At 34.4% G+C, this 72089-nt stretch overlaps 4 protein-coding genes and 1 long non-coding RNA gene across 6 annotated transcripts; 2 read left to right on the top strand and 3 right to left on the bottom strand.

Moving 5' to 3' along the window:
* Positions 1–309: 309 nt before the first annotated feature.
* On the bottom strand, positions 310–2561 carry LOC109015357 (expansin-like B1). The gene is made up of 5 exons (XM_018997834.2): positions 2429–2561; positions 2227–2333; positions 1510–1691; positions 1183–1315; positions 310–755 (listed from the first exon to the last, which is right to left on the bottom strand). The coding sequence occupies exons 1-5, from the start codon at positions 2559–2561 to the stop codon at positions 549–551; spliced, it is 762 nt and encodes a 253-aa protein (XP_018853379.1). The 3' UTR covers positions 310–548.
* A 4000-nt stretch (positions 2562–6561) lies between these two features.
* On the top strand, positions 6562–11072 carry LOC109022326. The gene is made up of 3 exons (XR_004798592.1): positions 6562–8680; positions 8757–8882; positions 9007–11072. It is a non-coding gene; the product is annotated as an uncharacterized LOC109022326 (long non-coding RNA).
* A 31754-nt stretch (positions 11073–42826) lies between these two features.
* LOC109022331 (haloacid dehalogenase-like hydrolase domain-containing protein Sgpp) lies at positions 42827–45949 on the top strand. Its single transcript, XM_035687930.1, has 5 exons — positions 42827–43075; positions 44446–44560; positions 45012–45163; positions 45236–45497; positions 45593–45949. Exons 1-5 carry the CDS (start codon positions 43041–43043, stop codon positions 45758–45760), a joined length of 732 nt encoding a protein of 243 aa, XP_035543823.1. The 5' UTR covers positions 42827–43040; the 3' UTR covers positions 45761–45949.
* A 2298-nt stretch (positions 45950–48247) lies between these two features.
* LOC109022325 (putative invertase inhibitor) lies at positions 48248–49287 on the bottom strand. Its single transcript, XM_019005200.2, has one exon. It carries the CDS (start codon positions 48925–48927, stop codon positions 48337–48339), a length of 591 nt encoding a protein of 196 aa, XP_018860745.1. The 5' UTR covers positions 48928–49287; the 3' UTR covers positions 48248–48336.
* A 1345-nt stretch (positions 49288–50632) lies between these two features.
* LOC109022330 lies at positions 50633–56192 on the bottom strand. Of its 2 annotated transcripts, XM_019005205.2 has the most exons (11): positions 55897–56192; positions 55671–55802; positions 53980–54053; positions 53758–53893; positions 53531–53653; positions 52757–53169; positions 52400–52678; positions 51979–52291; positions 51769–51893; positions 51624–51674; positions 50633–50942 (listed from the first exon to the last, which is right to left on the bottom strand). In XM_019005205.2, exons 1-10 carry the CDS (start codon positions 55978–55980, stop codon positions 51662–51664), a joined length of 1692 nt encoding a protein of 563 aa, XP_018860750.2. In that variant the 5' UTR covers positions 55981–56192; the 3' UTR covers positions 50633–50942; positions 51624–51661. The 2 variants fall into 2 exon arrangements, with proteins under 2 accessions (XP_018860750.2, XP_018860752.2); XM_019005207.2 differs by lacking the exon at positions 53531–53653.
* Positions 56193–72089: the final 15897 nt, after the last annotated feature.

The raw sequence follows: 72089 nt of genomic DNA, 5'->3' as shown, positions 1-72089 counted from the left end.
TTCGGGACATTTAGCATTTCTGATTACAATATGGGAAATTCAGCATGAAGTCTGATTACCGGATAAGGTCAACGATTTCATGGGGCCCAAATATTGTGTATCTCTTTTGAACCGTAGAAAGTGTTTAGATAAAAGAAAATGAGAAATGTTTTAGATAAAAGAAAGATTATAAATTTTTTTTATAAAAGCAAATTTACAAACTGACATTGCTTGACATATTATGTTAGATTAAAAAGTTATTTTTATTGTAAAATAGATTTAGATTGGAAGTTCGGTTTTATGAAATCTTGAATTACTTGTAAAAAATAAAATATAAGAAATTTTAATCAATTGTGGTCATTCTCGTTTGTTTATAATATTCATGTCTAAAATGACGGCTTCAATCAAGAGTCGAAGTCACTTGAGAATTTCATTCTTCAACAATATAAATGATAGCATTCAAGAATTTTCCTAATTCTCTCTGAGTAAGAATAATAACGATGACAACAGGAAAGTAAGAATTTATTTGAAAGGTATAAATAGAAAAACTGAATGTTAACATGAGCCGTCTATAAATCCACTTGTACTCCCAAGTCATATGTTTCTCCAGCTTTCCAGTCTTGGGGTATGTTATTAGTGGGAATTATCCATGGCTCTTGACCTTCTTCCTCATCGCCGAGCAACATTCTCAGAGACAAAGGCCCGCTTGGAGGCGAGGTGGTCGTCCATACTGCTCCATAGCTTCGATCCAAGATCTTGCACACCAAATTCTCAGTCTACACATAATTAAAATTATGTATTTATAGGTTTAGTAACGATATATTGACAATTTTTTTTTTTTTTAAATTAAAAAAAGGATTTAGTATTTTTTATGAAGTGGTATTATTATATTGGCCGCTGGTAATTGAAAAATACAATATTGTCTATATAATTATTCTCATAGGTTTGGATCCATTAATCGTCGATGCAACTATTTGTATGTAGTAATAATCCTATAATTTTTTTTATTTTTCTTTGTTTTTAAAGGCAGGCAGATCTTGATCATCCTAACTCCATTTTCATTAAATTGATCGAGGTAACGATTATTGTAAGAAAGAAACCCATGCATGTTTGAAAAGAGCAGTAAATTAAGTTAACTGGTTTCAAAGAGAAGCAGGCCAGCAGTGATAACAAGCAGCGGCATTATATATATATACACATCACCTCACAGAGCTGCAAAGCAGTGATATCCTTCTTGCCTTGCTGATACCATATGACAAAAGCCAAATAATATGGGTAGTTGCTGTTCTCATCTATCTTTATTGTTATATTTTTGTTCGGGTAGCTGCATGAGACACTGTTTGGAGAGAGAGAGAGAGAGAGAGAGAGAGATCCCCAAATTAGAAGACAGAATTATTTGGCATGCTTTAATTTAAGACCACCATAAGTTCTCGTATGATGTTCATCAATCGTCACCATTAATTTAGTAATTAATAAATGAATTCTTGGTTTCTAACTACGATATATATATTAGATCATAATTAATCTGACCGTCTATACTCAATATCAATCACACCAAGAGCTAGCAGAGAAGCAGCCGCATCAGTAGTTAGAGCCATCCGACCGAAAGCTCGTCTGCTCAGAATGAAGTCAGTTCGATCACCTGAACCTTGGTCTGTTATAACTACCGTTACCCCTTTGTCCGAGCAGTAGGCTGTGTTGGTGCACCTCACCTAGCATGGAGTAGTGAATATTGTAGTAGTAAACTTTAGAAATAAAGCAGTGGACATGAATGTTAAGATATAAAATAATAAAATCTACCTCTTACCATTAGCTTAAACTTTTGAGACAAGTGGTGATTTCACATGGTATCAGAGCAGAGGTCCTGAGTTCGAACCCTGACTCTACACTCTATCCCATTTAATTAAATATTCCACTTGTTGGGCCTACTCATTGAGGGAAAGTCTGGCCCACAAGTGAGGGGGAGTGTTAAGATATAAAATAATAAAATCTACCTCTTACCATTAGCTTAAGCTTTTGGGACAAGTGGTGATTTCACAATGAATACTACCGAAGGCTAGCAAAAATCTGTGACAAGTTTCGTTTAAGATGATCTTTGTGCAAGTCTATGAGCAAGTCTTTTGAAAGAGAGCATGAGATCAAATAGAGAAAAAGGATTAAAAAAAAAAATATATAGAAAGTACATGGCTGTGCCAGGTTTGCACGTCCAAAACTTTGTATCTAGTATTGCAATTTGGTTAAACCTACCTGATAGCAAGCCCCACAGCCAACACCATTTCGGTAGAGGTCAGATGCAGCTGATACATCCCCATCATTAATGGTAGCTCCAAAGGAACCGAACCCACATGCGCCTTCTGCATTTCAATCAAAAGGATGAATAAGAATGCATGCATGCTTAATCAGTAAAAGTATGCATTTTCCTTTTCCTTCCAATGAAAAACTCTCTTACTATCTGTTCCTTTTTCATCAGAATTTGGATAATAAGCTGCCCGAGAATGAATGAAAGAGTCGCTACTTGTTTGAGCGTCTGCCAGACTTTGCATGAGAAGAAGAGCTGCGAAAAGCCTTAGAGAGATAGACATTGTGTGACGAAAGGAACGAAAGGAATGAAAGCAAAGAAGACAAAGGTGGTAGGTAGTACATGAAGTAAAGGAAAAGAGGTTAATGTTATTTATAATCAACCAAAACCCCCTTCTTTAATTGGCTCGTTAAACCTTACCAATTAACCTTGACAATATTCTTGTAAAAGGTAATCTGATTTAGTGGGATTCCGTTACCATTGTTTCTCAGCTACCTTATTAATTAGACTTGTTTAGGAATATATAATGCAGTAAACCTTCCCGACCTTTCGGATTTGAGTTGTACTTTTCCTTCCAATGATTATTTTAGTTTATTTTATTTTAATTTATTCAGAAAGAAAGATTACTTCTAAACTGTATTCGATTGTAAAGCATTTTACTCAACCAAATTCAAAGTTATCAACTAATAATTAATAATATTTTTCTATTGCTCCCTAACTTGAAGTGTTGATCACATTTTCTGTTATTTCAATGATAATAAGTTCTGCAGTAGCTATCGTTGTTCCAATCAAAAGCATATCGTAAATAATTAAGTTTGTCTAAGGTGGAAAAGATATATAGAAATCTATGAAAAAAACTAGCCAACGTGAAAATATTGATCACCCTGACTAACGCACCAAGAAGGTTGAAACTGGATTCGAACAGTTTTCAGTGGAAAAATATAAACAAACAGTTGTGCTTGAGAAGAAGTAGGAGGGTCATCGTCAAGATCACTAAGGCATCGTTTATTTTCACAAATTTTTTATCTCATCTCATTTAATTATTATAATTTTTTTAAATTTTTACATAAAATAAAATAAATTTTTCATCTCATCTCATCTGTAAAACCATACGAGACCTTAATATTCTCACTTGTCCTAAAGACAGACATTAGGGCCTTGATCTATGCCGCGGGTGGACTGTGCCAAGAAAACAGTACACTTTTCTTTATAATCAGTTGACCCGTAACAATTTTCCTTTTTTTCTTTTTATTATTGCTAATTAATTTTTTATTATTCCTGATCTTGGTTTCACATATTGATCATCTAGGAAGCTGGTTAGCTATCTGACTGGAAGTTTGTTGGCATGTATAATATATGCGCGCGCGCGCGCTGGGTCATGAATAACATCGAATATACAGAACGCCGACATAGACAGGCATGGAGGAAGTACATGAGCGAACCACACATGATCAGCCATGACATGGAAACCATTTTGGGATTTGGACCCACACCATCATGAGAAAATATATTTATAAAATTAATTTTTTAATAGTGGTCTTCACTATTTTTCAAAGTAATTTCATGATGTTTACACACTTCACGATTGTATGTAGAATTACTCCACTATCATATATATATATATATATATGTATGTTTATCTCCTATATACTTCACTACTAAAACTAAGGGAATAAAACCTAGTGCTTCAAGGGACTTTTGAAGTTCCTTTGGGGGACATGATTTCTACGTGTTAATTATTAGTGCTTCAAGGGACCGCCATCTATAATATTAGATCTTGCATGAAAATGTGATGCAAGCAATGTTTGAGCTTCTTAAAGTTTTCTATCTATCTTCGTTTATTAGCAAACAATAAAACTATACGTAGTACCGGGGCCGGCTCAATGGTATGGCTATTTAAGACCTCGTTTGTTTTCAGAAAATATTTAATCTAATCTCGTCTCATCTCATCTAATCATTAAAATTTTTTCAACTTTTAATACAAAATAAAATAAATAATTCAACCTTTTCAAATCTCAAAATAAAAATAATATTAAAAAATATATTTTAACAATACTTTATTTAACTTTTTAACTTTAATCTCATCTCATTTCATCTCATCTCATTTCATCTCATCTCATCTCTGAAAACAAACGAACCCTTAGGCCATTACCTAAGTCCCCATCTTATGTAAGGTCATAAAAATAAAAATGAAGTATTTTTTTTAATTTTTTTAAAAATAAAAAATAAAAAATAAAAAATCATTTCATTAAACAAAACTTTAAATAATTTTTATAGTTTTCAATGTGTTTAAGGTTCCATAATACTAAATTTAATATTTAATACAATAAATTTTTTTTATAAGTAATAAATGAGTGAATTATTTACATTTTAAATAATTTTTTAAGATCTTGTTAAATTGAAGTATAAAATTTGTATTGAGACCTCATTTTAAGTTGATGTAAATATAAATTCACAAAAATTATATTTAAAGATTTTAAAAAAAATCTCATTTGATTAAAAATTTTAAAAATATTTTATATAATAATTTATATTTTATTATATTATAATTACGAATGATTTATGGCTGGCTAGCTTGAGACTGACGTGATCCCTACGTACGTACGTGAAAAAGATAATATATTGGCTATGCTGCTAAGATATTTCCTCCGGCCATTTTTAGTAATTACAAATTCATGCAGTATTTGCCGTACACATGGCTTAGATATATATATTTTTTTCCACATGATAAATTTGGAAATAATTAGCGATATACTTATATGTTTTACTGCATTGATCAGAAAGAAAAATAATAATAATAATTAAAAGGAAGATCAAACATTTTTTTTCGTGAACATAATTTTTAATTTCCTAATTAAAAGTGAGGAATTTTAGTCAAGGGGAAGAGGGGATCACCGTTATATATGAAGGAAGTTGTTGATCAGAACTGAAACAAATTGATTATTTCTTCTCTAGGGTTTGTTTTGTAGAAGTCATTGGATAGTAATATATATGACTACTGCTACATCCATAAAAAAATTATACAAAAGTAATTCCACAAATTAATATGGTTTCATCTGATTTGTTAGATCTATTTTACAATAAAAGTAACTTTATAATCTGACAAACCATATCAAGCTACATCAGTTTGTAAGATTATTTTTGTGTAATCCTTTTGTAGTTAGAGTATTTCCCAATATATATGCTCGCAACTATATTATATTATGACCCTGTTTGGTTCTTAAACTTATCTGAGTTCTACTCAGTTCAGTCTAATTTTAAGTTAAGTCTAACATTCTAACACCTAACTCTCAAATTACTAAACTCATCTTAACTCAAAACTTCTTTATACGTGGGATTTATAATCTTTTTCAATTCAACACTTCTTTACAGATGAGACTCACAACTTTTTTCAATTTTTCATAAATACATCTAAACTCATCTTAACATCCAAACTCATCTTTTAAGTGGATTTCACAAAACTCACTCTATCATTTTAACTTACTATTATTTATAAAGAACTCAATTCAACTCAATATTCAAACGTAGTCTATGATTACGTTTACACATTGGGATGTGTCGTCATGCAAGATAAAATATAAATGGTGGATCAAGTAGTCCTGATTATAGGCATGGATATTGGTAAAGTATCAAATTAATTAAGTATAAGAAGACATTCTTAAATATTTTAGGGTTTCAAAGCTTTTCAACCTGTCGTACGACAATCTTTTGAAATAGCCGCCTCGAATATGGATATTGTCACGCGTGCAAGACAATCTTTCAACTTGCTTCTAAAATAATTGGCTTACCTCTAAAGATAACAGATCATTTGAAATAGCCGCCTCGAATAGTTCTGTCACGGGTTTTCTTCATCATTAGCACTTGAAAACTACAACTTGTAGTACGTTCATGAATCTGGCCGGATTACACAAAATGGTAAATTATATTGATGTTATGCGTTAATCAATATTGTTGAAGGGTTCCTCGAATTGGAAATCAAGCTAACTAAATGCATGGGCTATATGTATGGGAAATTATATTCCCACCGAGGAATATCACCAACAAAAGCCACGATTGTTTTTTTTTTTTTTTTTGTTTTTTTTTTACTTAATAGCCAAGAAAGTGTTTTTTAATGAATTTGTGTTTTTCCTTTTGAAAATGCTTATGGGATTTTAAAAAAATGTTCAAAAAAAAAAAAAAAATGAACTTTTGGTGGCTGCCTTCGATGGTTGTGACAGAACCCTAGCTCCTCTATATATAAGAGTAGCTCTACTCATTTGCCGGCCATTCCCCTACACCACACACCGGTGATGCGGCTTTTGTTTTTTTGTTTTTCCTCCTAAAACGCATACCCCCAAATACTCTCTCATTTCAAAAATTTCCCCTTCCCTCATGTTCTCCCCTCCGCCCACCTTTGCCCCTTCACCCACCTTCACTCGCGGCGTTCAACTCACATTTTTCCAACTTGCACCACGTTCGCCACCATCTGGGGACGTCGACGAAAACAACCGACCAAACAAATTCACACCCATGTTTGCTCTCTCTCGATGTACATGGCTAAGTTAATTTTATAGTTCTTTTGTGAATTCAATTCTTCTTCTTCTCTTCTTTCTTTTTTGGGATGTTTGAAATGAAATGCTTTCATACCGCAGTCCTGAGTTCTTATCGTGAACATGGCCAACTCGATCCTCTTTCTTTGAGTTTTCCTCAAATACAAGTAATGTATTTCTTTCGTAGTTCTATTTCAAAGGAGTGGATGTATTTTTCTTTGCAATCTGGAAGTTGGAGGTGACTTCAAGACTTGGATTAGCAACAAAGATGCTCTTAGGGTATTTTTTTTTTATTATTACTAGATTTTGTTAGTGGGTGGGGGTTGTTTTCCTTACTTTCGATCAAGCTATCAGAGGCTAGCTATTGGAGAGAATCGAAACAGTAACAAAGACGATGGGAGAAAAATCTAAGAAATGTTTGACTAGATAACTAAACTCTTAATCAATGGGAAAACAACAATAAAACCCCAATACTTATATTGTTAGTGTGTGTATATATGAGAGAATAGCACTTGTTTCTATCGTTAAGTGAAATATACTAGAGGCTCAATTGTTTGAATTGGATTGGGGCAGATTCTCTTTGATCCATCATTCTGGTATGGCTATCACCTATACTGCGATAGTTTTAGTCTTGACATGACAGGGGTTGAAGGTTATTGCTATACTGTAGTCTTATCTGGATCTTGAAGGTGACCCATTTGAATCCATTAAAGGCAATTAAACAAAGGTTGTGACAATTTAAACATGGGACCCGTATGTGAGAGAAGGTAAAACATGTGTTTAGGATTCATTGGCTAGTAATTGTGCCATATAGAGTCATCAGATGTTTTCTTCTATTTTTTACCATCTTCATTTGATTCTCCAATTGAGCTCTCACTGCATGTAAATTCTTTTTATGACAGATTTTATAGAAGTGATGAGTTAAATGTATATTGAATCATCATCCCCATATAAAAAACTTGCAACGTTTAAGTGTTAGAACACCCCTCATATGAGAGAAACCAAGGAAAATACCTGAATTAAGACATGTATATGTTCAATTTTTCTTTAACTCACTAGCCCTGGCATATGGAGCTTTCTTAACCTACAAAGACACGCAGTCAGTAATGTTGTTGTGCATCACAGCCAAAAGAGCAGAAAAAAGATTCCCTTTTTGTAAATGGTAGCTACCATTTGTTAGAAGATAGTCTAATTGCATTTGACCATACGTTCAATAAAACTTATGGGGTTGTGTCCTCTTAAAAAAAGTATTAGTATTGATTTACACGCTTCGGTGGGATTCGGTCTCTGATAAGTGGTGTCTTGCATTTCTAAAGAGTCAGTAAATAGAAGCTTGAAATTGTCTCAACCAAATCATTTTTCTGTTTTTTTAATAAATTATGGTTTTATGAGAAAAACTATGGACAACTTATCTTAGGGGCATTATTTGCCACCATATTTAATTTAATGTTTAACTGTCAACCTTTTTTAAGTGTACATATTTTAAATGTACTGGTGGTGTGATAAGCAGTTTTAATATTTCCTATTATCTGGGTTCCTAAGGAACTTGCATCAGAGATGTGATTAAAATAGGTATAACAATCCAGAAAAACCTCTCTGCGATCGAGCCTATCTGTTTCATGTTTGAAATGATTTATGCCTTTCTGTTTAGTGACTTTGTTCTCAAAACTCAGTTGAAATATCGTGATGGACAAAGAGGAAGATGAAAGACCACCTAAGCCTTCTACATCGATTTCTTTTCAGACATGAATTTAAGTCGTTCTAACACCATGCCTAATTACAACCTCCATTGATGCTACCTTTTGGACCAATGATGCTTTACCCTCCGTCGAATAATGTGGAGGAGTTGGGATGAGTTCAACATATGATCTAGGTACATTTCTTTTAAACTTTTTAGTTTTTTTTTCTTATGTGCATTTGAGTCGTTCTATCACTATGCCTAATTACAGCCTCCATCGATGCCCTACCCTCCATCGAGTATTCTGAAGGAGTTAAGAAGATCTGAAAAGACTCCCAACTAGCAAGTGAATCATAACTCATGCCATTTAGAGCCGAAAGTGAAAAGCATTTTGGAGGTATATCACACATGAGTGATTAAAGCTGTCATATGACTAACGGTATTACACTTTTAACATGATGAGTAAACACCCAGTGTATATAATATCAATGCTAATCCCAACCATACATTTTCATTTTTAGAAACTTTATCGGACGTAAATAAAGAGGCAGAGACTAAGGGGCCTAATGAAGTACCGGATGATGAAAGAGTTGAGGAGTCGAAATCTAGTATGGAGTTTGCCACTGATAAAGAGTTTCTGGCCTATTATAAGCGATATGCCAAGCAATAGAATTTTGGTGTCATCACACAAAGGACGAAGAGAGAGACAAATGAGAGTATGAAGTATTTGACAATTGGATGTGCACGTGGTAACAAGTACCATCCTAGCCACACTAATATCTCAAGGCCACGACCAACAATTAAAATGGATTGTAAGGCGAAGGTAAATGCTCACTTGGTGAAGGGTGTATGGGTTTTGACCACTATTGAGATAGCTTATAATCATAGTACTGTCAACCCACAAAAATCTAGATTTTTAGATCTCACAAGTGCTTAGATAAATACAATAAAAAAGATGCTCGATTTGAATGACAGAGTAGGTATTCAAATGAATAAGAATTTTGGCACACTTGTTGTTGATGCAGGGGGTTTCGAGAATCTTGAATTTCAAGAGAAATATTATCAAAATTTTATTGACAAAGTGAGACATTTAAGGCTTGGTAAAGGAGGTGGAGAAGAAGTACTTAGTGACTACTTTGAGAGGATGAGGAAGATGAATGATGCTTTTGTTTATGTAATAGATGTGGATGACGAGTTAAGACCCAGAAATGTGTTCTGGGCTGACGCACGAACTCGAGTGGCGTATGACTGTTTCAGAGATGTTATCACCTTCAATATGACATACCTAACAAATAGATACAATATGTCTTTTGTTCCATTTGTTAGGAGTAAACCATCATGGGCAGTACATACTGTTAGGGGCTAGCTTGATTTCAAGCGATGACACAAGTACTTTTGTGTGGTTGTTCCAAACATGGTTGCAATGCATGAATGGTCGGGCTCCAAAAGTAATCATAACAGACCAAGACCGAGCAATAAAGGGTGCTATTGCATTGGTATTCCCAGACAGTCGCCATAGATATTGTCTTTGGGTTGAAGACTTCTCTAGAAATTAGGATCTCACTCCCAATTCAATGCGGGGTGAAGACTTCCATTCAGAGTGCCCTATATGATTCACAGACTTGCACATAATTTGAGGACAAGGGGGGAAACTAATTTAGAAGTATGACCTTAGGTGATAATGCATGGCTGCAAGGGTTTTATAACGAGAGGTCGTTTTGGGTACCAGTTTACTTGAAGAGTGTATTTTGGGCTGGTATGAGCACTACGTAGCGGTTTGAAAGCATGAATGGTTTCTTCGATGACTTTGTACATTCTGGTACGACATTGAAAGAATTTATCGATTAATTTAACAATACTCTGAGGAAGAAGGTGGGGGTCGAGACGACAACTGATTTCAATTCTTGCAACTAAACCATCCTATGTGTATCCCCATTCAACATTGAAAAGCAGTTTCAAGCGTTGTATACAAATGTAAAGTTTAAAGAGGTCAAAAGAGAGGTGTGGAGGATGATTTTATGTAATTGCGTACTTATCAACAACATGATTGCATTTCCACTTTCGATGTTTGGATGAAATTTTCACTGATCATGACCATATCAAAATCGTCTAGTACTCAGTTTACTATAACGAGGAGGAATGTGAAATTAAATGGACGTGTGCATTATTTAAGATGAAGGGGATTCTCTGTAGGCATGCATTTAAAGTTTTTCAGATGAAGAACATTCATGTGTTTCCAGAGAAGTACATCTTGGATCGATGGATGAAGGACTTAAATAGGAGATACACACTCGTCAAAATTAGCTATGATAACTTGCGACACAATGCAGATGCATAGAGGTATGAGGTTGTGGTGAAAAGATATCTGAAATTAGAGACCTGTGTATCCCCAAGTGATGATGATGTCAATGCATTCCTTTGCCTTTTGGATGAGTCTGAGCATAAATTTAATGGATTAAACTTGAGTCCCATTGTTAAAGAGAACGTGGTCGTGGACAAGGATAAGAAAATATTAAGCCTTCACGTTGTCTGAGGGAAAGAAAGGCCCCCAATGAAAAGAAAGGTTCCAACTGTGAAGAGGGCTACAACCAAGAGAAAGAAGAAACATGTAGTAAATTTTTTTTCTATTAATTCTATATATATTAATGGATTATATGCATATTCCTTTTTTAATGGATGTGTATTTTTGTTTTGGAATTTAGACTTGCAAAAAATATTTGATGATGAATCACAGCATAGTGAGGTCTCGGAAACTCAACTTGGTGCTAATATTGACAATTTTATTGTTGAAACACAATGTAATATTGTCACACAACTAACATCATCAAGCAATGAGGTGGTGTGAGGCAGTGGTTGTAACTTAGTAATTTATTTTGGCTATGAGGCTTTGTGATGAAATATGTTGTGAGTGTGAGAATCTTTAATTAATGTAAAGCGTAGATTTTGTTGTAAAGAATGTAATTTGCAAGTTGTAGCTTGTTGTGATTTGTAATATGTAGTTTATAGAACTGAGAAGCTATATAGAACTCATCTTGCGAGGGGTGGTTGGAAAGACACGACGCTGTGGTTTATTATCTATTTTTTGGAAATGTTATGCAACTTGATTCTTTGTTCTCGTGCATGTGTTATTAGTTTAGTAAATTGTGTTTTGACTGCTATGGAGGGTGAATGGGTTTGTGTAATTTGGAGGATATGCGAAAAACATTGCATATGCAGTTTGCATGGAACTTAATTCAAGGAGAGTCCTTGTGGGCTAGGTTCTTTAAGGGAAAATATGTGGGCTTTTCACCTTGGTTTCTCATTGACATGAAAAATGGAACGAGGTTTTGGAAAATGATTGTTAAAAGTATTCCTAGTGTCCTTAATAATGCAAAATGGAGAGTTAGAGATGAGAACATTTTATTTTGGTATGATAAATGGAGAGATGGGGGTCCGTTAATTGATGAGTTTCAGATAGTGGGTAATCCGATGCTTAAAGTTAAAGAGTGAAAGTTGTCCAATAGTTGGGATGTAGAACTGTGTACGTTAGTGGGACAAGATAATGTAGAGGAAATTATTGAGGCTTTGGCTGGCTGTAAGGGAGGGTCTGATATGTTGATCTGGATGAAGCATGAGAGTGGGAGTTTTTCTACTAAATCCGCTTGGGATTGCATTCGAATACAAGGTTCTAGTATGGAGTGGCATCATTGGATGTGGCATAAGTTGCTCCCGCTTAAAATTTCGGTTTTGATGTGGAAAACATGGAACATGGCTTTGAGCATTGATCATCATCTTCGAAGTATTGGGATCCCGATAGTTTCTCGTTGTGATTGTTGTGACGAAGGTAAGTATGAAGACCAAAACCACGTACTTTTCGAAGGTGAGTTTGCAACGAAAATATGGAATTATTATGGAGCTACCTTTGGTCTTCCTCTTGGTCTTACTTGGAGGGAGACGGTAACAATTTGGTTTCGACGTGCAGCCTCAAACTCTCAAGTGGGGCTCATTGTGGGGCTCTTACCTTCTATTATTACTTTGTACCTTTGGCGTAGAAGATGTACTGCACGCATAGAGGGTAGTATTCAGTCTATTAGTTCGGTTTGACATTCTATTAGAAGTTGGATGGGTTTAGTAAGTCGAGATATGCAAAAGGTTAGTAAATGTTCTAGGCATGACTAACTGATTTTACAGATATTGAATATTCCAGCATTGGTTCCCGATAGGAAGTATTTAAAGCCAATTGCTTGGCAAAAGCCAGCTCAAGGGTGGTTTATGTTGAATATAGACGGTAGTAGTCTTGGTAACCCAGGTTCTTCAGGGGTGGGTGGTATTATTAGAAATGATCGAGGTCATTTGGTTCACGCCTTTAATTCTTATATTGGATTCTGTTCAAATAATAGAGCAAAATTGTTAGCTATTTTGCATGGTCTCAAAGCCTGTAAGGATCTGGGGATTAATTTTGTGGAAATTGAATTAGATTCTCAAGTGGTGATCTCGTGGTGGAATAGGCGGAGGTGTGGGGTGTGGTACTTGGAAGATTTTTGGGAAGATACTCTAACCCTTATGGATTCTATGGTGTGCATAGTTAGACATGTTTATAGGGAGGGAAATAAAGTTACTAATTGGTTGGCTCGGAGTTGTGCAAGTGGTCTTAACTCTGAATGGAGATTTCTTAGGGATGTGCTTAGGTTGCTTTGAGGATTAATCCATTTGGATATACTGGGTTTGCCATCTTTGCGTTGCTGTTAACGTCATTTTCATGTGGCGTTTTGTCCTCAGGTTGGATTGGTAAGATTTTATGATTTTATATTTTTGAGTTAACGTTGTTTGTGGTTTCTTTTACAGGAATGGTTTTCTTTGTAGTATTTTTGTACGTCCTGTCTTGATGTTTTTTTTTTTCTTTTGGTTAGAGGCTCCCAGTACTTTTGACACCTAGTTTAGGAACTTTCTTGCTTATTTTGTAACCCCAGGTGTCGGTCTATAACCAGGGTTTTCCTTCGCCATAAGTGAGGGTTTATTAATAAAATTTGGGATGGGGTCACTCATGGACATGTGAACCTTGGCTCTTCTTAAAAAAAAAAAAAAAAGCAGGGAGTATGAAATGTAAGTACCATGTGCAATGCGGATGCTACTTAAGCTAATTTTTTTTACCGATGTGCAGAAGAGGGACATAAAGTTAGAGAGTTGGCACTTGAATCACCATCTTGAAATTAGCTTTTAGTTAGCATTTGATGAGTTCTTTTGCTACCTTTTCATTTCTCCTCTTCCTTGGGTTTATTAGGAACCATGATTTTCTTGGATTTAGCTTTCCCAGCAGACTCCTTTCTTGATGATGTTTTAGAAGTTAGAACTTCGTTTTTTTGTCTCCTCAATCTTTATCTAGTCCTAGAGAAAATGTGAAAAAAATGATGTTTCTTATGTAAGGTTGCATTTTTATGTTTCTTATGTAATGAATATATACAGTTTAGTTCTTCTCATGGAGTCAGAACTCCATAAATGACCAAGCATATTTGTAATGAGCATAGTCTTCGCTTCCTCCAGTACTAATATGAGCTTCAAAAATTGTCATGATACAAGATGGAGCCATTGGCTGTGGACACCTTCTTGTCCGGCCACTAATATCCTATATATAACTATTACTAGAAAATGAAGAATATTAATGGATCACAACCACATAATGAAATTAGCAATATCCGTTAAGAACATAGTCTGAACCATCCATTTACAATTAACAGTAACACGATACATCTATAGTCCGAATCAACTAAAAACTATTACAATAGATAACACCTAGTACATACACAATAATATACGTGCACATCCAACTCTGTGGAACAACCTTGTTCAAGAAATCAATACTCTACTCAACAGTCACTCTAATTGGTCTATTCAACATAGAGGTCCTACAGCAAATGGTGTAGCTTATGCTTTGGCTAAATATGCATGGCATCTTGATGATGTATCTCTTTGGTGGAATTCAATTCCAGGTTGTATATCCCAAACTTGTAATGTTTGAATTGATGAATAAAAGTATTTTGTTCTTATATATATTAAAAATAATAATATACGTGCACATCTATTCTCTACCATCCACTTTCGAACTTCATCCTCTTGCTTGTGAAGAGCATTCTCTCTTTCTCAATTAGTTTATCTTTTCTTTTATAAATTGCATTTTCTTGTGTCAGAATTTTCTTCTCTACTAGTTGAAGTATATCTACCCATATATATGACGAATTGATATCTTGCTTCTCCCTACATACAAGTCAAGAATTTCAAACCTTAAATATGAAAAATTCAAAAGCAATACAAAAACACGACAAATTTTTTATTTTATTTTACCGTGTTATACTTCAGACAGGTATAAAATTCCATTCCAGGACTTTTGTTAGTTTGAGAAGTATTTGACGGTGCTTTCAAACCACACTAACAGGTTGGTGATGATGATTAATAATATTTATATAACTCAGTTTACACCCATGCAGCCACTGCCACAGCGCCACTTTATGTAACCTTCCTCCATTATTAAAACAATTATATCTATATTTATGTGTGTGTCATCATCTTGAAAGTTGTCTTTTCTAATAGTTTGGAAAGTATTCTATTTGAAACGCATCAACTAAATATGATGATGATTGACTCGATGTACTGTTGATCTAAATGTGAATTACAAATGACAGTGAAAATATTTAATACCAAAGTTAACAATTTTGTGATAAACAATTGTTTTGAAGCACTTTATAATCATGACAATGAACCTCGTGCGCAAGAAGAATAATTGCGTAGTTTGAGGTCTGCATCAAAGAGGTGGGTCCGTACGTATATCAATGTGTTCTTGGCATATTACATGGTTTTTAGTCACTTTCATGCGGGTACGAGGACAACAAATGTGAAGCAACATAGAAAAGACAACTTTCAAGATGATGATACACACACACATATATATAATTGTTTTAATTACATATATAAATGCCAGTGGCTGCATGGGTGTAAACTAAGTTATATAAATATTATTAATCATCTTTACAATCAGAGGTTTTATTTACAAATTTGACAAGAAATAAACTTGGACCATATTTTTAATTGTGCTCATCTATCACAATTTCATTTCTATTTTTAGCTCATTTTACACATACATTCTTAGTATATTTTTTCTTAACATGACCTCCTTTCCTTCACTGGTATCACCTTTGCTCTTCCTTGGATTTATTTCATGATCCGTATTGTCTACAAGCACTCATCACGACTCTTTTGGAAGTTCGATTTATGTCCAGGTAGCATAACCTCCAGCTATGCCTGCATTGCCCCTAAAACCCTGCAGTATAGAAGTTCTTGTTAGCCTTACTCAACTCTTTGAGCACAAAGAGTTGCTGAATGAAATCCATTCAAATGTGTTTCAAAGACAATAGGTATTGCATCATTTTTGGAAGAAATGGTGCATCTCTAGCATCAAAGCTAATCCTTGGACTCTTGAAGATTTTAATCACAAAAACCAGTTCATTTACATAACAACCAATAAAAAAAAAATGATGCCATGGAAATTTAAGTTCAGTAAATGGTCTAAGACACTAATTAGCTTTCAATGTAATCAAACTTAAAATGATTCTCCATCAAACTTAAAAAAATTTCTTTGCTTCCTCTTCTGCTCAAGTAGAGCTGATTGATTTTAGTGTTGTACTTCTTGGTTCACAACTGTGTATTGGTTTTGAATGGAAATTTTCTGGATGTAATGGTAGGAGGTTTCAAAACTAGCTAACTAAATGGAAGATCAAAACCAAGGATAGAACTAATTAAGACCTATCTGGCTTTGGCTCATCAAGTTCTACAATATCTATAATACTAGTATTCAGTAAACAAGCATGCCCAATTCAAATATGGTTTTAACATACACCCAGTCCCACCTTTTCCAATTGCTTTGTAAATATATTTAGGTATCCCTTAATCCCACCTCTTGGTGAAGGCGACTTTTGATACAAAAGTCTGATACGATGCAGTAAGAGGTTTCACGCGGTCTAAGGCAAGGGGACTCTTTGTCTCCCCTTCTGTTTGTCATTGTTATGGAGGCTCTTGGTCGGATGGTGAAGGCTACTGTTGGAGGAGGGTTTCTTTCTGATTTTTTGGTGGGTAATGGCATGAATGGCCCTATTTCACTCTCCCACCTCATATTTGCAGATGACACTCTCTTATTATGTGATGCGGATCCTGGGTAGATTCAATCTTTGCGAGCTCTTTTTGTAACACTCGGACCGAATCAAGCTCGATTTTTATATATTTTTGGGCTTATGAGTATGGAAAAATCCAATTGAGTATTCGAGTTTTTTTCGAATAGACTATGGGCTTAAAATCTTTGTTTTGGAGGTTTATGATTTTTTCTTTGGTGTTTATAATTAGGTTAAAAATATTTTTATGAGTCGAGAAAATTTTTTGGACTAGTTGAGTTATTTTTAGAAATTAAGTTGTGATCGATGACTCAAGAAAAAGACCAAGACCCAAGCCCACACCCGTGTCTTTTAAACCATTAAAACCAACTGAGTTTATGATATTTTCGCCGCCTCGCACGATTGCACTCCCATGCACGTGCACCTCTATTCTCCTCGGCTTTAGGGTTTTGTTTTTGTTTTATTTCAATCACCTATATATTCACACGTTAACTTCACATTTCACGCAAGTTTTCTTTTCCGTCTATTTTCTCCCCTAGAGTTATCTCACGTCCTTGGCATGCACGTTTCTTCATCTCGGTGTTTCCCTTAGGGTTTCCATCACATATATAAATCCACCTTATACGCTTTCATGCACTGTCGCCTAGGGTTTCATCTCTTTTTCCGTTTGCTGCACCGCACCCCCCTTTCTTTCTTGTCTCTCTTTTTCATTTTTTTTTCTTGTTTTCAGTCACATATAAATACATACATTTATCCCTGCTGCATGAAGAAACTCTCAGAATAGGGCTGCCGCATCCTGCGTTATTGCACCTCCACACCACTTTAACTCCCTCTCTCGTTCACTACCGTCAGCACATTCACATCCAACCGCCAACCTTGGGTTGCCTAGCCTTGACCACCAAGCTGCTGTTCAACTCCAGGCCGCATCCTCCCACCCTGGATGCCCTGCCACACGAAGTCTTAGCTAGCAACTCCTCCTTGCAAACAGCGCACCACCCTCTAGCCCGTCCTCACCACCACAGAAAGCCAACCATTGTCGCCCAACCGTTGAAGGAAACACACCACAAAATACTCTGTTTTTGACCCCCGAAACAGAGGAAGTAGTCTTCCCCATCGTGTGCAACCAACCTGCCATCCTACTCCGCCAACCTCCCCCATGACATCGCCACCGCACGAGAGCATCGCAGAGCGCTACACTCCATCCAAGTCCGTCGCCCTCCTCTTGGTAAGCTACCACCGAACCCACACACTCTCCTCTCCATCTCTTTCCGTCTCTCCCTCTTTTTCTACGTGAGGCTTCTCTCTCTCTCTCTCTCTCTCTCTCTCTCACCACTCTCTCTCTTCCAGTGCACCGCCGTAGTAACCACCGCTGCCCCTGCACCCAACTCCTTCGCAGCTCCACTCTTCACGGTGAACTTCCATCGCGTACGTAGCTGCTGCTTTATTCAAAGACTTTGGTTTTATGTAAGTGTAAATACATGCCTCTAAGCTATATTTTACACTAATATTATTAATTACTTTTTTCCTCTTTGAACTGCAGGTTATGCTAAGGTGTTTTAAAATTTTTATTATGTGTTAATAAACTCTTATTTAATTATGATTACAGAAAATCACTTAAGTATTTTAACATGTTATTAAATAAAGATTTATTTTAAGAGTAAACAATACTGGTGTAATGTTATTTTTACACTTTAGATATGATTTAGTCTATTAAAAAATTGTTATGGTTTATTTTAAAATATTTTGAGATAATTATATTATCTAGTATTAAACTTTATAGTTTGTTTTCAATAATAAATAGGTCAGACTTTTAAATGTTTTAGTCAAAGTTATTAAATAGCATATTTTAGAAAATGATGATTTATAATTTTAGGTTTCAAGGAATTAAATAGCTTATTTTAGAAGTTTAGGCTTAAATATCGAAATACGTGATTAATTGAAAATTTATGAGAATTACGTAATTATTGTTCGACATTTTTTAGGAAAATTTTGAAAAAGTTAAGAAGTCCAGGTAAGAGGGATTCCAATGCTAGACTTTGCATTAAAATAAAATGAACTGATGTTGATTTTTAGAAAATATGCATATTTTGTTATGAAAAGAAATTTTGAAATGACCTCAGTTATTTGTTCTGTATTACTCATGAAATTCTGTACAAGAAGAAAGTTTTTTTTATTTTTTTTATTTTTTTTATTTTTTTTTTTTATGGCATTACTAGTGTAGACATGAGCTTATTTTTGGCATTTTGTTTCTGAACTAAGAAAAATGAGCAAAATGAGCGAATATGAAAATTTGATAAATTTCGCATGTGACTTGAAGATGTTCTGAATCCGTTTGGAAAAATATGAAATTATCTGAATTTCAGTACTCTGTTTTGATATGATGTGGCCTCTAAAAAACTTTTGGCATTACATTCTGATTTTGTTCTGACTTTGATTCTGATATGGTGTCTGATTCTGTTTTGCTCTGATATGTGGCCTTGTCACGAGATATAATAGTGACCTCTAGCGCTGTCAGGTGATATAATAGTGACCTCTGACCCTGTCATGGGATATAATAGTGACCTCTGGCACTGTCACGGGATATAATACTGACCTCTGGCCCTACCACTGGATATAATAGTGGTCTCTGCTCTGAGTGCATCGCTTTGATAACATGGTGATTTATGTTCTGCTTGGCTTTCCGCATAATGCACAACCCTACCACGGGGGTAAACATGGCCTCTATTCTGATATGATACTCTAATATGATATGATAAGATGAAGATGTTCAGCCATGTTGTGCCAAATGAGTCTTTGAATATGAAAAGTTGGTTTCTGAATATGAAATGTTTGAAAAGTCACTCTAAATTTATGATAATATGTATTTTTGAAATTTGCATAATGAAATTTTTTGTTTCTCTATTCTGAACTCTATGAAAATGCTCATGTTTATATACTAGCATATGTTCTCTGCTTACTGAGTTGTTGATAATTAACCCCTTATCTCCAAACATTTTTCAGATGATTTTGAATAGTTCAACTAAGGATCATGATGGAGCATCGGTGAGATGATTATTTAAGCATAGTGGATTACTCATAGAAGACTTCTGAAAATTGACGGATTTTATTAAGAGATTTGTAGTATTCTGATGACTTTATATTTTGGAGTCTATAAATATATTGATGAATTGTGAGTTTTAAGTTACAGGGAGTAACTCTTCAATCCCTGCGGGACCAAGACGTTACACTTTTGTTATGCTTTGAAGTACTATCGGGGCTCAAGGTGAACCTTAGTAAATCTGAAATGGTTGCGGTGGGGGTGGTGCCCAATATCAACGGCTTGGCGTGGTTCTTGGATTGCAATGTGTCTTCCTTGCCTATGAAGTGTTTGGGACTCCCTTTGGGGGCGACTTTTAAGGCTCAATCTATATGGGATGGTGTGGTGGAAAAAGTAGAGATGAGGCTTGCGGGGTGGAAACATATGTATTTATTGAAAGGGGGGCATCTCACTTTAAGTAAGAGCCCTTTAACTAATCTCCCCACATATTTCCTATCCCTTTTTCCTTTGCTTGTGGGGGTGGCAACTATAATTGAGAGATTATTTCAGGCCTTTCTATGAGGGAGTGGGGGAGGAAACAAAATTCCACCTGGTTAGTTGGAACAAAGTTTGTTCTCCAATTCTGAATGATTGCTTGGGTGTATGCAATTTGAGGACTTTCAATAAAGTCTTGTTGGCAAAATGGTTATAGAGGTACCAGTTAGAGGGGGATGCGCTTTGGAGGAAGATTATTGTTTCTAGACACGGGAGTACGTGGGGAGGATGGTGTTCCAATGTAGCGAGGGGGGTATGGCGTGGGTTTATGGAAATTTATTAGGCAGGGATGACAGTGCTTCGAAAGTCATATACGGTTTGTGGTGGGAGAGGGGTCCAGAATCAGGTTTTGCTATGATGTGTGGTGTGGAGAGTACGCTTTGTACAGGACTTTTCCAGCACTCTATCGTATTGCAGCTAATAGTGAGGCTTCCATGGAAGATATGTAGGTATTCTCTCATGGTTTTTATTAGTGGAATGTCCTTTTCAATAGAGATATTCATGATTGGGAAATGCACACTGTGTCTGATTTTTTCAGGTTGCTATATTCATGGGAAATACCACGACACAGGAGGATAAGGTGCAGTGGAGGACCAATGACAGTAAAAAAATGTACAGTTAGGACTTATTATAAGATTCTATCAAGCCAAGGCAATGTTTAATTTCCATGGAAGAGGATTTGGAGGTCCTAAGTGCCTACTAAAGTAGCTTTTTTTGTTTGGACTGCGGCTTTGGGGAAGATCTTGACCACGGACAATCTGAGAAAGAGGGGACTTATTGTGATGGATTGGTGCTATTTGAGTAAAAAACATGAAGAATTTGTACATCACTTAACTTTGCATTGTGAGGTTGCAAGGGGGTTATGGGATGAAATATTTAGAAGAATGGATATTGCTTGGGTAATGTCTTCGAGGGTGGTGGATTTATTGGTTTGTTGGAAGGAGCTTCAAAGCTGTTCTCAAGTGGCGGCCACATGGAAGATGATCTCATTGTGTATCATGTGGTGTACATGGTTGGAAAGGAATGAGAGGTGCTTTGAAGATAGGGAGTGCACAATGGCCGAACTCCAGAATTTTTTTATGCTCACTTTAATGCTTTGGTTCTTAGCTATTGTACTTGATGGGAACAACGTCCATGACTTTCTTTCCTTGAGCTAGAATGTATTTAGGTGTTTTCTTATGTATACTTCCTGTGTACATGGGCTATGCTTATTTCAATCATATGAATAAAATTTACTTCTTACTTATAAAAAAAAGAAAAGAAAAAAAAAAGCAATGTAGTAAGAGGTACTATTCTACTAGCACAAAAAGGAATACATGATGCTCTTTAATAATTGTAATGTATTTATATTAGTGTGTTTATGCACCCACTTTTAAGTAACAGAACTCATTTGCCAATATTAGTGCATACACAATATCAATGCTTATAAACGCTTGGCCTCCTAGAGTGACATTTATTGCATGTCAATATCATATAGTCAAAAAGCCAATTGGACTTGGAGACAAGTCCTTGACATGGGTCCTTTATATGAATGAGATGAATGAGGAAGCTTTCCATTTGGCCCAGATCTTAGTTCTTCTACCTGAGACTTAATCCATGCATGAGGTGGAAGAGAAAGCCGAGGACCAATATAGATCTAAAATCTCATTCAAGAAGAGAACGAAAGAGGATAAGTTTTCCTTCCAAAATAATCTATTCTTCCTATTATCTTCGGTTTCTTCTTTTCTCATTTTGTAATAATGCTCATAGGGTTTCAAAACCAGAACACAGATCGTGATTGGCACAACCATGGGCAACACAATATATGAAACCCATATGGATGGGCACAAACATGGACACACACCATGTCCATTTCGCTCAATAATTCCTTCAAACAGCTGATGGGCACAACAACAAAAAAAATCCAAAAATTCAACCAATGATTAAGATAAAACAACTTTCATACAAAACATCAAACACAACAAAAAAAACCCTACTCAGTATCTCTTTTCTACTTAGTGTATGCCAGAAGCCACACCTCGTCATTGTACTGGGGAACCAAAAAGAAGGGTTCAGCCGAAAACTTACTATGACATAGGGGATGAGCTGGACATGTAGGCATGTATGTCTTCGAGTCACAGATCTGGACGTAGTAGTTTCCTCCAATATGGCATCAAGTCACAAATCGAGGATGCAGGCACATATTAAGGTTATAGAGAGAGGGCTATGGGAAGGAAGTGAGGGAGAGAGGGGTACTCAAATGCGAGGGGAAGACAATGATAGAGGCCTTTCTACATTTAGGAGAAGTGAGAGAGGGATCTGAGGGGAAGTGAGAGGGATTTTCGATGGGAGTAAAATTGTGATGTGGGGAGCAGACTGGATTCGCCACATCACGGTGTGTGGTGTTGGAGTGTTCAACCGGCCTAGGAGTAGATTTTCTATATACGTAAACATCTGCCAAGTTGAAAAGCACTGTCAAATAAGTCCAATGCTGATGTTGCCTAGCTAGCATGTTGTACCCTCTGTCCTGCCCAAGTACGTACATACCTTAATCAACACATTGTTGGGTTACAAATGTACCATTTGTTCTTGTTTTTCTTTTTAGCCCTTTCTTTAAGGATTTGGGAGCCTACACAAATTGTCGATTTTGGCACCCTAAATTGGGTCAAAATGAGTTATTTAATTGTTCTAATCTATAAGTTATAATGTCAAAATTGTTTTGTTTTTTGTTTTTGTTTTTTATTTTTTTTAAATACTTTGCTTTGCAACCTGTACTACTTTACATTTTATATCTTAAGTTATGAAACTTAATACATTACACCCTTTATGATGCCCCAGCCCAAGCTAGATTCTTGAGGTTGAAATTTAGTTCTAAGAGTGGGCCTATGTGGATATAAGTCCAAGGGCCATAGACATTAGAACCTTATGAAATAAAATGAATTTTACTTTTTGATTAGTAGAGTAGGCGCCCGGACCCAAGAGAAGGTCATTGGTCCAATGATATTCAGCCACTAAAAGGATGATGGCTTGAGAAAAGCCCATTGAAAGTAGGAAGAAGGTGCCATTCGGAGCTAAGTAAGAAGGAAACCTTTGGGTTTTTAAGGGGACAATCATTAGGCGCATGGTAAAATGGAATTTTGATTTTTTTAGAGATATGCCACTTGGCAAACATGCAAGGTGCCCTTAAGGGTTTCTAGAAAGAGCAATGTTGATGAATGAAGAAGAATGAGAGGATTTAGGCCAAACCACTAGGTGAGCATGCATGAGGCTATTAGGGTTTCAAGAAGAATCTTGTGTTCATGGAGATTTAGGGTTTCGACCATAGTTGGAGGCGCGACTGGTCCTTCATGCAATGGAAGTCTTTTAAGTTTCAAATAGAGGGAAATGATGAAGAGAAAGGGTGAGTATGTCAGCCATGCCATTTGGCAAGCATGCATGTGATCTTTAGGATTTCTAGAAGAACCTAATTATGAAGAGGACTTAGGATTTCAGCCATAGCAAGGGAGGCACCACTTGTCCTCCGCAAAAGAGTCCCTTAAGTTTCCAAAAGAGGGAGATGAAGAAGAAGAAGGGAAAGACATTCGGCCATAACACTTGGCAAGCACACATAGGATATTTAAGACTCTAGAAGATGCAATCATAAGGAAAACTTTGGAAAACAAATAGACACACGCCACATGGCAATCATGCAGAAGCGTCTAGGGTTTCAGGATTAGAGAAAAGGAAGGGACAAAAAGGATGCTCGGCTAGGGCAAGAAGAAGGGGCCACTTGGCCCCCATGTAAAAGATTTCTTGTGGCTCTTCACTTTTCAATAGAAATAATGATGAGAGAGAGAGAGAGAGAGAGAGAGAGAGAGAGAGAGAGAGAGAGAGAGAGAGAGAGAGAGAGAGAATGAGTAGAAGCAAGAAGACCCATAAATAGGGCCATTAATGGCAGGTGCCCATAGTGAAGGAGGAGGGAAGATCAGGAGTCATTTGGTGCATTTTCAGTTTTTCTCTCATTCATTTTCTCTCTATCTTGCCTATACCCTAGGAGATAGCTCTCAAAATTTTCTCTCCATCCAAACACCCACCTCATGCAAGTAAAGAAGGAAGATTTAAGGATATATTTTTCGTGGAGCTTGGCACAGTAAGAGAGTTCAATGAGTCTTCTTTCGCACACACTCACTCACGTAAATGCCAAAAGAAGTTTTGGAAAGTTTCGGTTTGTAAGGACTGAATGAGGTGTTGTGTTTTTCTAAGAAGCTCCATAAAGATGATTGAGTGGTAGGTTCATCTAAAGAGGGATGAACCATGCTCGAAATATAGATTTAAGTGTGCTTAGCCATTAGAGTTTTTCTTCTAAACCAAGTCTTTGATGGCAAGATAAGTAAGGAGGAACCTCTTGGATGTTTAAAAAGTGTTCAGCCATAATTAGGGTTTCTTGAGGAGTTTTATCTGGTCACCATTTGAAGAAGCACAATCTTGAGTGCTATGCACTTTTCGGCCACTAAGGTTTCTTTGAGTGAAATCACATTTTTCAATACACACATACTCGGCTACTAGGGTTTCACACAAGGAAATGGAGTGGTGATATTATTTGGCCCTAGCGTATCTCATGACATGTGTGTATATGTTTATGAAAATCACAAAAAGGGCTTATAACCAATTAGGATTAGGGAGTCTAAACCCTTGATGCACAAATCACATGCTTAGTTTCATGCACTGATTTCGAGAACCTAATATTTAATACATACACTTTCAACTTGCTTGATTGTTAAATATGTTGAAAGCTTTGTAAGTTAGCCTCTAACTTACCCTTGGATAACCTATTTATATTCATGTGTAAATTTTGCATCTTGCTATTGTTTTCTATTGCCAATTGATAATAACATGTTTGATTGTGATCTCTACATGATTGATGTTCTTTGTAACATGATCAGTTTATACATGCTAAAATTTTAGATAGAATAACATGATTAGTTCTTGTTTGAGTTGTATATGACATATTGAATGACCAAGACTTTGCTTATGTTTTGTTTATGTTTAAGTATCCGAATGTTCTAATTCTTTCAAGTTGCATACATGATGCATCCATTGCATATTGAGCATAAGTACATGAAGTCTACATGGTCTCATGAAAAGTGTTACATGTCACATGATTTTCGGATTGTGCATTAAAAATGATTTTTGACACGACCCCAATACTAGGATGGGGGAATATCCTAGCGAAACTCTTCTGTTCACTCTGAAGTGATTAAATTAGAAGTGGTAGTCCCTCTGTTGACAAAGAATAATCAATAGACTTTAAATGGGTTCTTTCTAAAGAATTCCGGAGTGGAATAACGCCTATCGCTAGTGGGTGCAACACATCGAAATAAGGTGAAGGCGAATTTACAAATTGCCATATCATATTGATAAGAGCCTTAGACGTACTCACACCCGGTCAAAGGGTTGGTAACTAGCAGGGAGCGCACAATGCTTAGGGGAGCCGTGAGGTGTCCACCCATATTGTTATATTGATTTATGTTAAATGTGATAAGTAATAAGTATTATAAGAAAATGAGAAATGGTTTTATGTATCACATGTTCAGTGTTTTGGCAAATGAATATGGATGGGAGAAAATTGTGTTTTTGTAAATCTCAGCATCCATCCTGATGCATTCATACTCATGTTTACCTTTTACATGATTATATTATCTTTGTGTATGTTATTGGTTTAACTTGCTGAGATTTATCTCACTGTGGTAGTTTACACTACTATCCTCCTAGAATGGTAGAAGCTATGACAGGTCCCAAGGATATTGAGTAGGATGGGTAAACGTAAGTTTGAAGAGCATAATGATGAAGATCCTCGAAGGGTCAAAGGGAGTTCAGCGTCTAGTTTCCATCCTACAAATGATGATAGCCATGAAGAGGCCATAATTCTTATAGTAGATGTTTTAGATAGAGTCAAGGAAATCTAGATGATTCTAAACCAAAAAGACAAGTGCACTTAGAATGTGATAGTGAACATGTTAGGACCTATTTGAAAGTTATGGAAAAAGAGGGTTGTGGTTTAGACCTTTAACTTTTGTATTCGAAGATTTTGAACAATTACTTTTGGGATTAATAGATGGATATTTGGCCATATTACTTTGCTCAAAACTTTACCATCTTACGTTATATTTATGATGTGATTATTGTATACTGTTAGAAAAATGTTAGATTGCATTACATGTTAACTGTCAATCTTCGTCAAATCCCAAGTAGGGTCTGGGGGCGTCACACCCTCAAATTATTAAAAACAAAAGTGAAAAACAACACTTTTATCGAATATTAGTGATTGAACTCTATAAATATAATTAAGGTAGAAGATAACAAGAAACGTAAGTTAAGAGTACCCTAGATTGACCAAATGATTGCTAACATGGTACACATTTGAATATATCTCTTTAAGGAATTTTTGAAGAGAAAAATATTAGTATATAATTGGCATTTGAATTTGTAAAAATTTTTTTCTTTTGTTTTGACACTAAGTACGTAGTATGTGATAGTTCGAAATTCACAGTTCATGAAAGGTTATAACAACGTACATAATAAATAAATAAAGGTTATAACGTCAACATGATACGGTAACAAAAAATATTGAACTGAGAGAATTCGATGAACCAAGAAATTTGCCAAAAAAATAAAACAACCTACTCTTACAAGACTTTAGATTAGGTTTGTGACACAAATTTAATTTATTCTATCTGAACCTTTTGTGTCGGTCAAATTATTAGAAACATTGACCTTCATCCGTTGGAGGCTTTTGAATGAAAAAAAAAACTATATAAGAAATTATTTGTACAAGTCTCAAATAGATAAGCACCATGCAAACCCTTCTAAAAAGTAGACCCCACTTTAAAAAAGTGTAAAAAACTATTCTTCTACAAACTATATATTGTGCCAAGTTCTGCTAGTTGCAATTCTTTTACAAAAAAGATTTGGAAGAAGGAATGAAGCATGCAATAAGTGACCAACTTGACTTGTAAAAGACATGGCTACTTTTGTCATGAAATAAAGAAAGGAATATTAATTATTAAATGTGTAAGTACAAAATGAGAGCTTAATGTAGCCACAAGTGGGGTTTTATTTGTGGGGTTTTAATGAGATTCTTAAGATTATATATGAACTATATATGTATACTTAGTGCCAACCAGCAGGCTTAAAGCCATTCACCAATTGGAGTCGTTATTCCCTAGATCAAAATGGGGTTTTATTAATAGATTTATAGATCCAACATTTGCTAGAAGACTTTCATCCCAATAGTACTTAATCCCTGATTTGCATGACTAATTCTCCCAATTGATTGAGCTAATTGAGACCTTTGAGTTTTCTTAATTAAGGTAGCTTCTACCCTTTAGTATCATGGATAAATTATCATTTGGTTGAGGTGCCCAATGCATATGGCAAAGGGCTTGTTGCTTGGCCCCCTAAGCTCATTATTAATTAGTACTTTGTCATATCATTTCTCCTATTTGGATGTTTTGAGGCAAGTTCTCTATAATTTTGATGGTGGTAATTTTAGTATATAACCTTCTCCTTTAGAGAATCACATTCCAACTTGTCCCAAAAAATAATTATCGGTAGTTTCAGTATGATTCTTAATTCTGTTTGCAAGAGGTAGTCCAATCAAAGTCCTCGTTGCCTTGCCAATGATTCATCTAAGCAAGGGTTTTGTCGTAAAGATGTCTCAAGTGGATAACTACAACAGGAGACTGGCTATACTTTTGTTGGCATAAATTTGTCTCAAGTGTTTTATATCTTTGCTAACAACTTCCAGCAACCTACAAATAGAAGATAGGTGGGGTTTAGTGTGGTGGGGGACACCTTCGATGCTTAAATCAATATTGAGTGTGGAGAATATATGAAATTCCAGAGAGCTTAGAAGTTATCTCAAGCCTGTTCTTTGACCTTTATTTATAGGAGTTGGGTGTATGACGAGTGGGCTTGCTTCGTGGCTTAATTTTATCTAATCCTTACTAGAATGTGGATTGTTATGGCTCCAAATCAGTCGTTATGCCGGAGGGAATTAATATCCTGGAGGAGTATCGCGGGTGGATGTCGCATTAGATATCATCTTACCCGTTATGTCATTAATTAGTGGTTAATGACAGTTGGATTTGAATTTCATATTGGCTTGTTGTGGCTATCAACCTTTCAATCTTTGTTGCGCGGGGCCTTTGTCCTTCATTTGATCTGTGGGCCCATGTGGTCTTGGGTTCGGCCCAGCCTTTACAAGGGAGTATTTGGCCCTCCTCCTTCCATGTGGCAATCATATGCATGCATAGGTCACAATCCTAATAATCTTGTTAAAAGTAGACACTCCATCAAAAAGGTGAGAATGGAATTATTCAAAACTCTTTCTCACTTGAGTTTCTCTTTGTGAGCAAAAGAGATTAACTTATCATCAAAGAATCCCTAATCCTTTAAAACACAACATATTCGATGATTATTTTCTTGTTTTGTAAGAGAAGGTCTTCATTAGTAAAATTTAAGAAACACCCAGTATAGTTTCCTTGCAACACTGAGACTCTATAAACATTTACTTGGACAAAATTTTGAGAAACACTGAAATAATTAGAAACAAAACATGAGTAACAAATCTGTTGTGTTTGCTTATTCCATTAGAGAATTTCATAAGTATAAGCGAGATAGATCATGAACTGACACTTTTTGCTTGGATGTTTAGAATAAAAACAAGTTTTCATAACAAGTAGGGGTGAGCTGCTAACCGTCCACCTCCATCTAACAGAATGACATATTTTTTAACCCACCACCCATATGCTTTGCCCAGTAAAACATCCACCCTACTCCAACCCTCTTCCCAAAACACATGCAAAGATAACTCTTGGCCTTTTGTTTCACTTCTCTTCTGTTGTCTCCATTACAAACATAAAGAATCACAAACCTACCCCCAAAACTTCAATTCCATACCCAAAATCTTCATATTCAAATCTAAAAATCTATATCAAACTTCAAATACACACACACACACACACGCACACACACACACACACACACACACACACATATATCCAACCAGAGATTAAAAAGATAGTGAAGAACAACTTATCCACAATCGTCGGCCATTGGGTCTCTCAACTACAACTAGCTCAAGTGACCCACGATCATGGATTTGCAAGAAGAAAGGTAAGAGAATGTGAGAATGAGACAAAAAAAAAAGAGTCCTTAGGTAGTGAGCAGCGGGAGAGAACGAGAGTACGGAGAGAGTATAGAAATTAGAGTTTTATCTTCTTTTCAACGTTATATAGCATGGGAAGGCAGATGGGTACCCATGCCCTCTACCCGCCCTTTTGATTTTATTTTAAAATGAACATGCCCACCTGCTCAGGCTAACAGGTGGATTTTCTCCTTGTTACCCCAACGGACCAGGCGAATTGGGTGGGCGGGCTAGATTCAGAGAGCCCACCGCTCAGTCTTAATAATAAGAGCCCTTCAATAGAAATCTAGACATTGAGAAGCAAACATCTAATAATGTTACACTAATGACTCATTTTCTTAAACTACTATCAGCTAGGAATTTAACTACTCCTAGTCACGTCTATATTTCAGTTGAAAATATTACTGAACGTTTACGCAAATAATCCACAAATATTTTAATATGAATATTGTTGCATTGTTCCATACTTTTATATTTTAATGCTGAAAGCTCTCTTTGTTGGCGCAACAAATAGATATTAATGTCACTTTGGTCGTGTGCATCATATAAAAAAAAATCAAATCCAAGGATGCATGTCACTTGCTTTATCTATCTCCACATGGAATAATAAATGTTAAGTTATAATATATATATACATTAAAATTTACCATTTTTTATTAGTTTAAACTTTTGGAATAAGCGGCATTTTCATATAGCATTCGAGCTTATAATGTTCTGAGTTCGAATCTTAATTTTGTACTTCACCCCGTTACTTAAATATCTCATGTATTGAGCCAACCTATTTATAGAGAGTCTTGCCTGTAACAGCCTGTCAAAAATTCAGTGGATGAATTTCTTTAAGTTTTAGGAATGTCATGAAAACTTCGAAAAGATCTCAAGAATCAAGAAATCATGTAGGTTTTGGTCTGTCAGCTTAGTCAGTTTCTTACTCACTTTGGTGATAGAAATGCAGTTTTATTTATTTGAGGTACTTAGAAGTATGAGATTGAGAAACCATTTGCACCAGTAGTTTCAAATGAATATTTAAGATTTTACAGCTCAATAATACACTTTTCGTTTTCAAGATGATAGTTGTTAGAAAACGCCTTTTGATTTAATTGAGGCACTTAAGAGTCAAAATTTGCGAAACAAATTTTACTATTAGGTTCATATGATTATTTACATTTGAGTAATGCTAGAGCCATAGAAAATTTATACTGAAACCATCACACCAAATTATGTGGCAAAGCCACTTGGGAGCCTAAAAGTAAAAAGAGAAAATATAAATGACAAACACCTCACAGCCTAAAAGTAAAACATTAAAAATTAAAAAAAAATAAACATTAATGCACCATTCCTCGTAACCAAAATCTCCCTTCCTTTCCCTCCCTCCCTCCCTCCCTCCCCGTCCATGCACCATTTTCAGCATATAGGATTCATTTTTGAAGCGAAGCAAATTCACCCAGCTCCATTTTCAGCTCACCTTCAGACTCCCTCGATTTTCGACAACAATAACTAGTTGACTCTATTATTGCTTTCGATTATTTTTTACATTTCGACTCCTGGGGATCAAAGGAGAAATCAAGGTTGATCTTTGAAGAATATCTAGAGCACCAACACACCAAACCAGAGAAGCATCTCATCAATCAGCATGCCAAACCAAGCATCATAACCTATCTTTGAATGAAAACCCTAAAGCCCCTCTCTCACTGAGAAAAAACAAATTCCCCACCCACCCATCAAATTCAGATTTTCCATTAATTCTTGGTTCAATCATTGATCTTCAATTTAAGGTACAACACTCAGTTTTAATCATTTTTTTTTTCGATTTTGAAGTAATCTTCTTTATGTTGGTTTGGCAAGGGTAGAGAGTGGCATTTGGAATATGAATCATGAATATTGGGTCCGTGTTAGATCTAAAATTTGTTGTAGGGTTTTATCCAAGAACCAATTTATCTAGTACTTGAATCACGTAGGAGCACTAACAATATCTCATGCTCAAGAAGCAACAATGGATATCCAAATAACTCGACATCATGAATATTTCTATGTACTGATCCGAGACTATGGCACATGGGCTGAATGTATTTTTTTCATGTTTTGGGCATTCTTGAGATGTACTTCTTTACCATTGACATGTAATGGATTGTTTGTAAATTTATTATTGGTGTATGGGCATTACTGATTACTCCCTTGGTTGTAAATTTGTAAATAATTTGCTTTTTAGAATGAATGGATAGTTTCATATTTTTGTATATCTTTACTTGGCAATTTCAAATTCAGTTTTTACATCAGACCTTGTAAACTCATTCCGTCACAAAATCATGCATTACAGAAAATTTCGTGCATTACAGGAAACTACGTAGGAAGCAAGAAAATTGTAAACTCATTCCATCATAAAAGCGTGCATTACAGGATATTGCACTAATTCCATTAGTACAAAAATGCATTACAGAAAATTGCACTAAGTCTATTACAGGAAATAGCTTTACATGTTTGAATATTTCATTACAAGTATACCAACTCTCATTCCCACATAACTTAATAGACCAAAACACCAAAACATATCCAATAATTTCCACCAAAATCACACAGTGTGTCCGAACACAGTTATCTCCATAAAAAATGTAGTTTCTACCACCATTACATAATATACCCCTCCCAATATCTTAACTTCAACAAAAATGTAGTATTGTTTGCGATGACTTTCCCCTCATGGCTCCCATCATTTATAATGTCTCTGTCATAACCCTGGTCCGAGAGATGCCTTGGATGAGCAGTCGATCCAAGACCCAAATAATCTGTAGTGTATACTTGACTGTGTGTATACTATAGGCATAAAAAATGTAATAAGAATCAATAATATGATTATTATACAAAAATGTAGTTTCAATTACTTGTGAAGGATAAGCAGTCGAAGGAGTAGTAAAAAAATCTGACACGTGTCCAAACTTGACTTTGTTGACTCTATAGGCATTTAATACTGGAGAATGCACAATTGCTTTCATTTAATAAGGACCAACATTTAAACAAGCAAAAAAAAAAAAAAAAAAACAAAAAGCATCACACACTACCTGGGTTTGAGGAGTCTCTTGTTGTATACCTATCACACTTCTTGCATCTGGTAAGTGACTACTCCACTGTGCAGGATAAGAAATATCAGAAGGTGAAGGTATTGTTAAATCATCAAAGGAACTATTTTTTTTTTTAGTCAAGTGACTTTTAAAAAAAAATTATAAAAGATGAACCTCAACTTCGTCGTTGTGCAATTTCATCCTCGTACTAGATTTCTTCAGAGCCTTCTCTATGGGGTGCGCTTTTCTCCTAGACGGTGGTCTGCCCTTACTCCGAACTACCAACGGACTAAGAACTCTACTTGTCATGCCCTCCATGGATGTAGGTGGATTAACGGTGTTGCTAGCACATCGTGAACCGATGCCAGGGTACTCAAGCTTCAACTGCTCTAGTTGACTGATCAATTTCACACAGTTGCTCCCATTCTTTGAAGCATTCGAACACAGTTCATAAAAGAAATTTTGAATCCTATCATACCTTTGTCCATTGGGCTTGCTAATCTCCTAATAACTACTTTTGAAAAAAATGTATTTTCGCTTGATATCATTCCTCCACTGATCCAATATGTATTTTGATGGTACTATATTTTTGCCTAGTTGAGCCAAGATACGAAGAGTATGTCTGCATAATATACCTCTAAACCAAACAACTTACAACTGCATTTAACTTTTAGGGGATCTTCATCTAGTTTGACAATATAGTTTCCATGTTTTATTAATTTATCACTCACTTGGACCTCATCAGCAACTATGTATGTATATGTTCCACCCTCGCATCCCACAAACGAGGTAGTCAAATATAAAAATCCATGCAACTCATTTTGTACTTCTTTAAATTTGGCAATTGTGTATACTTTTTGAAACTGTCTCTCAATAGGATAATGACTAATGCAATGGATCTCAGTGTTAAATGAATTGAAGTCAACAATGGCTTCATTATTTACTTTCCTCCTGAAGGCTGAATCATACTGATCAACAAACTGTTTCAGAGTGGTCTTAGAGTTAACGTAGCCTTCGAAAAATGCTTTCATGCTTTCACTCCGTTGTATAATTGACATTCTAGCCCAAAATATGTCACTAACATAGGCCGCACCCACAAATGCCAGTCACTATGTAGTGATCCTAACCATGCATTCTCATGCAGATCATACCAACTGAGCATATCAGACCAACATTCTTCGAATTCATGCTCACTTAAAGAGTCATACATGCACCTGTGTAGTGTATACTTGATCTCCTCATATCGAGAGTGTGACCCAAACTTCTCAAGAACTTTTTCATTATGTGCCACAAGCAAAAGTGATGCCTAGACGTTGGAAACACCTTCAAAATTGTAATTTATATTGCATTGTCTTGGTCTATGATAATTGCATTTGATGGTTTATCGTTCATACACTTGAACCACGACACAAACAACTACGCAAATGTATGTGCATTCTCATTCGATATCAATCTGCACCTGAAAAGAATTGACTGACCATGATGGTTAACACCCACAAACAGTGTAAAAAGCATCTTATACGTATTAGTCAAGTATGTAGTGTCAAATGTAATGACATGTGCGAATTACACTGCTCTAGTTCAGGCGTCTGCTCAAAACACATTCTTTAACCTCAATTCATGGTCCACGTCTATCATATAAAAAAAATTCGGATTCTTTTCTTACATTTCTTGGAAATAGTTACATAAAAGAAGATAACTTCAAAATAAAATTAAAAAAAAATGATTAAAGCTGAGTGTTGTACCTTAAATTGAAGATCAAAGATTGAACCAAGAATTAATGGAAAATTTGATTTTAATGGGTGGGTGGAGAATTTGTTTTTCTAAGTGAGGGAGGGGCTTTAGGGTTTTCATTCGAAGATAGGTTTTAATGCTTGGTTTGGCATTTTGATTATGAGATGCTTCTCTGGTTTGGAGTTTTGGTGCTCTAGAATTTCTTCAAAGATCAACTTTCATTTCTCCCTTGATCCCCAGGAGTCGAAAGGGACTCCCTCGAAATGTAAAAAAGGATATAGAAAAATATAAAAAAAAAATAATCAGAAACGATAATAGAGTCAGCTAGTTACCATTGTCGAAAAGCCATGGAGTTTGGTGGTGAGCCGAAAATGGAGCTGAATAAATTTGTCTCGCTTAAAAAATGAATCCTATACACTAAGAATGGTGTAGGAATGGGGAAGGAGGGGGAGGGAAAGGAAGGGAGACTTGGGTTACATGGAATGGTACATTAATATTTGTTTTTTTTTTTGTTGTAATTTTTACGTTTTACTTTCAAGTTGTTAGGTGTTTGTCCTTTCTAGTTTGCCTTTTTACTTTTAGGCTCCCAGGTGGCTTTGCCACATAATTCGATGTGGTGGTTTCGGTATAAATTTTTTGTGGCCCTAGCATTACTCTTAGGATTTTATAGTGCAAAGTTTATTTTCTCTTTTTTCGGAATGAATAGTAATATCTGTGATAGCACTCAGTCTAATCATTTTTCAAATTACAGTGTGGTTTGTCTAAATTAGTTTAGAGAAGTTTTATTCATACACTTGGCAAGATTTAGTCACACTTGGTAAATAGTATAGAAAATTTGGCACTAGGAAGAACCATGAGATGAAAATGTGAAGGAAATAAAGGAAATCAAGCATTGTGATCATGCCACATAAGCTAAACATTATTACATCTAACCATTCATTTTTGTGTCAAACCAAAGAGGGTTTTGACCATAGTGAAACCTCAAATTTTTTAGATCCAATTGAAATCCCCAAACCTTGGTGAAAACCGAAACCCTAAAAGGTTTTCCCAAATGGTTATTCCAAACTCAAAATGTTGGCTGATTTTAGCTTAATGTTTAATCACTTAATTAAATCACTTTAATATGCTATTAACCACTCAATCTCATATTATTTCACCCTCATTTATTCTTTTACACCTTAATATTTTTATTGGGCCAAACAAATTTAGATTTGAGCTTGTTAAAAATCGAACCAAGCCAAACCCTATTGAAACCCTAAATGTGGCCCAATCGGTTTAGGCCCATTAAGGCTCACCAAAACGCACCACCTAAGCAAGGCTTCTTGAAGAAGTTTTTCCTACTGCCATAGGTGTACTTTTACTATCCATGTTAGCCCAAATAGTAGCTGATGGGAGGTCAAATGGCTACCCCATCAACACCCTTCACATGGAACCTTTCTTGGCTAAAACCATGTGTTGTTGCCCATGATTTTGGTTGACAAAACCACTATCAAATGGTCACCCTCACATCCCCTCTCAGTCCTCCAGCCTTACATAAGTCGTCCATGACTTGTTCTTCATGCTTTTATCACTTTCACTTTACTTTCTTGGAGAGAACTCTAAAGGAGACTTTAGATAGTGTTTCTGGCTATTATTACTTGATTTTTTTGAAACCCTTGTAAGTAGATTCTCACAAAACTACCTTCATATAAGTTGTTCCTCTTTAAGTCTGGTTTCCATTTATGTATTTTGCATGATTTTTCATGGAGGTTATGAGTGTAAAAAAAAAAAAAAAAACTGTTGAACAGGCTGCACCAATTCGGTCAGGTGCGGTACCTGTTCTTAAGAACAAAAAATGGTCATAAACCGGTACAGTATCGATTTTCATATTTTGAATCGAATCGGACAGATATATATTTATAATTTTTATATTATATTATATATATATATATATATTATATGTTAAGTTGTTAATTAATACGACATGAAAATTTAATCTTAAACATTAACATTAATATTAAGTTATTAATAAAAAGTTATTATATATATATATATATATTCTTTTTGCAAATACATTTTTATACATTTGATTATATATACTCCTATAAAAAGACTAGAACTTATATAGACTATATTTAAATTTAATACTATACTAGTATGTGTTAGTTATTATAAAATAATGAATTTCTACTATAATATAAATAGACTAATAGTTTAGTATATATAAACATCATATTATTACTAAAATAGATAATCAGTAAAACTGGAAAAATTGAATCAGACCGAATCGAAACTGGAAGGTCTAATTTCGGTTAGTGAATCAGCCCTGTATTGGTTCTTAAATTTTCAAAACAGGTGTATACCGGTTTGGTTCAAAAAATGTACAAAATTGGACTGAATTGGACCGATTACACCCCTAATGGAGGTTTTATTTGTGAAAAGCCTGTTTAAGCATGCACAAGTATTACCAAGCGATAGTCTGGATGTTGTGTGAAATTTTGATTGAAGTTTTTGGCAAGATCTTGTTCTGATTCTTTTATAGTTTAGAGTTAACATGTTAACATGAATGTTGGATTTTAATTTGTTGCATGTTAAGAGTTTTTACAAAGAGGTTTGCATGATTTTCGAAAGTTGAAAACCATAGGTATTAAAACAATTTATGTTTTGAGAACGTTTTGATCTTTTGTTATGAAAACCTGATCCAGTGGTCTTGATATTCACATATGTGGTTCTCAAAACTTTGATCTATGTGTTAGAAAGTTATATTTGGAGATTAATCATCTTGATCTTGATTAAATGAATTTTTATGCATGCTAAGGTCCGGTTAGGATATAAACTTGAGGCTCACGGGTTGCTTTATGCTTTAATGCAATTTTTGCGTGATATCTTAGGTTTTAATGCTTAGATCATAATTAGAACTTGAATATGGGGTATATGATTTTATTTCTTGAAAGTTAGTTTCATGATAAACTCGGATCTAGTGGTTTGATCTAAAACCCAAGCATGTGTTACTAGGTTTTGAAGTTAGTGTGCAAGCCAATTGTGTTGAGAGATGTATTGTGATTTTTGTGGAAATGTTAAGAGTATGTCTATGGACTTTCGGAGTCCTTGGAATTTATGGAAAAATAAATAGTCTAAATGCATCAAAGAGTTGTTTGAGATTTGGTGTTTAACAGTTTCTTAGCATGAGAAGTTTATGTTTTTTGTGAAATGTATATTTTGTGGTCTTAGTATGATTTTTTAAAACATACGATGTGATTTTCAAGTGTTTCATAAATCGGTTTTAGCATGAAAGTTGGAGTTAAAAGAATTGCAACAAAAGTTATGGATTTTACCCTAATATGTTTCGGCCTAAGCATAGTTCTTATAGTTGTGATGTGTTTTAATTTTTCTGATTAGATATTTAGATTTAGTACAAAATCTAAATGAGGAATTTAGATTTTGGTGAGTTTTGAAGTTAGGATGCAAAATCTGTAAATTAGGGGCAAAATGATCATTTTCCCATAAATAGAGGGGTAAAATTGTATTTTTTTCTACAAATAAGTGATTTTATGTTTCTAAATATTTTAGTGAGAAGTTTCTAACCCTTAGAAACATATCCTTTCAGTTCACATTATTCCGCACTAATTTTTATCACGCTATAGTCACTGTAAGTTGGTTACTAACTTATTTTCAAGATATTTGTGTATGCATGGTGGTAAGAAACGATCATTCATGTTTGTTATGCTTATATATATGTTATGTTATGCCATGCCATGCCATGCCATATTTTCATTTCAAATACATACTTATATGTTACACACCATGTTTATGTCATGCCATGATTTATTTCCGGTACATGTTTACCTATTACACGTCATATTATGCCATGCCATGATGTATTTTTCAGTACATATTTATCTATTACACGCCATGTTATGTCATGTCATTAGTCACACAAACATGTCACGTCACGTTACGCCATGTCATGAGTCATAGGAGTCCATCAAGAAGTATTTTTCCAGTCAGTCATGCATGGGTACTCATGGCACAATCACTATGATTGTCCGAGTATCTCTATTGATAATTCACGCAAGGTACTTCTAGCATAATCATTCTAATTGTTAAAGTATCTATACTAAGATTCTTATAGTGTAATCATTTTGATTATTAGAGTATTTTCATTAAAATTATTACTAGGTATTCCTAGCATAATCATTCTGATTGTTAGGATATCTCCATTAAAATACTCGTGGCCTAATCATTCTGATTGTTTAAGTATTTCTGACGATATACTTTGGGCAGAATAATTTTGATTGTTCACCTATTTCTGACGAAATCAGTATGATTATAAGGGCATTTCACGTTCATGTCAAGTATTTTCAGTTCACGTTCATATTAGTTCAGTTCATGTCAAGCATTTTCAGCTCACATTCAGTTCATGTCACGTTCATATTAGTTTCAGTTCATGTTTAATCCAGTTTAGTCAAGTCATGTCGTGTCCATATTTAGTCACATATTTTTAGTCAAACACATGTCATGTTTAATTAATTATTTTATTTACGGGACAAGATTTCAAGTTCATGTTCAATTCATGTTCAGTTCCAGTTCATGTCATGTTTAATTCAATTCAAGTCAGTTACAATTCATGTTAGTTCATTTCATGTCAGTTTCAAAGTTATGTCAGCACATATCATGCTATTTGCCAAGTCATGTTCACGTCAATATTCATTTTTTTTATTGTCATGCATGCATCTAAAAACTGTTAGTTTAAATTGGTTATTAACTTGCTGAGATCTGTAATCAAATCTCACTTGGTAGTCCCAAATACCATTCACTTGACTGGTAGATCATGTGTCAGGATCTGGAGAACCAGCAGAGGATTGCTTGGATGAGGCCGATTAGACCGCGACGCGACAACAAGGAGCTCATCATGTCGATGCTCTAGTTTTTAAATAGGATTATGTCTATCTTGTTCGAGTTGTACAAGCTACTCATTGGGCTAGCCTAGTAGTTATGTTCGCCTAATTATGTATACTTTAGGAGCATGGTCTCTAGTACTCGTGTTGTTATAGACCTTTTGGATAAGTACTGTAACCTTTGGACGTCAGTTATTATATGATTATGAAGTATGCTTATGTTAATTTGGGATATGTCAAATCTAGTGCATAGTATTGCTCAAGGAGAAAATTATCCGTTGCAAATATTACATATTGCTATATGCATGCTGCGTGTATTGCATTTTTATATATCATGAATGGGGGCAAGTAACCTTATATTACATATTCCGACATAGCCTACAAGCAGAATTTGGAGGCGTCACATGGCCTACACGTGAGAGAATGTTAATATATATTATAATAAATATAAAAATTTACTTTTTCTCATTAGTTTAAACTTTTGGGATAGGTGATACTTTCACAATAAACAAGGATGAGCAATAAACTTGCATATATATAGCAAGAGAGTAGTGTTTATATGCATATTGTCTTGGCGAAAAAGAGAAATGAAATGTGGGAGAGAAGAAATGAGAAGAGAGTTGAAAATGGGTTTAAAAATATATTTTCTTTCTCATTATCAATTGAGCAAGTGGGTGGGTACAAATTGATACCCACCCCGCTTTTAAGAAAGTTTGCTCGAGTTGCTTGTCTATTGTCTAGTGAGCCAAGTGCATTGGATGGACAGGGTGACCTACCGCCCAATCCTAATTGCCATGATTGTCATTGTATTTTGGTTGAGATGGTCTGCTTTCTAAGATTAAAGGTTAGTTTGGACACTAAGGTATTTTCATATATTTCTTTCTCAAACATCACTCAAACACAATATACTTTTCAATTTTGAATTTTGAACTTTTTCATTTAATCATTATAACTTTTCTAAACTTCTAAACAAAAAATAAAAAACAATACAACTTCTTAAAATTTCAAGATAGAAATAATATTAAAAATTAGATTCAAACTGTCTTTTAATTTTATAATATTTTTATTTAATTTTTTCTCTGTCATTTCCCAAAATCCAATAAAGAATGTTAACTCAAACAATTTCACTCATATTCACAAATCATTTTATTACTATGTACAGATATTCTAAAATATTATAAATGCTTTATTTGGATGCTAAGAGTATTACAGATCATTTCTGAATAGTAGTGAAATAATTTGTGAATAGTAGTAAAATATTATTAAATAAATTTGTGAATAATAATAAACTGTTTGTCAATAGCAATGAAGTAATATGTTTGTATTCCCAAATAGACTCTAAGTGTTCAAACAAGCCCTTAGGAGTATTTCCAATGATTAGTGCATTTTATATTAGTGTGTAACATAGTTAACCAAACCTCAAAAACATCTCCCTATCCATTATATAAAGGAAATTAGTAATGCCTTTTCTATTGCTACTTACATTTGGATTGACACTATTCATCAATGCATAAAATTTTTTATGAATTTCTCTCCCTCTCCATTTTTGCTATAAATAATGTAGCCTATTTTAAAAGTCATTAGTTTAAAATCATAAAATTGAGTTAGCTGAATGTGATAAACTCACTCTCGGGACAAGTACTCGGAAAAAGGTCTTCTGCTACGCATCACGTGTTCCTTCAAAAGGAACAAGCGATGAGATCTACATCTATTTATTCTAATGTAAAATCATGCTATAGCATTGACACCCTTAGAAATTTCTTTATTTTTCATATATGCTAAACATTGCTCATTCTAAAAATTTGACTCTCTATAAAAAGAAAAATGATATTTGCAGTTTTGAAAAAAAACGAGTAAAAAATATGACCCATAAGAAAAAATAAATATTTTTAATAGCAGATCATACTATTTTTCAAAAAGAGTGTGCAGCACTTGCACAACCTATGACTATATCTAGCATTACTAAGAACATTATATTTTCCATTCACATACTTACATGGTAAGATTTAATTTATAAAATACAAATTTTGAAATTTTTCTTCCAAATCAAATTATGTCACGTAAATAACTTGCTGAGTTTGTTATTTTTTAATAATGGACCTCATTCTTTTTTCAAAAAAAGTCGGCGATACTTACACAATACATGATTGTATCTAGCATTATTCTAATGTTCTACACACTGACTTGCGAATAGAAAAACTCAATTTTTAAATATTTTAAAAAATGATATATAGAATCATTTAACAATTGTTCTATTCATTTTTCTCATTCATGTGGTGATTAAACTTTTCTTAGTGAATAATCTCAATATGTAAAAACTTATGGGTAATTATTTCTTCACCCACAAATTTTTACTTATTTTTATTTTGTACCTTAAAGTTTAACTACAAAAAGTCTCATTTTACATATTATATTATTTACACCTTTAATTTTTATTATTTTTTAATAAAAAATTGGTCACTTGAGACAATCTTAAATCTTCATGTAAGATTTGAATAAATGGTGTTGAGTGAAACATACTTCGATTTAAGGTACGAATTAATATTTTATACCTTAATAGTTTTTTAGACTTTGGAAATCCATCTCTTCTCATTTCATTTCATTTCATTTTATTTTCTTCCCAAACATCACTTAAACATAAATACTTTTCAATTTCAAATATTCAACTTTTTCATCTAATCATTACGTTTTTTCCAAACTTCCAAACAAAATATAAAAAAATATTCCACACTTTCAAATTTTCAAATAAAAATAATGTTAAAAACATTATATTATAACAATATTTTTTACTTTATAATATTTTTATTCAACATTTTCTTTCTACTTTCCCAAAACTCAATAAAATATCTTAATCTAATCATTTTATAAATATTCACAAATTATTTTATTGCTATTTATAGATTTGGTGTTGCTGGTGTGCCGTCCAGCTTTGACCACTGGGCTTGCCCCCATAGTGCAAATTACACATTTTAATTTTTTTTCCCTTTTCTTTTCCACATTTTTTAAACATCTTTAAATAAGTTTTTAAAAATAAAAAAAATATACCAATATACTAACAGCCACTTCATTAATTATTAAGAAAAAAAATTAAATACATAAGCGATAAAATGAGAAGACAAACTCATAAAATATACTATTATTTTCATCATTTCATCTCATCTCATTCTCCAAACGGAGGCTAAGATATAAAATGAACAATGAGCAATAACTCAAGGTAAAGACAATTTTCTCAACTTTTGAATTGGAATGAAATATATATAAACATCTTTTAAATCTTTAAAAAAATTTGTATCTCAAAAAAATTTTCTGAACTTTCTCAAATTCTTTAACTTTCACGGTTCACCAATCACTCCAACTTTTTCTTCAGCTGTGTTATTGAAAGTCGGGGGCAGATATTGCATGTTGGATAATCAGCTACTCGTCATTCCTATACGCTACTTATTTTTATTTTATTTTTTATTTTTTTAAAATTTTATTCATTCTAAATGAATTGAATTTTTCTACTCATCGATATTACTATTTATATACTATATGTTTGATAAGAATAAAAAATAATATATAATGTGAAAAAAATCTACTCATCAATATTATCATTCTTACATCATACACAATATATAATTTTTTAATTTTTAATTTTTAATTTCTTTTACCAATTATATGATAGATAGATAATGAGTAGAATTACTTATTTAATTTAGGAAGAATAAAATTAAAAAAAATTAAAAAATCTAAAAAAATAAAAATAAGTATAATGTTTCACGTGTGGAAACGATGAATAAGAGGAGGATGACAAATTGAACTTTTTATTCCCAACTAAACAATAAAGAAATAGAAAAAGGAAACCAACTTCCGCCTTCGCAATTGATTCTTTGGTAGATTCTCTGGTAGATTCTCTTCTTTGTTTATTCCTATTCAATTATTCCGCCTCTTCGATCGGCTCCCAAGTGCCCATTTCTCCAAACAATTATTGGCAAAGAAAATCCTTGCATAATCTTCGACCTACCTCAGACCCAAAAACCATGACAACCCCAAACGGTGAATGCTCTGTGGAGAGGTAAGGTTTCTGACTCTTTTTGTGCTTTGATGCAATCTTCTTGGAAAATGGCAGCAAATATGATCTGGGTTGTTCTTATTCCTCATCAATTATACTACACGCTGCCATTGATGGACAAGTTTTAGGAGTCTTGTTACAATGCTTTATCGATTCCTTATATTTGGTAGCTATTTGATCTTTTGGTTTCTTTTACGTTCTGGATACGATTGCGCTAATGCTAACCGGAAAGAAATTCCCTTAGTCTGGATATGGTTCTATTTTATTTCATCAAAATCCAGAAATTTGTTATTTTGTGCATGTGAGATTTTACTTTCGATTTGTTTGAAATAGTGGGCTTGTTAAGAAATATTTTTCGATCAAACGTGTATTGTGGGAAGTGTTACTTGCGTATTTCTTTCATGCCATCCGCTTGAATTCAGTTGACAAAGGCCTGTCTTTCTTTTTTATGGTGTTAGTGTAAAATTCAGTCTTTCACTCCGTTAATGCTCATCATTGTTCTCATGCTATATATATGGACGTGGATTAGTTTTCTCTGCTCGTGAATGTGTAAGGTCTCGGACGTAGTTGATTGCATATCAAATGCTGGCTACTAATTCCTTCGGTAGCTTTCTTTTTCTGGTTATTTGTCTTATTTCCTCTGTTGAGCAATTGTCACACTTTATGTTTAATACTCAACTGATGTTTAGCATAGTCGCTAAAATTTCAGGATTTAGTCTCCTTAATTGACGAATTTTATCATCATCATCTCTCGTTTTTTTTTTTTTACTATTTTGGAAAGTTACAGATTTATAGTTAGTAATACATTAATAGAGACTTTACCGGGTTCATGGATGAGTACGAGTATCTATATTCCTAAATAGCTGTGATAGCTGCTGATGATTTATGCACATAAGACAATTGTTAATTGTCAGTTGTGTTTGCATGGAAATTGGGGATATGTATTTCAAGTACTTAAGGGAACTGAAATGGTTCGGTTTTATTTTGAGCAACATCTTATTATCTTATATTTGGAGGTGTAGTTTTCTTCCTGTGTGAATGTTCAACCATTAGATGGGGACTCTTTGTAGGTTTTGTAGGTTGGGCAACTGAGAATTATAAGATGTTTAAGATTGGCACTTCTCCGTCAATTGTTGACAAGTTTTATGCCTTGACAATATCATGTCTTCTGTATGAGGGCGTAGTTATCTACCAAGCAGCATAATATTTTATTTTGAACGGCCATCCAATAGTTCCCCTACAATACATGAAGATCAGTTGCTGGTTATTGCACTCTTGATAAGCTGTGCTTCCAATTATAGTAATTTTTATTTTAATTATTACAAAATGTCTCTGGGTTTTACTGTTTCCTTATCTTCATTTTGTGGAACCAGCAAAAGTTCTCTCGCTGCACTTGCTCCTCTTCAAGCAGTACTATTTGATGTAGATGGAACTTTATGTGATTCAGATCCGCTCCACTATTATGCCTTCCGAGAAATGCTTCAAGAGGTAGACATATTAAAACAGAGAAAGATTATCTCAAAAATATTGATATATCTATTCCCAAGTTTCTATATTTTGTAAATGACATTCTTTCATGCCAAAAAGGACATTGATTTATTCACAAGAAAAAGTCAAGGAATAGCTTAGTGGTCAAAAGGTGGGGCTCATATATCTTGGGTTCGATTCCACACTAGGAGTTTCCCTGGATTACTTGATTCACAATTTTGGTGGCTGAGGTCGTGAATCCAGGGTTTACTCTCCAGGAGTGGGTGCGAAGGGCCTTACCTTGATGAGGTTCCATGTCATTAAAAAAAGCTCCTCGTTTGTATGAACTTAAAATCTGAGGAAAACATTCTCCATGACAAAAATGCCATTGCACATAGTTGTTTAACAAAGTTCATTTGTACCATTTAGACAATAATTATGGAGGATTAACATAAATTGTGGTGGTCTACAGATTGGTTTTAATGGAGGAGTTCCAATTCCTGAGGAATTCTTTGTCGAGAATATTGCTGGCAGGCATAATGATGATATTGCTGCATTACTCTTCCCTGATGATGTTCAACGGGGCTTGAAGTTCGTAGATGATAAGGAAGCTATGTTTCGGAGGTACACTCTACTTCTCTAATTGGAGTTTCTTTCAAGCAGAAACGATATAATTTCTTTGCTGAAACAACACAGATTGGCTGAAGAACAATTGAAGCCTGTGGATGGCCTATATAAAGTGAAAAAATGGATTGAAGATCGGGGGTTGAAACGGGCTGCAGTTACCAATGCTCCAAGACCAAATGCTGAACTCATGATTTCAAAGCTTGGTCTGTCAGATTTCTTTGATGCTCTTATTATTGGAGGTGAATGCAAGCATGCCAAGCCATACCCAGATCCCTACTTGAAGGCTCTTGAAATACTAAATGTATCGAAGGATCACACTTTTGTGTTCGAGGTCTGCTCTCTTCTCAGGTCATGTACTTTCAGAATTAATTCTATTGGGTGCTCTCAGTGATTTTGATTTCTTTTTCCTTTTTTCTGCTCTGCTAGGATTCTGTTTCAGGAATTAAGGCCGGAGTGGCAGCTGGGATGCCGGTTGTTGGTCTAACTACCAGAAATCCAGAACACTCTCTGTTGGAAGCAAAGCCTGCCTTCCTTGTCAAGGATTACGAAGACCCAAAATTATGGGCAGCTCTTGAAGAACTTGATAAGAAATGAGGTATTTCTACAGTTTCATCTTCAAATATTTATCAAAGCCCTTGCAAAACCCTAAATAATTATGTTGTAGATGAGCCCTTTGGTCCTCCACCTTTAGCGCTTTAACTGCAATCGATACATTATTGTTCATTCAATGATAAATTTACAGTAACTTTTGACCTTAATGTCAATGAGGCTAATTACCCCATTTTTTGTGCTTGTATGGAGATATGATGTTGTCTTTGGACATGATATAGTGTGGACATATATTGCTGTCTTTACATGTTCTTGAAAACAAAAAGGAAGAAGGGTGAAGGCTGGCATGTAGCAAGATATTGTCTTTCTTTTTCTAGGGAACTTCAGAGAACAGAAGAAGAGGTTAACCAAGGCTGGAACCCTTGCAATTTCGATGTATGTCAGAGCAATTTTGGGTAATGTTCGCAGAAAGTAATTGCCATGCATAGACCCTCAGTGCTATGCTCATGAGCTCTATAAGTAGAAAAACCATAATTGCGAGAATTGCATATAGAAGCTAAAACATCGAATTTTTGCCGTATATTACATCTTTGAAAGAAAATTTGAAACCTCTGGAAATGAGGTGCTTGGAATGTGAAGTCTAGCGAGCCTGTCCCCTGAGGACCCCCTCTTATCTTGTTTTAAAGGATTAGTACAAATGAAAGAAGAGAAAGGAAATGCATGCAATTGATAGTTACACTAAGGCCAATATTCGCTCGACAAAAAAAGAGAAGGATTTTTTTTTTCCGTGGAACGCACAATTGGCGAGCATGCAGATTATGTTGTGAAGTAGCCTAACATGTACATTCTGAGCTCAAACGAGATGAGTTAAGCCTATATGAGTTTTGTTCACGAATTTAAATCGAGTCGAGTCGAGCTTATATAAATTTAGCTCGTTTAATATTTAAACGAATATTAGTGTTTACCAATAGCTCAACAAATCAAATGCACCTATTTAGAACCAAGTATATATATACGAGCTGACTGACTATTCACTTACAACCATACATATTCATCTATAACAGTCATAACTAGCAATTGTTAGTGTCATATCTTATAAGTTCTTTTAGTAAAGGAAATTCCAGGATTTCAAGAAAATAAGAAGTTTTTTGACTTATTGTGTAATATCTCGACTCATGGAAGAAATGAGATTTCATATTTTACATAGGACGATAAAGTCGTTGGTAACTTGGTATTCAAATTTTAACTTTGATTATCTTTGGCATTTTTCCTCAGCAGTTACGCTCATAATTTAGGTCTCGTTTGGATAGTTAGATGAAATGAGATTATTTGTGAATAGAAGTGAAATTATTTGAATTGAGATATTTTATGGGATTTTGATAAATAAGAGAGAAAAAGTTGAATAAAACTATGATAAAGTTAAAATATTGTTAGAATATTATCTTTGTTTTGATAATTGAAAAAGTTGGAATTATTTTTTGTGTTTTGTTTGAAAATTTGAAAAAATTGTAACAATTAGGTAATGATTAGATGAAAAAGTTGAAAATTTGAAATTGAAAAATGTTTCTGTTTGTGGTGTTTAGATATTGAGATAAGATAAGATGGAATGAGATGAGATATATGTGAAGCTTTTGCTATCCAAACCATGCCTAAAAAGTTCTCTGAAGATTGACAACCTCTCTTCTAATTGCAAGAATTAGCCTAAGATCACCCCTCGTTGAATAATGATATTCATAAAGCTATTTTTCAACAAATAAATGTGATAGCATTGTTTATTCAAACCAAGCATAATGTGAAATATCATCAAAATCCCACACATCGGGCGACGGATGCAGCGGCAAATTCTTCTATTAATTTAGTAATACATTGAATTGATTTAGGAAAGTGAGTGAGATTTTGTGAGAATAAAAAGTTCTTACTCTTTGTAACTTTTTTTTAATTTTGAAGAACAATCATTTATTTTTATCCTAAACAGTAAACATAAATAAATTTAAGCTAACCTTGATCAGCTAAGTGCGTAGGCTCGATGAAGTGTTTACATATCGACTTGCTATTTTTATTTTATTTTAAATAGAACATTTATTAAAAAACCCTCGCTGAGGTGGATGAATAACCATATACAAGCAAGCAAGACACTAGGACTTGTCTACGTAAATAAGGCAGTTCCAAATAGTCCATCCTCAAAAGACCCCGCAACCATCCAATACCAATGTCATTTCCAACAAACTCCATGATGTTACTATTAGCACCTTCCTTTGCTAAAAAATCAGCTACCACATTGGTTTCACTATAAATGTGATAAATGCGCAATTTAGCAGTCGGCTTGCTATTACTGTACTTTTATTGGGGTTTAGATCAAAGCTATAACTCTAGTTCGTCTTGAAGGAATGCTTACAGTTTCCAGAATTGATCCTAAGAAACTCCCTAGTGGATAAGATTGTTGCTACATATGGTGTAAAGGGAGCTTATAAATAATCTCTTTTAACAGTTTTGATTGCAATGTAAAGAGCAAAAGCCATTCAGCAGAGGAAGTTATGAAAGCATGCCACATGTTGAGTAGCAGCTGGACTCAGATATTTTAAGCAAAAGAAGAAAAAATTACAGATAGTTTCAAGAACCAATTAAGGAGGAAGAGGAGGGGTAAGCAAGTGGATGATGCATAATGCAATGTTACATAATTGAAAGAGATCATAATTCTCCTTTGTCAATGGTGGCACTTCACCTTTCTTCTCTGCAAACCCTTCCTCACACGTTGACACTGCCTCCATAACCGTGCTCAACCACACCTTAGCAATCACATAATGCTCAGACAAAAACGCTCCAATGGAATCCACAATTGTCCTGACACTGCCCGAGTACAGTTCCAAGCAATTCTCTAAGCAAGCCAATGCAAAAGGATCAAAAGCTGTGCCATTCAACGACTTTTTTATGCCTGAAACTGTGTTGGTTGCATTTCTCAGAGCTAACTCCATTGCAATCAATGCTAGCCCGTGAAGATTCGAGACATGGCTGACCGGGATTACTTGGAGTGAGGTTAAACAGAAGATATAGTCGACAGTGTAAGATTCATCGGCGCATGTTTTGCAGGTTTGGTTGATTATATCAACTGATGTTGCAGCAATGTTAGAGCTTTTTTGGTGAGGGGTGATTACTAGGAAAATGCAGAGGCAGCAGAAACAGAAGGAGAAAGAGAAGTGAGAAAAGTGCCACATTTTGTATTGGAGGATGGTTTGTCAATTATCTAGATTGCATGACAAACTGTGTATATGGCAGACATTTCTTGGCTCATTAGAAATAATAATAATAATACAAATAAACACATACACAAAGGAGGAGGAGAATTGCCTGGAAAACCATAAAGGAAAATGCCACTATCTCTTTCTTTGTTGGATCTCTATTGTTGTCGATAGGAAATATGGGAAATAACAGGAAGAGGGATTGATGGTTTGGTAGATATGGCCCCAGGGGCTACATGCATGCAACAATGCATTGTTGCTCATGTTTTACAGAACACATTCGTTCTTACAAATCTGGCCATATCAAAATATTGGGAAACATGTTTAAGGTTTTGCAGTGGGAATACTGAATATATCTATGAATCTACATATATATATATATATATATATATATATATATATATATAAGTGGGTGTATGTATAGAGAACTTGTGAATGGGAAAGAAGCTTCCCAGAAAGTCACCATTGAAGTGGGGTTGTACAATTCGATCAACTCAACTTGGTAAAATCTACACAATAATCTTGTTCAAAGAAATATATAGAAACCATTGAGTAGAAGTAGTACATACTCTTGCGCAATGTTACCCTTTAATTTAATCATTCTTAGTTACACAAGCTGATTTGATGCGCCATTTTTTACCCTTTTTTTTTTTTTTGATTTGGGAGAGGGGGGTTCTGAATTCTAGACTTCTATTTTGGAGGCTGAGGGTTATGTCAACCAGGCCACAGCCTTTGGCAACTGATATGATGCATTTTAAGTAGATTGATAGGTCATCTCCTTGATAAAAAAAAAACCACTAAATATATGACACGTTGTCTTATATGATTAGAGATGACAAAATTCAAGATCATCGTGGGAGGAAATATCAAATATATATGAATTATGACACTTATATCAAGGTCGAGTTACTGTACAAAATTTTGGGAACATTAGAGCCCACCAACAAAGGAGAAGTCATTTCGTAAACGTGTGTATACATATATATTCAAGGAGCTAGATTCACTTCAGACAAAACATGTTATATATATAGGAAGCTTCCTAGTTTGTTGCCATTGGCTTTCCTTGTACCTACTAGATAAGACAAAACAGTTCTCTTAAACACTATCCCTTCTCTTCTACTATGGGGACAAAAAAACAAACTCACATGGCTTGAAGAGACTGCTTTCTTTGTTGAATATTTTGTTGATACATGATGTTTTTTTTCAAGTGTTGGATATATAGGTTCATCAAGACCTTCATGTGCAGCTTGAGGAAGCTACATAGAAGTTCACCATTTGGAAGTATCCATTGAAGCGTAGCAAGGAAAGACAGAAATATATAGATTCTGTTCTGGTACCATCAAGGGTACTGGTGGGCTTAATGGTCTTCCAGTTCATCCAAACTGAGATTTCATTGAATTTTCTAGTGGAATTAAAATTTTGGGTATGGATCCACCTATGGCTTTCTGCCATCTGTATCCCTTTTATTCAGCTTTTCCCATCCTACCCTTTCTTCTTCCGAATAATAATAAAAAAAATCTTCAACAGTCTGGCATGACTTTGGGCTAAAAGACTCCCCAGCCCAATCTCTATTAAAACGACTTGTAGCACAATTTTTTTGCTTTTTCTTTTCACCAACCAGCTTGTAGCACATATATTTTTATTTTATTTAATGTTCTCCAAGGGCAATATAACAAGCATATTTTCTGGATCAAAACAAGGCTGATTTGGAAAGCAAATCATGTTAGTTTAATCGGTTCCATCACACAAGTCAAAAGGAAAAGGATCCTCACCAAAGCGACCGATATTTTTTCCCTATACATGTACGCCGTCTATGTCCAGAACCACAATAAACCACATCTCTCTCTCTCTCTCTCTCTCTATATATATATATACACACACACACACAGAGACACACACAACTAGTACAAATACAGGTTCAAAAGCAGTTGCTGTACATTTATTAATACACACTCCCTTAAACGACCACCGAACAATATCACATCGATCACCTGCAGATATACTACCATTCAGGAACATATACGAGGAAAGGCATTAATTATACACACATTTCTATTCATCTTTGTTCAATGCATCGAAATCAATGTTAGCCAAATAGCAAGTTTGTTCTGTCAAAGGGACACAAATATGCAGCATTCATGAGCAGTGGTAAGAAATACTATACAAAAAATTGTAATGTAGAGCATCAATGATCAATATATGACTGTAAAATTCTGGCAATAAGAAAAGTGGGGCTATCTATGATTTACAGTGAAGATCTCTCCCCATTTTCTTGGTAACGGCATCCAGTTCATTCTTACATGTGGATTTCAGTTTTCGTGGGAAAGAACTACGAGTACACTACATAAACCTTGTTATAGTTAGTGCCTTCATGAAGGCCTCGCAAGTCATTTTCAGTTCTGTGTATGCTAAGGGTCAAGAACTAAACCATATATGTTATAAAAGTATCCAGTGATCTGTTTTTGTTCATTGTTATAAGAGGCCAGAAAATAAAAATAACATAAAAGACTCAAAATTTTGAGGCGGAAGAAATAAACAAATAAGAAACAAATTAGATACAACCCAAATGATTATAATAAAAGTTGTGGTATATATAGCATCACTCAGAAAAAAGTAGAACAATAAATAAATGTGATAACAATACGGTAATCAAAGCATTAACATTGACAAACCTGTCTCATATCCATTTGTGAGAAATATCCTAATAGTTTCACTTGAGAACCCTGAAAAAGATCATCAAAGCAAGTTATCACAAAGTTGACAGGCCAGATAAAACAAACAATCAACTAAACTTGTGTCTCATCACCACCCACTTACGCATCATGTACAATCATAAGATGGCCATGGTCAACAAGGACTTGATGTAAGATGGGCATGAACTCAGGCATGCATCTATTAAGCTCTTCCTCGACCTCTTCTGCTGTCAATTTCTTGCTTCCTAACTATATCACCACGAAACAGTGATTCATAAAACAGATATATAATTAGTTCAATTACAGACTATGTTGGATCAAGTATTTAACTTACATGTTGACCGGAAATTTCCTTAAGATGCACAATGACATTTCGGGCAAATCTCATAAAAGATATGGCAGACTGTTTATACATGAACTTGCTCTTTTGTTTTCCTGAAAAATGCTTCAATTCCTTATGGCGATCAAGCACCTCCTTAAATAGTTTAACCTTGTCCTTCCACTTGCATTTTTCGAGTTCGTCATTTAGTGTCAACCCAAAGGACTTTTTTGCATTTCCAAAATACAAGAAAGTATGAGCAATCACCCTGTAGCACAATCTTTGTAAAGGGGATAGAAAAATTGGATGATTTTCGATATTGAGAAACCTGAACCAGATCAGGAAAAGTTAGAGGTAGCTATTTCAAGTCATATATATGTATGTTTTTATGCATGTATATGTATACAGAGATGTTTCAAGCAGTCTATTCACATACCGGCTGGATTTTGAATCTTTTGATCTTGAAATATAGGCAAGAAACAACTTAAGTTCTGTTGGAATGTTTTTTTGTTCGCTCCCAAAGCAAGTCCTAACAATGTTGGCCAAGTGCTGATAATCCAATTGATAATCTTGCTTAGTCTTTGAGGTTGAGGCATCATTTACCATTCCTGTAATCTTTGCCCGACCATTTACGATCACAATGTTTAAAGTACTTAAATTTCGATGACATCTCTTTTTCACAGAGTGGAGATAATCAATGCCCCTCAGAACATCCCTACCCACATAAAGGAAGAAGGAAACAAGTAAAACTCTAAAACTTGGAATCGAAGAAGGCAAAGAATCCAATTATTACCTAAGAATTTGGAGAAACTCTGGATTCAGATTTTTCACTTGATGATCAAAGAGAGAATTCTCTTGCAACCACTGCTCAAGACTTTGTTGGTAGTACTCCATTGCATAGCAAACTTGGTTGCAGTTCGGATGAAAATAATAACGACTCTTCAACACAAACTCATTAGAGCATGCTGCAGCCAAATTGTAGGATTCTCTACTTATTGAATCATCCCGGGATGCAACATTATATATGACATCTCCTATGGTCTCTACATTGACATGATACACTCCATCACGGATTTGTTTCACTACATTATGTTTCAGTCTTTGAATCATGAAACCACTAGTTTCTTCCCTTATGGCATGGCAATGGCAACGAGAGCTGTATGCCCTTGGGTCCAACAGTCGAACGATATTTCCAGAATTCTTAACCTGTAATAATTATATAACTACAAAATTAAAAACAGTACTTTTATTTGCTGCAATAATAGATATAGAATTGTAATACACAAATGGATGCATAGAGTGCTGAGTATTATTAACTTGAAATGTATGCCCTAGTCTTTACTTAAAATAGATGCCCATATAGGCGATTCCCATTTTATGAACTAAGACTAGCTCTCCTAGTTGATATGGGGTTGTTAGAAGGCATAGCATCAAAAGAAAGTTAAATTTTAATCATCCATATCACTCAAAAGGGGATTAGGCAATCGAGCAAAAGTCATTGTTGGTGATAGTAATTATTTGAAAGACATTATCTAGTTTGTACTTGCTCATCATTTATGAAACTCACAATTTTATTAATTACTTCACAACTTAGATCGAGTAAAGTGTCCATCCCTGTCTGGAGAGCAAGAGCTACCAGAAGCCCATTTACAATGGCAACCAAACAAAATACAAGTATCTTGTTTAGAACCTACAGTTGATCAGCTTGTAATTGTTAGTCATAACAGAAATATATCCACACACGCACACACATTCAAATGTATATACTCAAAGTGAGAGATAGTGGGACATCACATCACTATCGGAGTAGACAAAAGTGAAAGCACAGATCACTATCAGAGACCCCAAAACGTTTACTGCCTCCTTAATTCTTGGCATTTCCTCATGTTTTGTTGGGTTTGAGAAAGTCCTCTCTGCTCTGAGAAAACTTCTGCAGTTAAAGATAAAATTTAACAAATGCAGTCCTCATCGACTCATTTACTGCAGTGCCAAGAAAAGAAGCCGGCAATACTTGACCTGCTACGGCTATTGATTGAAGTTGATTGGACAGTCCCTCGTCTGAGCCGCCATTTGAGTCTACACTGACCCACCTAACATTACAACATAGCATGAAATAAGTGGTCAACCACAGGGCCAACATCATTACGATTAACTAATCTTGACAAACAACTTTTAACTTTTTGCTCGTATCTTTATAAAGTTTATATAAACATATATCAATGATTATATTTATAAGAATTTAAGTAACATATTTAGTATTATGAACATGATACCTTTTAATCTTTTCAAATATTAATAAATGTTTTAATTATAAATATAGAGAAAATGCTATAAACAGTAATAAATTTGAAGTTATTCTAGTTTATACAAGCTTATATGAATCGAGTTGAGTTTTATACAAGTAGTATTGTTTAATAATCAATCATAATTTTGTGGTCACTAATGACTCATTTAATAAATAAATCGACAAACTCGAATTTAACTGAGTTAATCTCGAGTGGCTTGTCCAATCCCTATATATAAATAAACTCTATCTTATTAAACTACCACTTGCGAACCTTCTGCTACCAACTTCTCATTCATGCTTCTCTATTTGAAGTTCAAAGAGATCTTCTATATTGATTTCCCGGACCAATCTGCATACGCCTCTCTGTTCGAGATTGATATGAACATATACTATCCTTAGATTTTAAAGTACCTTGACTTAGGACAATTAAATATCAAATCTAATTTATAAAATTAAGATTATATCAAAGTATTGCTTGATACCGAAGTGCCAACCTAAAAAATAATAATCTCTCCTTTGACAATTCAGAGAGAGAGAAAAAATTACAAAATCTTTCACAAGTCAAAACAACAAACTAGTATACACCCAAAACTCATTTCAGTCTATTTAGCCACTAGAAGACCTAAACTAAGTTTTGAATCGTGAATGAAAGACATTCTTAAGAAATGTAAGCATGAAAACATTAAATGCATAAAGAACTATAACATTAAACATACTCAAGACAAATAAAAATCTTTAGATCCAAAAATGATCAGTATGCTCAAAAGCTAATGTATGTAGCATAACGTCCAGTGATAAACAAAATATATACAATAACCACAAAAATATAGAACGTCAGAACATCAACCACGAAACTATCAAATTACTCTCCCCTTTTTGTCACAAATGACAAAGGGGCGCCAATGGATTGAGCTTTACCTATAAACTTTAATGGATGTTCCAAAATAGGGATGATATAGTAACGTATGATAAATATGATTATGTCCAGACTCACATACAAAACAACATGACTTTATACTGATGTTTAAAGATAGAGATTTTTAAAATAAACTTCTCCCTCAACATGCAATCAACAGTAGAGTTTGCACAAAAGAAACATGATAAATACACGACTCTTAAAGGATGATCAGTAAAATAATTTGTTCAAAGTTTTTACTAAATGAACAGAGACATAAAATTAAAATCAGATGCCATAAGTGACATTTGATTATGAATCGAAACATTTTATCATTTTCAGTTACACTAATTGACTTATTATATTTCAAGTAATTTTTTTATTTAAGTGGTTGGTTCAAAAAGCTACTTAAAAATATATCAATTAGCCAGTGTAAATCAAATAATAAAATTAAATATGAAAAGGATCATTGTTCTTATAAATTATATAAACTTTTTAGTAAAATGAAAAATTCAGGATACTCACAATCTTACGAGACATTTCGCTGCTTAATTTAAGAAAAGTGTGCCTTCGGAGCCAAACAAGAACCACCAGAAGCATAATCACAACCGCTACCACGCAGAAATCTAGTATCTCATACAGTGTTTCAGTTAGATCCTACAGTTGATCGCCACATAATCATGTCAGCTCATTACCAGAGCAAATAAAACACAAACAGATTTACTCAAAGACAGGGATAGAGAGACCGCACATCGACGTCGGAGTAGACATAAGCAAAAGCGCAGATCACTGCCAGAGCAACCAGGAAATTGAGTGCCTCTCCTCCTCCCTGCATTTTTCTCAGTTTCTTTTAATAGTTCAGCTCCAAGAAAATCCTCTTAGCTCCGAGAAAACTTCTCTAAATAAAGTTTAAACCCCAAAGTTTCAAGAAATGCTGAAATCCTCTCTCATTTCCAGTGCTGTCGGCATGGTTGATTCTGAGCGTGGGTGTGCGCCCCTTACAGTTATTAAAGCCGGAGACGTGACTTGCTGTAGTAGCAGTGCAGGGAGTCTTTTGAGCGCCCATTGGGTCCCCCGTGTGAACATAGCCTGGAATAAAAGGACCAACTTCATCATCCATGAATAGACTCGCCATCTTGTACTGTCCGAATAAAATAAGAAAAAGTTGTAACATCCTATGGAGGGCTATGAGCCTACGATGTTCGAGGTAAAAAAGAATAAAGGAGAAGGAAGTAAAGAGAATGAAGGAAAAGCCAAAAAGTTCGATTTTCCTATTCGGATAAGAGCAATGCAACGATACAAATAGTCCCTATTCGAGAAGAGTAATGTTACACAACTTCATATTCTCTATATATTATATTTTTAAAAAATTTTTAATATGTTTTTGAGTTTATTTTTTTTAAATTAATTTATTTTTTCTATTCATTATTCATATATTAAATATTTAATAAAAAATAAAAAAATAAATAAAAAAAATATGATGTGTAAACGTTGTGTGAATAGTAAAAGATTGTGTAAATTTTTTCATTCTAGAATGGGTGATGCTACAGCCCCCGCAGGGGCTCTCGCGCTGGGAGCTCCCGCTAGGGGCTGTAGTATTATTTCATATGTGTTTTATTTAAATAATTTTTTATATAGATTTTTAATATTTTAAAATATTTTAAAAAAATAAAATAAATTTAAAATATTATTAAAAAAATACTTTCTTAATCAGAAAGTAAAAAAATATATATTAAAAAAAATTTTCTTAATCACGAATTTATAATTTTTTATTTTACTTCGTGATTAAGAAAGTATTTTTTAATTTTTTTTATAATTTTTTATTTTACTTCGTGATTAAGAAAGTATTTTTTAATAATATTATGATTTTTTTAAATATTTAAAATAGACATGCTACAGCCCCGCTGGGTGTACTTTTTTAATTTATTTTTTATATAGATTTTTTTACACTTTTAAATATTTTAAAAAAATAAAATAAATTTAAAATATCATTAAAAAACACTTCCTTAATCAGAAAGTAAAAAACAATCATTAACAAATACTTCCTTAATCACGAAGTAGAATAAATATTATTTTTTATTCTATTTCGTGATCAAAAAAGTATTTTTTAATAATATTATAATTTTTATTTTATTTTTTAAAATATTTAAAATTATTAAAAATATCTATATAAAAAAACTAAATAAATAAATAAATAAATGCTACAGCCCAGGGGTAGCCCTCAGCGGGGCATGTAGCATTTTCCTTCGAGAATTATAACATAAGTTTAGATAATTTTTATTTTTAAAATTTTTTAAAATTATAAAAATAATTTTTTTTATTTAATAAAAAATTTGTACATACAATTCCTAAGTAGAAATTATAAATAGAATTTCTCTTCGGATAAATATCTTCTCATGACATTTAGTACAAAGGAGCTATTTAAGTTTGTCCAATTTTTTTTTTTAATTTTTTTATTTAATGGTTAAGAAAATATATATTAGCGTATTGATATTTTTATTTTGTTTTTTAAAAAATATAATTTACATTAAGGGCACACACCAAGTGTACAAACTTAGGTGGCATAGTAATACCACATTTGCTAAAAAGAATAATTTTTTTACGTAGATCTTAGATTTATCAATTTTTATAAAAAAAAATAGAGTTGAATTTGCATATCCTAAAACTGTAATTGTTATTTTTCATATATTATTTTGATTATTCAATTTATAATCCACTAAATTTGATAAATAAACACTCTTTGTTATTTAAATGAAGCAAATACAATCCATTTCAAATAAACTAAAAGGATGAATTATCATTTAACTGTAATATAAACCATACTATTAAAAATAAAAATAATGTAAAAATAAAAACAATAATAAGTTAATAACAGTAATAAGATCTTCCAACAAATACTTCGAGAACGAACTATATATAGAATTAATTATTCTTTAATCACGATATTTTATATTTGAAAGACTGGCATTGGTTTGTATGCAGTTATCTGTTATGTGTGAGTTTAATTAATAATAATGGCATTATTATTGTTATTAATTTTAATAAATTTATTTAAATATTAACTCATCTAAAATAATATAAATATATAAAGTTCTTCGTTTAAAAGTGCAATTATCCATTTGAGATCATTTCTGGATGTTTTGGTTAAAATTAGATATAACTTATTACATTTAGGAGATGTTTGTTAACAGTAGTGATATAATTTGAGTTAAGTGTTTATTGAGTTTTGAAAAATGAGAAAAAAAAGTTGAATAAAAAATATAATAAAGTCAAAATATTATTAAAATATAATTTTTAATATAATTTTTATTTTGAGATTTAAAAAAATTGAATTATTTTTTTTTTAGTTTGAAATTTTAGAAAAGTTGTAATGATTAATTTAAACATGTTTATATTTAAATGATATTTGAGAAGGAAATAAAATAAGATGAAATGAAAATTATTTCCAAAGATCTCTTAGATGACGTTTGGATAGTGAGTTGAGATGAGATGAGTTGATATGAAAGTAATAAAATATTATTAGAATATTATTTTTTAATATTATTATTGTTTTGAGATTTGAAAAAATTGAATTGTTTATTATATTTCATTATTTTGTGTGCATTTAAAAAAGTTATAATAATAAAATGAGATGAAATGAAATAATTTCAATATTTAAACGAGATTTGTTTTTATTATTCATCATCTTAATTTTTATTATTTTTTTATTATCTTATAATGTGATATTAGATAATATGAGATTATTTATTATATTTTATTTATAAATTTATTATTTAATATCATATTAAAAGATAACGAGAGAATTATGAAAAAATAAATAGTGAATAGATTTGTCCGCTTTTTAATACACTGGGCACCGAGAGTAGGCATTTCCCTTTGTAGTCGTTCAATTGACGAGTTTGGGGGAGAGAGAAGCGGCTAAGATACGTATGGGTTGCGTCAGCTGGGCATGCGAAATCACAGGTCAAACTTAACAAGTCAAGGGTAGGGCCTCTAGTGTAGGGGTTGTCCCAGCAATACTCTCAAAACACTTTGCAAAATAATAGGATCCTATTGGGTATCCGTTCATTTATCCCGTTTCAATTTTTTAATTTATTTTTTACATTTTTTTATATAATAATTAAAAAATATTATTTAATAATATTATAAATTTTGTTTTAAATATTTAAAAGTGTTAAAAAAAATAATGTGAAAAAAATATTTAAAAGTATTTTTTATTTTTTTTCACATCATCTTTTTAATATTAAATATTTTTTTAAAAAAATTACAATATTATTAAACAATATTTTTTAATCATTTAAAAAAACTAAAAAAAAAAAGTAACGAGATAAATGAACGAGATCGCTCAGTGGATTCCTACCATTGCCCCAAAAAAAAAAAAAAAAAAAAACTAAAAAAAAATTAAAAAAAAGGGTAGGGGATGCTTGAACGGGATCCTAGCATTGCCCCTCAACTTTTTGTAGGAGTTTTAGATGCTATAATTATTTGGAAAATACTAGTTTATTAATAAAATATTTTTTAATTTAATTTCATTGGTTTAAACTTAAAAAATAACAACATTTTATTAAAGATAATATTTTATTTAGAATTAAAATAAAAATACATTATGTGCGAAATCTCTCCTTTATTGGTGAAGTGATTTATATCGCGTTGGTAGATAGATTTATAATATAATATATTATATTAAATGACCTTAATTTATAAATTTACTTTTATGAAATTTTCTGCTAAAACATTACCACATCCGAGAATGCTCTTAGCCACATAAAAAGAGAAAAGAAATAGCTAAATGACTCAGGTTTGTTTCTCCCGACCTTACTATTTAAATTTTATTTGTGCTAAAAAATTTTGTTCTCGGATGTTTTCCCTATTAAGCTCCTCAAATCTCTTATTATTGTTCGGTCAATGATAAATTTACAGTAACTTTTGACCTTAATGTCAATGAGGCTTACCCCATTTTTATGGAGATATGTTGTCGTCTTTGGACGTGATATAGAGTGGACATATAATGCTTTCTTTACGTGTTCTTGAAAACAAAACGGGGCCTACTCTAAAAAAGGAAGGGTGAAGGCTGGCGTGTAGCAATTAGATATTGTCTTTCTTTTTCTCGGGCACTTGAGAAGAAGAGATTAACCAAGGCTGGAATCCTTGCAATTTCGATGTAGGGAAAAGCTTCTTTGCCCACCTAGTTTGACCGTTGGTTTTTTATTTTATTAACTTAGTGATTAAAGAATTGATTTTAAGTGTATTGGTAGTTTTTTTTATTTTTTAAAAATATTAAAAAATGTGAAAAGGAAAAGAAAAAAAAAAAAGCCTGGACGACACGTCCAGCAGTAAAAGCCAGGCGACAGAGTAGCCTCACCCATAGACGTATGTCAGAGCAGTTTTGGGTAATGTTCGCAGAAAGTAAATGCCATGCAAATTAGGTAAGGACGGTACTATGTCCACCGCTCCTACCGTTAGGTATCATTCGTCTTTTTTTTATTTATTGTCTTTTTCACATATATTTTTTTACACTTTTAAATATTTTTTTAAAAAATAAAAAAATCATAATATTATTAAAAAAAATTTTCTTAATCACTAAGTAAAAAAAAAAAAAAAAATTTCCAGCAGTAACACCTAGCTATAAGAACCAGTGGTGAGAGTATCATTTTCCTAATTTTTAGGGTAGCTACAGTCATCGCTGGGTTCCTGCTAGTTATTTTGGTACGTTTTTTTTAGCTTTTTTTTTACATGTAATTTTTTAACACATTTAAATATTTTTTTAAATTCACAACATCATTAAAAAAGCACTTCTTTAATCACGAAGTAAAAATAAAAAAATCTCAACAGTAACTCCCAGTGGGAGCTGGGAACGATGGGACTAGTATTATCCATTAGATAATGCCCAATACTTGAATGCATGGACCCTCATGCTATGCTTTGAGCTCTTTATGTAGAAAAACCATAATTGTGAGAATTGTAGATAGAAGCTAAAACATCGAATTTTTGCCATATATTACATCTTTGAAAGAGAATACCAGCAGATCGTTCCATCTACTCCTCTTTAATAAACAACCCTCCAATAGTTGGGCACCACGTATACCTTTTATTTTACTTAGTCTGCATTTGCCTACACCGGATCAGAGACCCCATACAGCCCTCTTGTGCCTCACTTCTCCGTCTTCCACTCCATCCCATTCCCAAACAATCTCGACCCCCACACTTAGGGCTGGGCTCCAACTCCGACAGAGTCGGAGTTGTCGTTTCCGACCTCCGACTCCGACAAGAGTCGGAGCCCAATTGTTACTCCGATTCAGCTCCAACCTCCGATTAGAGGTCGGAGCTCCAATCGGAGTCGGACAGTTTATTTCTCTGCATTTCTAACAGAGAGGTTCGCTCGACGTGCGCTCGACGTGGTGCTCGAGCGGAATCCATACAGAGAGGTTCGCTCGTATTGCGCTCGACTCAACGCACGAGCAGAACTCATCCAGAGAGGTTCGCTCAACGTGCGCTCGACGTGGCGCTCGAGCAGAACTCTTCCAGAAAGGTTCACTCGATTTGTGCTCGACTCAGCGCTCGAGCATAACTCTTCCAGAGAGGTTCGCTCGAAGTGCGCTCGACGTGGCGCTCGAGCAGAACTCTTCCAGAGAGGTTCGCTCGACTTGCGCTCGACATGTCGCTTGAGCCAAGGTTAAAAAAAAAAGTCAGAGTCAGAGTCGGAGGAGCTCCGACTCCAACTATCTATTCGGAGCTACTCCGAATTCCGATTTCGAATTCTGACGACTCCGACTCCGTCAAAGCGGAAGTCGGGCGGAGTTTGAATTTTGCACACCCCTACCCACACTCATCCTAGAGGCAACTTGACCCCCCCACGGAACTCGAATCTTGATCCCACACTCATCCCGACGGCAACTCAACCCCATGACGGAGCTCGACCCAGATAGTGGCAAGGAGGGAGCTCGATTTCTAGAGAAAACTGTGAGATCTCCACCCCTAAACCAAACTGATTTTCACTATTTTTCTACTTTACCAATGTGTTTTTGGCTTTTGATTTTGTAATATTACAGTTTATGTTTTGTGAGATCTCAACCCTGAGCCACCGTCTCCTTTTTTTGGCTGTGAGATCTCGACCCCTAAACCAAATATTTGTTTGAGATGCTAAGAATAAATCTATTAAATTTGCGTCTGCAATCAGTTGTAGGTCTTTCTCATCTCTCTCATCATTCCCCTTTCTTTGGTTTTTCAAATTTATGCATACAAGCTATAATTTTTGGTTTAGGGGTATGCCCCTTTCACAGTTTAAATAGAAAATTCTCAATACAAAATTCTCAATAAATTCTCAATGGTTGGGCGATGTTATGTTAGATAGTTTCTTTAAGTGTTAATATGCTGCTTGGTTGTAACTGCTAATGTAAACTGGTGAAAAAGAAAGAGGAGAAACTGGTTGGAAGCTGTAGAAAATGCGATGCACAGAAAGTGTTTGGTAAAAGTTCTAAGAAGAAAAATTATGCTCAAACTGGAGAAAATTTATGATCAAACTGTCGATTTTACATTGTATTAGCATTGGCATGGGTCTTTTTGGATGAAATACACATATACAAACATGTAGTTTTACATATGTTACAAAATCTAAGTTATTGATTCTGAGTTATGCACTAACTGAGATATGTTAATGTAGCATTGAGTGTTAACAATCAAAGTATTAATGTAGTTGTGCATATGTTAAACTACCAATATGCACTGCACCAACATCAAAATATATATATTTTTTTGCACCTAAACTCCAGTTTCTTTTTTGCACCTAAACTGCCAATATGCATTGCACCAACATAATAAGTAGTTTCTAAACACTAGCTAGCTCTTGCATGAATATTAATTCTTTTTGAAATCTATCATAAATCTAGCAAACCTATTAATGTTTAATTGGAATAGTACTACCACAGTAAGTAATTCAAATATGTTGACTTTCGACCCCAATATATGCATGATCTCCAAGGTATATACAGATGGTACAATTGATTGAAACACTGCCAATAGTATTCATAGGGCTTGATTAATTGATTCTGCATGCCACAGATAGTATTCATAGGAAAAACCAACATGCAAGTTTTTTTTTTTTTTAACCTAAACTGCCAATATGCACCCAACATGCGAGTTTTTTTTTTTGTACCAACATGCTAGTTTCTTTTATGTACCATCTTCTGTTAGCATTGTTAAAATGGATGACTTTTCAATATGATGACAACAAATGAGAAGTTCGGGCTCTCATTCTGGTTCTCATTCTGGTTCAAGTTCTTGGACTGCAAGAGGGGAAAATGAGAGGCCACTTTGCTATTGTGGCTGCCAAGCGAAACTACGTATTTATGGAAAACCTAATAGTTTTGGTAAAAGAATTTACAATTGTCCAAGCTATAAGATGGGTAAACAATGTGGATTGATCTTCAAAAAGAGCAAAACAACTGTTGTAAGACGACCTTGGAGTTAGCTGAATGGAGGAACGACAGGATACTTAATGAGCGGTTACGCATTGAAGAATCCAATTTTAAAGCAATAAAGAAGAAGTACAAGGGAGTCTTGAAAGTATTAATTTTGTCATGGTTATTTTTTATAATAGTTTGTGGTGTTATTGTTATGTATCCAAAAAATTGCAATGTATCTTAGTCAGTGCTACGATTCATGTAACCCGTTGTATTTTAATGTAATGACTACTTTTGCTAATGTAATGACTACTTTTATTAATGATGTATTGACTACTTTTATTAATGTAATGACTACTCATCACAATATGTTTACTTATCTTGGTGTGAAGTTGCTTTGGCATCAATATGTCCTAACAGTTGAATATTGCACATCACAATATTTTGCTCGAACTCAAATATTCAATTCCAAAGAAATACAAGATGGTTCTAATAGAAATACAATATGTCTAGAAAATATAGTTACTAAAGCAGTTGAGCTAACTCGATGACAATATGGTTCCGATCATTGGTTACAATTAACCATGTTTGGTTACAATTAACAATATGGCTCCAAAAGCTTTCTTCAGCTGCCTCAAATACCTAATTCATCTCTCATCATTTGACTCAAAACCCTTGGCTTCTCCTTGCCATACTCAAAAACCTTCTTAGACATTGATGCACAAGGGATTCAAATGTCAATTATTTTGTATAGGTTTCAATCCAAAGCAATCAATACATAAATGGAGCACATATTTATTAATTTTCTAAAGCAATCAAGATATAGCTAAAGAGAAGACGGAATATATCACATACAAGATATATTCAAATTTGCACTATGAATCCATATGTTCCGATATGTTGTCGGTTGTTCGCTCAAAATCCCTACAAAAATAACAACAAACTTTATTAACTTCTTTAATTAAAAACCAATAAAATACAAATAACTACAAATGTACTATACCTCATTGAAGGACAATTATTTTTAGCATATCCCTAATTTTTGCAAATGCTACAACATCTTTTCTTTGTTGTTTGTGTTTCTTTTGGGTTCTTTACTCTCAAAGATTTTGGGCGCCCTTTTATGGACACCTTTGGAGGATCCTGCACCGTTTGTGAAAAGTTTGATATAACTTGACTTCTAAATATTTGATCATAATTGGTGGGCACTGTTTGTGAACATTCTACATGATCTTCTATTGCAAGCAACTCTTTGTGAACCTTCTCCAAAGCAAGTGTGAAGTGATTGTGTCTTTCAGCTGACTGTGATGCAAGTTTGACAATATCATAAAGTTATATCATTGACTTGTTTTTTCTCATTGTAGGCTCATTTTGTCCTTGGCGCCCTTGGTCATCAAAACATGATATGTCGGGAATAGGTTGACTTTTAGCATTCATAATCCATCTATCTAGAACATAATGCTATGACAATATATTTAACTTCACTTTCTTGCCAAAAATACACAAGATGTGCCTACAAAGAATCCCATAAACTCCCACATATGGTATGTACATATAGCATGTCCTTCATCACCCTCCAATGTCACATGTTAAAGATGTGTTTCTTTACCATGGACTATCACTCCATATGTCTTGGCCTCACCACTCACATACAATTTTTTTGCTTGGTACCGTAGACTATTGAACAGCTCATCTTGGAAGATCATGAAAGACTTTCTTGTATAAACAATTGTCGCCTTCTCTTCAATTTTAAAAGGTGTCTTCATTATTGCCCGCGTAGATTTTGCTTGCACATCATTCTCTTTCTCTTTAAAGTAACGTGCATCTATAATTTTCTCATACTGATGCACAAAGTCATTAAACATAGTGCTTGAACGAACATAATCTTTGAAAATTTGTTCATGCTTTCACTCATCTGAGTTGTTGACATACCGGTACAGAATGTCGAACGCAAGTAGGCCGGTACCCACTTATCCCGTCGGTTGTAAAGATTTTGCAGCCATGTGTGCGAAGGGTGCGAAGAGAGAGGGAGAGGGAGAGAAGGGTGCGAAGAGAGAGGGAGGGAGGGAGAATGGTGCGTGTGAAGAGAGAGGGAGGGAGAGAGAAGTCTCTGGGCCGTACGAGAATATTGTGCGAAGAGCATTTGGATGTAAAATACTTCTCATCCGTACAAGAACTATCAAGAGTATCTCAGAGTAGTTGGACACCCAAACGTAGCTCTACTGCACAAAGAGTGTTATCATTTTTCGACAATCGAGTATGATTCGTTTGGATTGCGAATCCTTGTCACTTTGCATATGCTTTGTAAAATGCTTGGGCGTCTTCGACCTCCTCAAATACTATACCAATGAATGGTTTTAACGAACCACTACTTGAAGAGAGAATCACATTTACTCTATCTTCGACATTGACACTATCTTTAACATTCACATCACATTAAATGTCTGCATTTTCAGACTCAAGTTCATCACTATCAATATTATAAATTGGTTCATTCCATACAAAGCCATATGATTATAAATCCATTAGTTATGGAAAATCACCAAAATATATAATACACAAGTCTATTATTTTATTATGTATTACACACTTGGACAAAGAAAACTCCCGAATGATATAACTCAAACTAAAATTCAATGGGTATTACACATATGGGCATATTCGACTTTAAAGTTTTATTATCATAACTAAGAAATCCAAGATCAGACAAGATTTTTACAATAGGAAATGCATAAGTTCCATCTAAAAATAAAATGAAGGTGTTTCGATACAAGTGACAATGCTTGGCATTAACTGTACAAGTGATCAAAAACTGAGTTATGTCATCATGTTTTTGGGACAGTGAATCAACCCATCTGAAGAAGGGTAGTAGTAATAAATGGATAAGACTCGAATTATTCCTCTTTAGATCCTTTTGCCACTGAGATGATTCATGCTTGAAATCTTATGCAGAAGTTAATGACTAGAACTAGAAGGATGAGGAAGAGCTTGTCTCAAAAACAAATGACAACATGACATTCTGTCTCAAACTTTGTGCAACAAATTCGACAAAAATAAAGAAGAGCATGTTTGGAGTGCATGCCCTCGTCAAGGTGGTTTTTTTTTTTTTTTTTTAAATCTTCAAACAAATCATCAATCTCTCAACCAAGCATATGGGCATCTTTAAACTAAAAGCCAAGCTAGACAAACTAATAGAAGTGAACTCTTTCAAACATTTTGTCAAACACTAGTAGTGTCTTGGCATATAATGTAAAAGAGGAGAAATACCTGAGCAATACCAATGCCATTGGAGTTAGCCATGAACAACCGTTAGTTGGTGACAAACTATGGTGTGTGATGGACGGACCAATGGCTGTGGATTGTGCTTGCGTAGTGGGCTGAGAAATTACATATGGAAATCGGCACGTAATCTGGAGTAATCGGTGTTTGCAAAATCGGCCAAGGAGGACAACGACGGCCTTAAGGTGGTGGACTGGTGGCGATGGATGCTGGCGATGGTGGTTTGCTCGGCTTTGGTTCTGGACACACACGGGCTAAGCTAAAGTCGAAGACTAAAAGTGTTTTACAATTGAAGTGTTTTGCAATTCTATCCCATGCGCACGAGTCTAGCCTGATTATGGTGTGATTTCTGAGGTGGTGCCCAACTATTGGAGGGCTGTTATTCCTTCAAAAACGGACGGACAACTTAGAAACGGCTCTGAATTTGAAACCTATGTAAATGATCAGTTGCTTGGAATGTGAAGTCTAGCGAGCCTGTCCCCTAAGGACCCCTCTTCTCTTGTTTTAAAGGATTAATACAAATGCATGCAATTGATGGTTACACTCGGGCCAATATTCCCCCAACCAAAAAGAAAAAAAAATATTTTTTTCGCAGTGGAACGCACAATTGGCGACCATGGAGATTATGTTGTGAACTAGCCAAACTTTACATTGTGAGCTCAAACGAGATGAGTTAGGCTTATAAGTTTTGTTCACGAAATTAAACCGAATCGAATCGAGCTTATATGAGTTTAGTTCGTTATTATTTAAACGAATATTAGTGTTTACGAAAGCTCAACAAATCAAATGAACCTAGTTAGGAACCGAGTATATACGAGTTGATTAACTCTATTCATTTACAATCATACATATTCATCTATAGCAGTCATAACTTGCAATTGTTAGTAAAGGAAAATCCAGGATTTCAAGAAAATAAGAAGTTTTTTGTCTTGTTGTGTAATATCTCGACTCATAGAAGGAAAGAAATTTCATATTTTACTTCGGACGATAAAGTCGTTGGTATTCAAATTTTAACTTTGATTAGTCCTTTTTAGAAGAGAATTCCACATATATCATAGGCTTTTTTCCTCAGGCAGTTACGATCATAATACTCAAAGTTCTTCGAAGATTGACAACATCTCTTCTCTCCCTTTGATAATTGCAAGAATTAGCTTAAGATTTCACCCATCGTTGAATAATGATATTCATAAAGCTATTTTACAACAAATAAATGTGATAGTACTGTTGTTTATTCAAAAATATTAAAACCTTTTTAATTGGAATTTGAGATTTTATATAACTGCGCTATATTTAAAATAAAATTGTAAAAATAATTATAAAAAAGTTGCATGCACACCATTAACAACCAATTTAAGAACACCACTCCCTACTTTTCTTTTTAGTTTTCAAACCAATCATAATGTGAAATATCATCAAGATCCCACACATCGGATGAAGGCGGCAAATTCTTCCACTAATTTGGTAATACATTGAATTGATTTAGGAAAATGGGTGAGATTTCATACTACATGGGAATAAAAAATTCTTACTCTTTGTAATAATTAAAATAAACTCTAATTGTAACTTTAACTAATTATTTTTAGAATATATAAACTTAGGTGTAGTGTGACTGTGTGAGTCTTCCATAGGTCGGCTTTGTTGAATATGTTTTTGATACAGGAGGGGCCGGGGGTTTGCAGCTTGAGGAAGCTACCTAGAAGTTCACCATTTGGAGGTATATCCATTGAAGCGCTGCAAGGAAAAACCACTGCTGTAATAAAATCGTAGAGGCAAGAAACAAAAATAGATTTTGTTTTCGGAGTTACCCCTAATTGAACTTCTACACCTGTTTTGGATGTGTTTCGTATGTACCAGGGTGACTCCTCAGACAGTTGAGAGGTGGATCAAGAGACCCGCAAACATACAAATAAAGAATGGAGCTCGAAGGTGGTCAGGGGACCCTCCAATACTTCAGTTAGTTTTCGCTTTTAGGAAGTGCTTTCTTCGCCCTTAAATTCCTTGAGTTTGATCATACCTTGAGTGAGCTTTTTATACTAGATAGTTTGGAGTAATGTTGCTTCCATTCCCAAGGAGATGTCCCATCGTGCCTCATGCTTCATGCACATGAATCAGTTAGGGAGCGTGATACCCTAAAAGAAATAATTAATGCGGCATTGAGCTTTGACTCACGTCTCGGCACCTCCTCAGTCAAGTTCGACAAGTCCCTCTCTCTCTCTTCGCGGGGAGAGCTATGGTTGTTCTTTCGGCACACATTCCCATAGTTGCTGCCTCACGACCATCATTTTGGTTGCTTCTCAGCCTGCTGCAGCGACGCCCACCTTTTTTTTCTTAGTGTATGAGTCATGGTTATCTCTCCTGCATGCTTCCTAGCAGCTATTTTCTAGGGACTTGCGGAGTTTGCATCCCCTCGACTTGTCTTGGTGGCATCCACCTTCATCTTCCTAGGTGAATGGTGGTTATAGCTTCTCCCACACGCTTTTTGGTGCTAATGATGATTCAAGGTGACTGACAGGTTGGCGTATATCACCCCTGGCCATCTCTATTGATGTCTCATTACTCTTGGGTCGGGCTGAACAAGCCTCTCACTTGTGGGACAAGCCCACCAAAGGCTGTTATCTTTACTTTACCAGACCGATAGGCCTCCTTTAGATCGTGGGGTCTCAAACTCTTGGGCTGGGCCTTTTACCCTCTCCAACACCACCAATTAGCTTATATTAAGACAATTAGGGCTTAGAATTATCTTTCTGGCACCATCAAGAGTGGTGGCTTTATAGCTGTGGAGTTAGTCCCGACTGATTTGGCATCTACTAAATCTTGAGTTTCAACCTAAATATGCATCCACCTTAAACTAAGGTTTAGGCTATGGATCCACCTATGGCTTCCAGCCATCTATACTAAGGGTGACAATTTGTATTCGTGAATAGTATTCATGCCGTGTCAAGTCATAAGTATTAAATTATATGAGTCAACTTGAATCCAACCCATTTAATTAAATGAGTTGAACTCTAAAATCTTAACACAACCCATAGAAATATTGGGTGACCCGACCCGACCCGACCCACCCCGCTTAATCCTTTTAATAATGAACTTTTATTGGGTTAACCTAGACAAAATCCATTTAATTCATTTCATATAAATTGATTGAATTGACTCATATAAATATATATATATATATTTTTTAGCCCTATTAATATAATTTCATATATAATGCAAAGGTAACTATATAAATCATTAAAGCTTATAATTGAATTCATGATAAAATATTTTATTATCATAAAATAAAATTATATATTAACAAAAAAAAAAGATTTTTTTTCATTGGATTCATGATAACTAAGGCCAGTTAAGGACCAATTATTGTCGAGCTAAAAGACTCACCAGCTCAAATCTTTCTTTTTTTTAACAGGCCTAAATCTTGATTCAAACGACTTGTAGCACAAGGTTTTTTTCTTTTATTTTCATCAACCAGCCTGTAGCACTTTTTATTTTACGTTCTCCGACGACAATATAACAAGCATATTTTCTGGATCAAGATACTCAATACAAACAAGTCTGATTTGGAAAGGAAATGTTAGTTTAATCGGTTCCATCACATAAGCTGTCAAAAGGAAATGGATCCTCACCAAAGCGACCTATATTTTTCCCTATACACATACGCCATCTATGTCCAGAAGCACAAACCCATGTAAACACATCTCTCTCTCTCTCTCTCTCTCTCTCTCTCTCTATATATATATATATACACACACACACATGCGCACACACATACAATTCATACAAATACAGGTATAAAAGCAGTTGCTATACATTTATTAATGCACACTCCCTTAAACGACCAGTACCGTATAATATCACATCGATAATATCAGGAACATATGCGAGGAAAGGCTTTAATTATACACATTTCTATTCAACTTTGTTCAAAGCATCGAAATCAATGTTGGCCAAACAGCAAGTTTGTTCTGTCAAAGGGACACAAACAATGAAGATTCGTATGGCCTAGAAATAAGAACAACAAAAAAGACTCAAAATTTGAGGCTGAAGAAATAAACAAATAAGAAACAAATTAGATACAACCCAAATGACTATAATAGAAGTTGAGGTATATATAGCAGCACTCAGAAAAAAGTGAAAGAATAAATAAATGTAATAACAATATGATAATCAAAGCATTAACATTGACAAACCTGTCTCATATCCATTTGTGAGAAATATCCTAATAGTTTCACTTGAGAACCCTGCAAAAGATCTTCAAAGCAAGTTACACAAAGTTGACAGGCCAGATAAAACAAACAATCAACTCAACTGTGTCTCATCACCACCCACTTACGCATCATGTACAATCATAAGATGGCCATGGTCAACAAGGACTTGATGTAAGATGGGCATGAACTCGGGCATGTGTGTATTAAGCTCTTCCTCGACCTCTTCTGCTGTCAATTTCTTGCTAACTAACTACATCACCTGGAAACAATAATCCATAAAACAGATATATAATTAGTTCAATTACAGACTATGCTGGATCAAGTATTTAACTTACATCTCGACTGAAATTGTCATTAAGATGCTCAATGACATTTCTGGCAAACCTCATAAAAGATATGGCAGACTGTTTATACATAAACTTTTTCCTTTGCTTTCCTGACAAATGCTTCAATTCCTCACGGCAATCAAGCACCACCTGAAATATATCAACCCTGTCCTTCCACTTGCATTTTTGGAGCTTGTTATTTAGTGTCAACACAAAGGACTTTTTTGATTTTCCAAAATACAAAAACGTATAAGCAGTCACCCTGTAGCACAATCTTTGTAAAGGGGATAGAAATATTGGATGATTTTCGATATTGAGCAACCTGAACCAGATCAGGAAAAGTTAGAGATAGCTATTTCAAGTCAGATATATGTACGTTTTTTTGCATGTATATGTATACAGAGATGTTGCAAGCAGTCTATTCACATACCGGCTGGATTTTGAATCTTTTGATCTTGAAATATAGGTAAGAAACAACTCAAGTTCTGTTGGAATGTTTTGCTGTTTGCTCCCAAAGCAAGTCCTAACAACGTTGGCTAAGTGCTTATAATCCAAATGATCATCTTGCTTAGTCTTTGAGGCTAAGGCATCATTTACCATTCCTGTAATCTTTGCCCGACCATTTACGATCACAAGGTAGTGGCATCTGCTTTCTTCCCAGCCCTTTTGAAACCAGGACCAATCTCTTGGGCGCTCTTGTCGGCTGGACGAGAGGACAGCCCAGCACCATATAGC

This window comes from Juglans regia, chromosome 2 (genome assembly GCF_001411555.2).
Source record: "Juglans regia cultivar Chandler chromosome 2, Walnut 2.0, whole genome shotgun sequence".
In the NCBI taxonomy this organism is placed as follows: Eukaryota; Viridiplantae; Streptophyta; class Magnoliopsida; order Fagales; family Juglandaceae; genus Juglans; species Juglans regia.
This window is presented reverse-complemented; position numbering and strand designations above follow the sequence as displayed.

What these genes read in the sequence shown, in the direction of transcription:
- LOC109015357 (XM_018997834.2), bottom strand. Translation starts at nt 2,561, where the DNA reads ATGTCTATCTCTCTAAGGCTTTTCGCAGCTCTTCTTCTCATGCAAAGT. An exon ending in TGATGAAAAAGGAACAGATA is followed by an intron (nt 2,334 to 2,428) that starts GTAAGAGAGTTT and finishes ATTGAAATGCAG; the next exon opens with AAGGCGCATGTGGGTTCGGT. An exon ending in ATTGATATTGAGTATAGACG is followed by an intron (nt 1,316 to 1,509) that starts GTCAGATTAATT and finishes CTCTCCAAACAG; the next exon opens with TGTCTCATGCAGCTACCCGA.
- LOC109022331 (XM_035687930.1), top strand. Translation starts at nt 43,041, where the DNA reads ATGACAACCCCAAACGGTGAATGCTCTGTGGAGAG. An exon ending in AAGGAAGCTATGTTTCGGAG is followed by an intron (nt 45,164 to 45,235) that starts GTACACTCTACT and finishes GAAACAACACAG; the next exon opens with ATTGGCTGAAGAACAATTGA. An exon ending in ATCACACTTTTGTGTTCGAG is followed by an intron (nt 45,498 to 45,592) that starts GTCTGCTCTCTT and finishes CTGCTCTGCTAG; the next exon opens with GATTCTGTTTCAGGAATTAA.
- LOC109022325 (XM_019005200.2), bottom strand. Translation starts at nt 48,927, where the DNA reads ATGTGGCACTTTTCTCACTTCTCTTTCTCCTTCTGTTTCTGCTGCCTC.
- LOC109022330 (XM_019005205.2), bottom strand. Translation starts at nt 55,980, where the DNA reads ATGCAGGGAGGAGGAGAGGCACTCAATTTCCTGGTTGCTCTGGCAGTG. An exon ending in TCAATCAATAGCCGTAGCAG is followed by an intron (nt 53,894 to 53,979) that starts GTCAAGTATTGC and finishes CTTTAACTGCAG; the next exon opens with AAGTTTTCTCAGAGCAGAGA. An exon ending in GTGAAGTAATTAATAAAATT is followed by an intron (nt 53,170 to 53,530) that starts GTGAGTTTCATA and finishes TAATTATTACAG; the next exon opens with GTTAAGAATTCTGGAAATAT.